The sequence below is a fragment of the Phaethon aethereus genome (genome assembly GCF_964289735.1).
Source record: "Phaethon aethereus genome assembly, chromosome: 4".
Lineage (NCBI taxonomy): Eukaryota > Metazoa > Chordata > Aves > Phaethontiformes > Phaethontidae > Phaethon > Phaethon aethereus.
Window position 1 is genome coordinate 76788424 of NC_138578.1, and position 72089 is coordinate 76860512.

Consider the following 72089-nt stretch of genomic DNA (forward strand, 5'->3'; position numbering starts at 1 on the left):
CCAAACAACAAGGCCAGCAGAAATGTCCAGGGAGAGGATGCAGTCGGCAACCGCTTGAGCTGAGCCAGTGCACAGCTTGGAGCGAAGGGAGGTTGGGAATCAGGACGGGGAGAGGAATGGGGAAATCGTCTATCACAGGGCAGCTCAGTGTGGTAGAAAAGAAAACAGTACTTAAATTCTGGATAACAGTGCAGGGGGAAAGAGGCTTACTTTCTGTGCCCAGCTAGTCCTTCCTTGCCAGAAGTCAGGCAAGAAAAAAGCAGTTTTGGTAATTGAGGCTTTGGGGCTCTCCAGCGTAACAGCAGGTGTCCCAGCAGGTCTCAAGGCTGGGTGGAATTAGATGGGATTAGAGGCTTTTTCTTCCAGTCCTCTCCCCTCCATGTAAAGATGTTTTTACTCCAGGACAAGAATAATTCAAGGGAGAGGCAATCCTGAGCTGTGGTCCCGAAGCTGTGCTGCCTCCTCCATGGGAGGTAGCAGAGCGGGACAGGCTGACCCTGGTGCCCTGATGTCCCCAGCATCCCTTGGTATCCTGGGCACTGAGTGAAGAGCCTGCACCCTAAAGAAAATGTGAATGTGAAGCATCTGAAGGCTATTCTGAACATATACTCAGAGGTAACTCACAAAGAGGTGTCACAGAGAGAGTCAGGAACCAGCAAAGAACGTCCTAAGCAAGAGAACAGCCCTAAACTACTGCAACAGTGCAGAGCAACCAAGGAGCAGAGTGGGGAAGAAGCATAAGGACAGCTCAGTGCGCAGCCAGCAGCCCCCAGGGCCTCAGGCAAGGATGGGAGACATCCCCATGAAGGGGTCCCACCCTTTGGCTTCATGAACGTGGACCCACGTTAACTCTCCACCATACCAAACATGAGACTTGAGTCTGGCTGACCCGACTAGACAAATGTCCCAGGCGCTGGTCCTCAGGTGCCCACAGATAACCACCTAAGGAGCTGGTGGTGGTTTCCATCGCTCAGCTGGCTCCTCCTTCCTTTCTCAGACGTGCCTGCTCCAGAAGACCTCCCAAACCCCCACCTTTCACAGCACGCAAGGCCAAAATAGCAGGTGCCAATTTCCCTAGCACCCCACACTAAATAGCACCACACCACAGAGGAGCAGTAGCATTACTGTGGTCACCCTAAAACAAGAGTACGACCGTGCCCTTCGTCCATTTGCTCTTCGTGGCACATCAGCTGCGGCACATCGGACCGAGGGCCACGTCCCCGGAGTCGCTCAGCTACTCGCTGGCAAACCCAGGACAGCCCCTTCGCTGGATGGCAGGGAGCATTTTAAAGCATATTCAGCTTTGTTATTTGACAGTGGCTTGCTACGCACATTATGGTACAAGGGTTTTTATTTGTTCCTGTTGTTGCAATGTTTATTCCCTAAACTCTTTTAATAGTGGGCTGGCTTTTGACAAAGTGTTTCCCCAGCAGTGGGAACTACATACACAGCACAAAGCAAACACTTGCAAGATAAACATCCTTCACATCCCATGCTGGTCCTAACCCCTCGGAGCTCGCCATTACCTCCCTTGGAGCAATTCAGCACAACTTAATCAAAGTTAAAAATGATACTGTGTGATTTTATTTTCTGTGCTTGCTCAGCGAGCTTTTATTGGCAGCTGCTGCCAGGATCTGGGAGTCCGCCAAATTCCCTGGTTATGTTGCTCTGGTGTGGACAAACAAAGAAAGCCTATTTAAAGTTTCTTGGATGCAAAGAAGGTAAAAGCATAACAAAATAAAAAACATAACAAAATAAAAAACATTATTTGTCTCCTTTATGAAAGGCCTCCTTTGGAGTCCTTTGAAACCAGTTCTGGTTTCCACCTACAAAAGTCACCCAAGTGTATTATTTAATATTAATAGACATTCCTGAACCGGAATGTTACAACCAGTAGCACAAAATCCAGAGGGAAAAGGCGACTTACCTTTGTCTTTCATATTACACTTCCTGAGCCAACATAACAACTTCAGTTCCTTGTCTTTCTGAGTAACATTTGTTGCTTCTAATCACAACTCAAAACAAATGTGTATTTAAATTATTTAAGCACAATTATATTAAGGATATTATATTAATTAAACATTTTACATTAATTAAAAAAATATTAATTAATGATTAAGGCTTCCATCAACAATGCCTGTCTTCAGGTGCATGCACTGATCTCCTGACCCTTGGTGTTTCTGCATCAGGGCTGCCGCCTTCCCACGGCATTTTGCCGGCAATCGTTGCTCATGCGTGACAGCGAGGACGTTGTCACCTTGTCAAGGTCACAGCCATTGCGCTGGGCCCTTCAACGGCTGGGGGGGTCAGAAACGCAAACAGCACTGCTGAAATTCATCCCTCTGCACGGAGCAGCCTCTCACCCCATACCCCGTATCAGAGGGAGAGAGGGGCAGAGAGGGCAGGAGAGAGGGGAGAGAGGGAGAAGGGGGGAGAGGGACAGAGAGAGGAGAGGAGGAGAAGGGAAAGGGAGAGGAAAATCTCTCTCGGACAAGGCTATTTGGCAGCATTTTGGAGCCAAAGTGCCTCCCGTCAACAGCACAAACAATGTGCTTTTGAAAAAGCAGAAGCGTACATGCAGTTCCTTGGCAATCGGAAATAGCCATCAACATACAGACAAACAGGTTTTGGAGCATATGTTTTTTGAACTCCCAAGAAACCACAGCTTATCCTTTTTTTTTCGGGTCGCCTCCCATTTATTATGCAGAGTCCGTCACTTGCTGGTGTGCACAGTCCCCCGCCACAGTAAGCGTAAGAAAAAACCCGCCCTCTCTCCCCCAGAAAAGTCTGACAGCAAAAAAGGGCTAAAAAAAAAAAGCTTCCTGTTTCCTCACCAGTGGCTGCAAAAAGGAGATTAGGGAGGAAACAAAATCCCTGTTTTGCTTCTCCCTCTCGCTCAGCAAGTTTTGGTCTGAGAGCGCCTCTTAAAACCCGTTTAAGAAGCTTGAAAATTCCAAATCTAGCTAAAATTCAGCTCACATGCAGGAATTTCTTGGGCTCGGGAAATGCCTGAACTCCCACTTGTAACAGAAAGTGGGAGCTGAGGTGTCTGCTTCCTTGCTGGCCACCTTCCCCGCCTCTACCCCACGCTGGCTCGGCACATCCAGCTGCAGCAGGACCTGTGGCTGTTGCCTGTGGAGAGCAGACGTGGCCAGCCTGCCCGGGCTGGGAGCCACCCGCCCCAAACTGCCTTTGCCCGTGGACACACCGTGCGCTTTGGGCAGCCACAGGGTCCTGGGGACACGGGCTGGAGACCACAGCGCCTTGGGCCCTTACTGCTGCGATTCGGCTTCCTCCGCTCTTGGAGACAAAACAGCCCAGCACCTGCGGTGTCTTCTGCAAGGGACATGCCCCAGGACACACATGGCTCTATGGAGCCGTCCTGTGGCTCACGAAGATGCTGTTAGCTTATTCTAGCAAGGCAGGATTCTTAACTGTTTATTTCTGTGCAAGGAGGTCTTGGCTCTTAGTTGCTTTTGTCAGGATGGATGTGACTCGGGATGGGATGGAGGGAAAGAATTGAGACTTCACCCCATGGAGCTCATGGTTGACACGTCAGACCCTCAGTCAGGTAAGACCATTTGGAGTGAAATGTCCAGGGTGGGTTCTGCAGACCTTTAACGTGGCCCCAACCTGCCGGTCTTTAAAATTCACAGTCCTTAAAACCCACCTGGTTTCTGTTGGTGCTAACTCAGTCCTGTAAGTTTTGCAGTGGGAATAAAGCAAGTTGAGAGCATGTAGTTTTACAGTCAAGGCAAAAACCCAATTCCTTCCCACACCTTGCTGCAGACGGTGTGGATACGCTGCCTTGCAGTTTGGTCTGGCTCGTTCCAAGGGAGAAGGATGATGGTTTCACCTTTTCTTACTTGCAGACCTCTACCAGCAGTCCTCACACCAAAGAAGGCGTGAACTAGTACCTGGAGAATACAAACCCACTTGCAGCAGGTACTTACCTCTCATGGAGCCCCAATCTTTTGCAAACCATGCTGAAAGCCATGCTGGCTCATTCTGCCCAGTGTCCAACAGACAGCATGCTGTCAGTGGCCCTCCCTGTGCTCTGGGGTCTATCATCATCGTCTACCATGAATTCACGGCTCAGATACCTCTCGACATGCTTGTATGGACCTGGAGACAGGCTCACTGCTGGCACAGGGACCCACAACCCTGCCTGAGCCATACCATGACCTGGAATTCGAATTGGACAATCCAGTTAATTTCCCCTGCAATCTCTGGGTTACAGCCCTTTCCTTTATATTTTATTCATTGTTAATCTAACTAAAACCCAAGCTGCAGTTTGTTTTACTTGCAAGAATGTAAATGTAAATCCCTTATATCCATTTCTTTAATATTCTCTGGATTTCACAGCCACAAATCACAGCAAAATCCAACTGAAAGATGGAGTCTGAAGTAATTACTTTGCTGGTTATCAGGAGGATAAAGTTCCCGTGAATAATATTCCTTGCAATGCTGAGAAAGTGAATATCACTGTGAGCAAAGCAAGTAATTAAGTGCACAGCATCTTCACACCTGGACAGACAGTACAGGTATCTTAATTTCTTGTCTACAGCAATCAAGCTGCTTTGCTCCCTGTCCAGCCACACAAATCAGCTGAAAAACACCTGGCAGCCACGCAAAGGGCTTTCCTTTCGGTGGATCTGGACTCTTGTTTAGCTATGGCAGGACTTCTCCCAGCTGGTAAGCCCCAGGAGGGCTGCGAGGGGCTCGCCCCATCGCTGGCAGTGGAGGACATTGGTAGCTGAAACCAGGCTGCGTGAAGCCTGGTGTAAAGAGACCTCCGAGATAAACTTACCATCGCCTGCCTGTGAACTACTCTCCTCTTCTCCACAGTATGCAGCTCAAGGCTGGTGGCTTTCAGCACACAAAGATTTTGGGATATCACCTGTAGGGTGAAGAAGGTTGGCCACCTGTACTCAGAAGATGGTTGGACCCTGACTCTAATTGAAAATTTTGAGTGACTTAAGCTTCTTGTGTGAGGGGGAATAGTCAATTCTCTGCAGCCAGCCTCATCCTCATAAATCCCCCAACAAAGATACCAGGAACCACCAGCTCCAGCTCTGCCTAACACTTGCCACAAGAAGTGGCAGCTTGTCCAGCTAGTGCTAGGATAAAAATGAATAGATGGATATTAAAAACAACCCTTAGCTGTGCATCCCAACAGACATATGCACACACCATCTGCTGCTGATGTCCTAGGTAGCTTTGATCAGAAAGCAAGGAGTGAAACTTATAAAGATGTGCATATACATACGAACACAGGTATACCTATATATATACATATGTGAGAAGAAAAAGACAAATATGCTGCCAACATTTCCAACTGCAGTTCTTTTCCTGCTTAGGTGAGCATGGATGCTCAGATTAGACCTAATCCTGGAAATTAAGATTAGGTCCCCCTAACTCCAAAGGACCCTGGGAGACTCATTTCCTTCCAGATGGGACTCTGTCCTCCCAAGTATACAGAGATACCTCCTAACTTTCTTTTGTGCAGTCCGAATGGACATAATATTCTCAGTCCATACCAAGGACACTTCATGGTACATTCACACCTGGTCCAGTTATTGATCACACACACATTTCTCAGTCGCCTTGTTCCACATCACCTGCTGCTGTCACCACCAGCGTCCTCCTTCGGCCTCTGTGCTCTGTTGTTATCTAAGCCAGAAGCGCAAGTGCTTTCCCAGGGCTGCTCAGACGGGAGCAGCGCTCGGGAGGAAGGAATCACAGATTCCCCAACAGACAAACTGACTCCAGGCTCCACCTTGCGTAATTGTCACTGGAAGGACCTTGGGCACCAGAAGGGGGTTAATAACACTCAGTGCGTGTGTTGTGTCACTCCACACATTGAAATGTCACGACTTTGAGCAACGGTGTCGGTGCCAGGTAAATGAACGGTGTGCGGTAACGCTCGGGACCCTGGCAGCGGCCACCACTTCCAGACTCCTTAGAAGCCCTTGTTTCACAGAAAATGTGGGGCTGTTGCCATTTTTACTTAGAAGCAGCACATTTTTCTCATTATAAACGGGTGACGCTTACTGCGCTGTCTGGTCTGGAGGTACCATTGCGCTATGAGCGGAGGCGGCTCCTACATCGCTCGCCACGGGCAATGCAAAAAGCACCAGATCAGTTTAAACCGGGTTTCTGTTTGGAAGGAGGAGTTCTTGTACATCACCTACACTAAAGAGTTAAATCCACAGTAAATCCTCCAGCCCTGATATCCTAGGTTCCAGTGGGGCTAGATCTCAGCTGCAGACTTCAGATTTGGGATCCAGATATAAGTTCCATTGTTTGGAAACAACTGCTGATCGAAACACTGTTTTGGAAAGGATTTTATTTATTTACAGAAATCTCCATAGAAACTACACCAGACATTTTTCGGCCAGATGTGATGCTTCATTGTTAATTAGTTCATCTATCGGAACAACAGCTTTCCTATCACGAGATGGGGGCAGCTAAAATTTGAAGTGCTAGCTCCAGGCCGCCCATCAGATGGAAAATATTAGTAACACACTCAGCTTTTGGAACTGAAAACCTCCAAGCACATTGTGTAAAAGCAGCAGACATTGTTAATCTCTAGCCACCACTGTGGAAACAGAGGCGCAGAGCACCAAAGTGGTTTCTCCAAGAACACGCTACTACTCTGCACTCAGATCCCAGCACTCAAATTCAGCTCCTGTCACCTAGACCATTATACCCTGCAATGGACTAAGCCCCATCTTTACTGCAAGATCCAATAAACAATATTATTGATTGATATTATGGATTATATCCAATGACTTTCTGCATCTAGGCTCTGGGGGCCACGGTGAATAGCAGCAATAAAATCAGGGTATCAGCAGATGATACTCTGATTGGGAAAAGCAAAGCAGCCATCGCATCCCTGTCTCCTCAGCTTTGTTGAGCACAGTTTAGGAGCTAGGCTGAAGATTTATTTTTAGACCAGCATTTACCTCTCTTCCAACTCAAACATAGTTCTCCTTTGTAATACCGATGATGCTTTCAAATGGAACAGTGACTAGTGGCGCCACGATTATAAATAAAATTATCAGCTGTTGGACACAGGCTCCCACAGAGCTCCTCAGTGCAAGCCGGGGTAACACTTGTCACTTGCCTCCCAAATACAGACCAGTTGGCTTCGCTAATGGAAAGAAAGACAGGGGATGTTGTTTTAAATGCCAAAAGACAGGCAAGCGGTGGAACCTTCCACATGATGAACCAGTGCATAACTTACATTCGTGAAAAAAGTTCAGTTCCTGGGTCTACCATCCATTGCTGGTTTTTTTCCTTACTGGTACCAGTTCACTTAAACTGGGGACAAATTCCAGTCAAGAAATTAATGGAAAACATTTGGATTCCCTCATCACCTGCGTTTGACTGGCACGCTCCTACACTCCAGGATGCACAGCCCATTCACACTGATTAATACATGCTGCTTGCTCCCCAAAGCCAGCATCACCTTTCTGTTAGCTTTGTCCTCTTTTTGGCTGGTGCATTCCTCAGAGGAAATAATGGAGAACTGGCTTGAAGAACTTTTACAGAAGGAAATTGATTGATTGACTTTGACAAAGCACATTTACTTGTATCAGGAGTGAGGGATACAGGCTCTTGATTTGGAAAAAAAAAAAATTAAAACAAAAATTACATGGCACTGCAGTGAAACTATTTCTTTGAAGATCAAGTTAAATCACGGAATCATTAAGGTTGGAAAAGACCTTTAAGATCATCAAGTCCAACTGTCAACCCAACACCACCATGCCCACTAAACCATGTCCCGGTTTCAAATCAGACAATATAAAGCAATCTTATTTTTAAGACATTAAAAGAAATAAAGAAGCAAAATGTAAAGTTGTTAACTGGGCTCCAGAATGCAATATAGCTCAGTAAGCTTGGAAAACAGAAAGAAAAGAAGTTGTTTAAATGATTCATTAGATAGTTCCATGCCACCCTGCAGAAGAATCTGAAGTCAACACTGACTTTGTACAAAAGGGTTAGACACCAGGTTTGGGACTGAGGCGATATAGAAGTGAGTACTGGAAGGGTTTGAAGATCCCCCCCAAGTCTTGGGCTGCAAGTCTAAGTGGATTTAAAGAGATGCAGGGAGGAAGATTCACTACATGTTTGTGTCCCCAGTGGCTCTTTACTTAAGCCTAACAAGCCGTACGACACATATGAGCACACTTGGTGCTCCGCTGCACCCACAACATGTGTTAGCCCCGTTAAACGGGCACAGCTGCTTCTGGACCACTGAGGTCTATCATACAAACATATTCAGACAAGCTGGTCCCCAGCTCCATCAACTCCTGTAGTGCTCTGAGAGGTGACACTAGCCCAGGGACTGTCCTCTTGCACACCAATGGCCAGGAGAGACTCCATGAAGATGGATAAAGTTACACCATAACCCGCTGATGAATATGTACATCATATATACATATGAATGATGAATACATTATGAATGTTGTTACAGTATATTATGTATGATGATACATATGAATGATGAATAAGATGAATAAGTATAGCAGAACTTCACCGATGGGAAACTCTCTCCTAACAGAGAGAAAAATCAGGGTCTGACACAGGTTCCGAGTCTCCAAACTACTAGAGAAACTTTCAAACAGCAAGACATCATTGGCAGCAAGTGCCAGAAAGCACGTATCTGATGTAAACTGCAGTTAATTTTACTGGCATTATCATCAAAAATAGGACAAAACTCACAACAAGCTTCCTTCCCCTTCACTCCTGCAGAGTTTAGTTTACCTGCATTAGGTGTACTGGAAAGAAATCTGTAAGAAAGTAGATGCTGTGTCTCACCCTTTTGACAAAGTCAAACCCACAAAGGTCTTTCAAAAATCATAAAAAGATTAGTCATGTCATGGTCTAATGACTTCTGAAAAGACTGAGAGCTCCTCATACAGCCAAAGAGAGCATGCTGAAGTTAAATGCCTTACAAGTTTGTTTTCTAATGGAAAAAAATGCAGTTTTAATTTCCCTTTTCTGTTTTAAAATGCTCTGTTGTTTTCTGGTTCACATATAAATCCAAGGAAAAATAGGAGATGGTCCATTGTTTCTCTGGTTTTCTTCTGTGCAATTTAAATTTTTGTAACAGGGAGGAGAAAACAGATGAGTTATACCTGCTTTGGAGGTATAAACTGCAACCTCAGAAGTGAAGCTCTATGTTTAAATGTCCAGCTGAAGTCACAGAGTTTGATTCAGCCCTTGCCTGGTTCCAGTTTCACACTGAGGTAACTGTTGAAATTCCCTTATGTCAAACTATGGCATTTCTTTAATTATTCTGTGCGGTCAGAGCAGTGCAAAAGGACTAGAAGGTTGGTCAAAATCCAACCCACCGACTCTAGAATCAACCTGGAGACATTCCCTGAGACCTGCAGGGTTTAAGCCATGACTTCTGAACCAAAGTCTTTAACTATGTAAGAAGCTGTGCTCAGATCATGACAAGTGTTCTGCTGAAAATTGGTTTTGGTGGAACAGGAGCAAAATGGCTGGAAAGAAGGCAACTTTGGACCATATATGCAAGGCTACACAGTTATGTTTACTTTGGAAGCCTAAGAGAAGAAAAAGTCCCATTACAAGAGAGATTGACCAACATCAGTATAAGGCAGGTGTATGGCAGGAATTGCCTGCATGGTAGTATAGTCAAGAAGAGTCCAAGCGCAGATGTGTATCCTCAAAACTGCCTGGAGAACCCAAGAAATTCTGTGAAAAGGTGCTAAAAGTACAGACATGTGGAAGCCTGCGATATAAACACACTGTTGTTGTCAGATCACACAAGCAAGTTCAGTATCTTTGATCCACCCCGACCAGCTCTGAAATAAAATACATCCTCACGCATACTTGAACCGGGAACAGGCTGTCTGAAGCAAGAACTGTCATCCTCTGTTTGTACAGCACCTAGCAATTGTTCATATAAATAATAAATAAAACCAGGAGAGCAGAGGCATCAAGCAGTATCAGTTTTTCCTCCTATTACTTGCTTGCAGAGAGGCCAATTCACTTCAGATGAGGCTCAGTAAGTAAACGGTAACAAACCAGCCAGTTTCTTATCTCAGCATACACTAACTAATCCCACTGAAACACACATGGGTTTTGCATACAACAGCTCAAACAAGTTCGTTAATGTGCATCTGGCCACCTATATTGTATGCTCTAAAAATGAATTCTTCTGAAGGGGACTGTCCAACATAGTAACAAGAATGATTCTTTAAAATAAGGAAGGTAACATTTAAACATTAAACAATACTTTTCAGCTAGGAATTTCAGCTACTATACAGTGGAGGTATATATTGCACCTGCAGAAAAAAATAAGCCATGCCTCCCGAGCAGTTTAAAAATGCAGAGGACCCCCCAGCCCCCCAACCTTTGGCAAATGAAATATAGTTATCCAAGCTGAAAGCTAGGCGATGCCTTGAAGTTAAGCCTTGGGGGGCTCACACATTCAAAAACTGCTCACTCATCCTCTTCAGTACCCTGGCATTTATAGCAATCTCCATTCAAGCATTGGTTTTCACATACCATCAGTTTTCTTTTAAGTACCGACATAATCAGGAGAGCCCCGGGCAGATTTCACAGGCGGTGGTCACAGATGACAGCAGGAGTGTGGTGTGCTGTCTCTCCACATTACGCTGAAGTGCGATTTCCATTACCTACTACCAACAGGCAGTAAGTGGCCACACAAGGTGTGATTCTTGATAACATGGGTGATAATAGAGGAAATAAGAATTGTCAGGCACTGACACTACCGCAGCACCTATGGCTGGTATGGTGGTCTCTGTTGCACTTCCTCTGTATCCACCTCCATCAGCGGACTGGGGACAGCGATGTCTGTTCAAGCAACAGAACAATCATCACAGAATCATTAAGGTTGGAAAAGACCTTTACGATCAAGTCCAACCATCAACCCAACACCGCCATGCCCACTAAACCATGTCCTGAAGTGCCACATCTACACATTGAAAGTCTCCCTTCTCTCCAACACCTCTCCTCCCTTCATCCAGCAAGCTACCAGGCCATAGATATTCCGAGTACATAGGAGAAAGCCAGAGGGAATAGCAGAAAGCCATTTTGCCCTGAAGGAATGAAGGAAGGTAAGGAAGACCCCAGCGCTCCCTTATGCTGCAGTTGCCCAGAGGCACACACAGTGGGACAACGTTACTTTAGTAGTTACAACACAAAAACTGGAGATGCATCATTACTATTTCCATGCAGTCCGTTGGCATACAGTCACTTCGCAGCTCGTTATCCTTTCCGCCAGGAATTTAACAGAACTGTCTTATTAGCATTAAGTGCAACTAGAGAAGAGAGGGACAATCTCCACCTCTGCCATGTGCTGAAGCACAGCCCAGCCTGGTACAGCCAATATTTCAAAAAGCAGCAGCTACATCTTGTGGAAAGATTCAGTGTTGCAGGCTTATTCCTAATGTGAGTTTATAAAGTTAAGAACGCAAGTTCAGCTTTATATTAATCTAGCCAGGGATTCTGCCGAAATGCTCTGCCCTTTTCTACCCCTCTTTTTGCACAGGGTGTACAAAGTGAACCCGCACAGCATGCCAACCCACTTGCAAAGCAGCAGTTCCGACTGGTTGACACCTCTGCCCCAGCATGAGACCAGTTTAGCTCCTCACACGACTGAGATGATCCAACACTGGTGGCAGAAGCCTAGGCCTACCCTTGGTGGCTGCATGCATAACCTTATCTAACTGTAGGCTATGCCAGCCTACAACCTCAATATTCTCTGAGGACTTTAATAGAAAGCAGTTTCTGTAATTAAATGCACATGGGCAAGAGAGTTCACAAATTAGATCAAGTACCAGATTTCTCATCTGTATGGTTAAGTCTGTTACAAAGGAACATTCCAAGACACAGCCTTGAATAATCACTGCTATCTGAAGTTGACACAGAGAGTAAACTTTGGTTTTATACACTGTTTTGACTATTTTTTTCTGTGCTACCACCTGTCACTTTCCTAAGCAATAAGTTCAGGAAAACATACAGCCAGGCAACTTCTGCAGGAGCTAGGCATTCGATACCATTGCTGCTGACTTCATACCGACACTCTCAGGATAGTGCAGAAATCACAAAGAAACACCACATACCACAAACAACTTGAAGTGTGTTAATTAACTGTAGACTTGCTCTGCAGGGTCTTCCTGCTACATAAAGTTGACAATAAACATAACAATACTAATCAGTTAAAGCCCACATCTCCCAAGTGCTGCTACTCATTTTGCTATCTGCCCCAACAGACTATCCTTACATATTAAGGGAAGGGCTCCAAGTACAGCCATGAGCACATCCAGCAGCAACAGCCCCCCTGAGAGGAAGATGCAGGTCCTGGCATCAGGCAAGTAAGGGAATGACCACCCAGCAATATTAGAAATAAAAAGCTGTAGCTTGTAAGGAGACAACCCTGGTAATGTTAATAACAGCTTATCTGAGATGTCTACTACTGCCCTAATTAAAGCTGACTTCATCATAACCTGTGACCTGCAGCCTCCATCTCTCAAGGCTTTCCATTACAGGCAAGTGGCAGGGCGCTCTCAACTGGTAACTGGAAAGTCAATAGCATCAGACAAATGACATTAAAAAAAAAAATCAGAGATAAGAGTAGCAAGCAACCTGTCCTGCTATTGAGTATGCTGCTTAGCTTGTCTGCAAGAACAGAATCACTCCAGCTCCTTTAAAAAGCCAAACCTGAATTTCCTTTTTTTTGTATAACTAAATTAAAAATTCATCATCAGATTGTTCCATTTGCAAATAAAGTACAAAACAACCATAAAAACTGGCTCATTATTCACTGTCAAGATTAGTAATTGGCTTGGTTTACTGCCAACATTTAGGAAGTCCTCTAAAAGTTCACACCAAAAAGCAAATGTCTCCTACAAGGAGGGCCTATAGGTGGCTGTTGACAGGATATGACATCTAGTCTGCTTAAACTTTTAGTTTTTACTTTATAGCATTTGTGACAGGTCAAGTTTTATTACAATCTTGTGTCTCTGGAATGTTTCAAGTGAGACAGCAGGGACTGCAAAACAGAGACATGGGCCATGCTGACCCCCACCAGCAAAGCCAGATGATGGTTTTCTTAGACAAGAAAAAGGTGGTTTGTTGGTTTTTTTTTTCCTTTGAGTGACACATGAAAGTGTTACACAAGACACTGTTCCCTACCAGAAGCAGCAACTGACCTTAAGTATTCATGAACTTGTCAGTTTATTGACATTTTCTACAAAAGATACAGCAAATAATATGCAAGACAAGTGCAAATCAAAGTTTTATTTTTTCCCCACATACATAATTAAAAGAGTGAACACAACAAGACAGGAAGTCAGAGACTAGACATATTTACAAGACAAACAAGGTATCAAATTTTTTCCATCTTCAGGATCAAGTCATCACAGATTTTTGTTAGTTCATCATTTTCTTTAGTCTATTGAAGACAAAAAAAAAAGTAGTGAGTTTCAGGTATGCCTAAGCTATGCTATATGCATGCAGTGAGCTGAGTTGCAACAAGTCACATTTGCCAACACATGGAATAGGAAGTCCATTTACATGGTAGTGACTCATGCCAGTTTACTTTAAAGGACAAGCTACTTTGTAGAAGGTCACATGGCAACCATGAGAGCCTCAGGAAGTGAGCCAGAATCCACTACACTGTCTGTACTACTTCCACACATTTTCCCATAATATTTCTCTAGATGAATTGGTCTCCACATAACTTTCAGACTCAAAGTCTTTGTGTTATATACACACTGAAATTTGAGATAGTGACAGTTTAGATTAACTTTCACAAGACAGACAACTCTGTAAGATGCTTTGATACTTTTACTGACATGTGGCAATAATGTCTAGTTTGTATAATTCCTTACATGGTCAAACCATTTTAATAAGAGCTCTTAACATAAATGTTACTGTATTTATAACAGGAACAAAACTAGTTCTGTGTTAAATGGCTTGTCTCATCTCTCGAGTTACAGGCCTACTGTTTCCCCAGCTATGCAAACCTTAGCCATAAGCCTGAAGACTACCACAAACATGTGACTTTTCCCTAACAAAAATGTGTCAGAATTATCTATTTTTGAGTCTTCAATGCTGGCAGAGATACAACCATGATGCAGTAAAACTAATAGCATGCATTTCCAGCAATATGACTTTTAAACCTCAAAAAGCTTTTTCCTTTGAAAGGTTCTAACAAAAGGAACTGATGTGCCTTTACAGAACATTTTAAGACCTTATCTATGCAATAAGAAATGCTGCAATCAAATACAAGGATTAATGGGCTGAACAATATTGAAAAAGTTCAATCAGTACAAAAAAGAGTCTGTATTAGTGATAATAGCTTACAAGTCACATGGTTATGAACAAGCTGAACCAGACAGTTATTCAAGATTCATTCTCAGATTCTGTTCTGGGACATAAATTTAAGCTTTAGACCACCATCTCCTTCAGTAGTTCAGATAACCTTACACAGTAGCCTGGATTGATCAGCGCTATAACCCATTTAATGGGAACAAACCTTTAACTCTAAAAAAAAAATCTAAACACACAGAAGAGTCTTGACATAATAGGGTTGTGCTATAAGTTTCAATGCATATTTCCCAAAGCCTCCCAGGACAGGAGCCATTAAAACCAGCACAGTTAGCATGGCTACTTCTAGCACTGGTACAAGGCAGTTCTTGACCTAGTCAAAGGCAATAGCTTGAAGAGACTTACTCATGGCATTTTGACTAACCTTTTGTTCAAGGCTCCTCTCTAAAGACTGGATCCTCATTTGTTCTTTGCGGAGACTGGCTTGTAGTGCTGCAGTCTCTGATTTAGCTTTGCTTCGTACCTGCGCAATTTCCTCATTTGCTCTGAAATGGAAGCAAGATGGTGTTTACATCTCCCTTCAGGCAGCACAGCAAAACTGTTTATAGAGTCACACTAGATTCTTGTACTTTGGATTAATCCCCAAACTAAAAATCTTTTAAGCCAAGTTTTGGCACTAGTGAACTACATTTTAGAGCAACTGTGAAAACAATGTATTTCACTCCCAGTACTTGGCTTCTTGACATGGTACTTACTGATGCAGCTTTTCTTCAGCATGTGCCTTCAGTGCCTGGTATCTCTGCTCCTCTTTTTTAATTCTGGCCAGGTATTCTTCAGCACATTTTTTCAGAGCTTCTTCATTCTGTCACAAGAACAAGAAGCTTAGTTACCTTTTTATGGCCTAGTAGATGGAAGAGTCTTTCCACTTCACAAAGGAGATATTTGACTACACCGATGTGGCAGTATTTGCTCATCAGAACAACAGGAACAACTGTGAAGTCCCACAGACCTACACAGGAACTAAAGTTCCTCCTTTCAACTCTCTTAACTTTACAAACATTTATTCACCTCATTATCCCTCCCAATATACTCTATTTAGTAGCAAACTTTGCTAAAGGGGAAAGGTCACTGAAACTAAGGTCATTAATCAGCTTTGTCTTAGCTTGCAATTGTCCTAAGCATAGCTAGAAATCCATCCACATCAGAGAATCTAAGGAGAGATTCGGGCTTTGGACCCTAACATAAATGAATCCAACATTAACCATGAGAAAGTTACCTTGGTAGGCGCAGACACTATGACACCTTATTTTATTAGCTATTATAGCAAGTTGGAACTGTTTGAAACAAGTACTAAGATTCCCTACTAACTCCAGCTCTTGAATTTAGCAACTCTGTCTCCAAGTGATGCTTTAACTCTATGCTAAGGAAAGGGCTTCTTAATTTAGGGTGGAGAGATAGAAGGGACACAAGATGAACAAAGTCTGACACGTTAGTAAAACAGAAGCTTAAGTCCCAAGACAGACATTATACCTGTTTCTCAAACCTAGGCTACCATGAAACTTGTAACAAGCTAGTTATAAGCTTGAGTAAATAGGGAACATTAAAGGATAATCTGAAGAAAGAATATCTGAAGGCAATCTTTTTAAGCACCAATTGAATGAATTTTTATGCATTTCATGCAATAAGAAACCATAGCTCATGCTCATTAGCTTCATTCCTCCAGTCCCTGAAGATGCTGCAAAATGGAGGCCTGACTTTACCAAGGTGGGGTTTTTTTAAGCTAAAAAACACCCAATTATCATTTTGACTTGTAATAGTCAAATCCTCTTCAGCATAAATTCAACATGATGTAGGGCACAAGCTGCCCTTACTCAGCAGTTGCTACCTGAGCGTCTCCATTATCAACAGAAAAATTATATGTGTGCAGCAAGAAACAGCACATTCTTCTGTTTGAAGAAACTTTGGCTTTTAACAGAGACATCATTATCATACTTCAAGCCAGCCACTAAATACAACAAACCAGTAATTCTTTAAATATTTAAATAAACAACAACTTAGCACCTGGTTTTACAGGTACTGCCTATACTAGCTAATTAATGGTTGCTCTAGAAATTCATCATTTCCTCTCCACTAAGTCTCATTTATCTTGGAATATTATTTGCATTATAGCATCTTACTTTGCGGTAACCCTCTAGCACTTCTTTCTGCTTTTCAAATCGTTTGAAGAGTTCAGAGAAAGATTTCTCCATAGAATTCAGATCTGAAATAACTTGTTGCTTCTCATCCACCATCCTCTGCATTTCTTTCTTTGAAAATTCCTTCTGCTTCTGAGCATCCTCTAAAGAAAGTGGAGTTAACAGGGTTACAGTCATGATAGTTATTGCATTAGCATAGAACTAGTTCCACAGTATGGACAGATAACCCACACACCTTCAATTCTTCCTCTTAAGCAAGAAAGGATTCCATAGTGTAGCCTCTCCTCCGCAAGGACACTGTATCTTTGCTTTTACGGAAACAGTCATAGTCTCTTTTTTTTGCCACATACTACCTCACACCAACCCTAAGGCCATTAAAGACCAATTATAAGGTGCTTGTCCAAAGCACTGTTTCTCCTGCAATGTAGTCAAAATACAACACCTAAGTCTACCATAACAGGAGCCTCATTGTGATAGAAGCAAGGAATCAAGAAAATATTTGTTTCCATTAAATACACAGAATAGCTGGAAGATCTGGAGGAGTCTGGGATAACAAGCCAAACTAGCATAGCAAACTCTTTCAGGACAAATTTTTGTTAGCACACCCAAGCTATGTTTCCCATAGGTTTAAAGAAGCACAAAAAAGCTGACATAGATTTAGTTCTTTTAAGGAGACTAAGCAATGCACAGATTTGGCTATTCAGCTTTGAACTAGGAGAATGTACCTATACAAGAATTTCATTCAATGTCTTCCTATCTTTGAAGCCACAAACTTGACTGATGCAAAGGCCAGATGTGTCCAGCAAGAACTGCTATTGACATCACTTGAATGAGGTCAGATAATAAACAGTTAAACACAAGGTGCAGATAACTGAATCTGCCAGTTTTAGTAAACCCACAGCTCACACTCCACTGGAGAATAAGAAAGTTAGATGTATTCACACCTGATTCAGGAAGTCATCATTACCTACAAAGTGATAACATGTCTGTATGAATACACATAAGCGTTACTCTACCTCGTCTGAAACCTTACACTCACCCTGGAAGCTCTTGAAATACTAATGCCATCAGAAGTGAGAGAGTACTAACTTCAATTAGTAACCTTAGGTTAAGCATGCCCCATGCCCTCCAAGCCATTCAACAGTGTAAATATGGAACTTACCCATCATTTGTGTTATTGTACCTTCAAACTCAGCAACTATTTTTCTAAAAAAACATGAAAAACAACGTTGAACATAAGTTAGAAAAAGCAGCTGGAGTAAGTAGATATAAAAAAAAATCAAGACAGATTCATACCCCATTTCCTTATATTCCATATGAAGCTTATCATACTTCTTTTTCCATTCCTGTGTCTCCAACTGTTTCTCTTGAACCTTTGAGGGAAAAAGTAAGCCTTTATTTCTTGCATAGGAAGAGATACAAGATTTGATGCTCAGTCTAAAGGGCAGCTTAGGTATACTTATAAGTTGATATGAAGAACAATAATTTTGAATCTGTTAAGCAGTTAGAATTTAAACACAATTTGAGTCAAAAATGATGTAGATTGATAATTAGATTTTGCATACATGATTCAGTGTTACCAGTCTCAAATGGGAAGTCAGAGATAACTCGGTCCATCTCTTGGCTACTCTTATTCATCATCAATATGTAGGTCATTGTTCCTTGGCCAGTAATGTTCTCTCAAGAAGTAATATTCTCTCAAGTGACACATATTTCCTTTTTATTTACAAGGCAGACAAAATAAGCCACACAAATCTGCTAATCTTAACACAGGAAAGAGCAAATACAGCAAATACCAGAAGGCTATTCTAGTCAAGATCAAATTGCTGTTTGAAGTAATTTTTATTCAACACTCCATCCTTCTCCTGCCATGTTTCCAAATTTGAAGAATTCTCAGTTCATTTAAAAATATTTCACATCAGTCAAATTAAAGCAGAGGTCACAGTAACAGTATTAAGCAGTATAAGCACTCTTTGCTAAATGCTTTGTGCAAACCCCACGGACTTAATTTTGTCCTGAGGTTTCTATTAAGAAGTGTAATAGTGATAGTTGACTGCAGTGTGAGAGGCCTTCAATGACTACAGAGACCCAAAATACACAAAACCACCTGGAATTTTAAACAAGAGAAGATGAGAGCAGATGATTACTGCTGATTTCCCCTCAAAGTTGCATGGTATACTGTAGTAAACTGATTTTCAGTATTCAGAGTAAACACATTTTAGGTGTATTGTAATATTTCAGATGACAGGAGGTGGGGCACAAGTAAAAAAGAATGTGCCAAAAGATAAAGAATTAGAAATAGTTAGACTAGAAATAAATGTTACAAAAGCAGAAGTGTTTGAAGATGGAAACCAGCTAGAAGCTTTCATTTGCAAACTAAGAAAGTGTTCAGTAGACCCAAAAAAGCATAGTTTCATGAAGTGTTGTATTTGCCCAGAAGGAAAACAGTTGGGTTTTTTCCTCTCCTCCTACTCTTGAGTAGTTTCACCAAAAAAAGTCATCCTCAAGTTTAGTCTATCTTCCTTTGAGGTTAATACAGTAACACCAAGGATTTTTATTTGTTTATTTTTGTTTAACTAACACACAGCTGGAGTCACCCAGTCACACCTGTCCTGCTACAACTATGCTTGCATGTTTAAAACAGTTGTTTGAAACAAGAGGTTACAGCACCTATTTGAAGGTATTACAAGCTTTACCCCCTGTTATTACATAAATTCTTCATTTTAGATCAATGCACTAACAGTTGTCCCCTGTCAAAGCTGCACTTGTTTTCCTGTACTATACAATATGCTGGGTAAAAGTGTCCTCCTAGATGACAGAAAGCAAGAGTTACTCCTAGAAAGGCTAGTATTTTTTTAGTCTAAAGGGAAAGAATAACTTAAGCAGCAAATAATCACAGGTCATCTTCATTGTGTCCTTAGTGTTGCTGCCTCCAGTATAGCTAGTCAGGAATTTTCAATGCTCCATTTACTTCTGAAGTTAATTTTGAAGTGACACAATTAGCTTCAAGGACATTTATGTTTAAGTACTCCTCTTACATTATTTAGTATTTGTAAGGTTACATAACCCAGAAGCCATAATTAACCAAGTACTCAGATTTTTTTAAGTGAGTGGATACATTACTCCCCTTTGCATCAGTAAGATGGGGGTTCAAAAGCAATTTCTGTAGTGATTTGGCTACCAAACATGCTTGAAATCCCACTGACTACTTTGCTCTTCCACTAATGTTGTTTTCCTCCAGCATGAGCTCCAGATCTCACTTTTATTTTATTAGCTGGACATACTGTTGTGCCACCCCAGCTTACAAGAAAAATTGATCACTGTACTGAACTGACATTACAATTATTTCCTTAAAACAAGATGAAGCTGTATCAGAAGTTGCTCCCTCACATTGGCAAGAACAGGCATTTCCTGTCTAGTTTAACAAAGATTATTCAGATCACTGATATTAAGCCTAACAACTGCATCTGATAATGGATGCTTTTTAATACTGACCAGTTCTAAGGCAGAACCTGACTAATAGTGCTTTACTATATTTCCTTGGATAGTAGCTCTGAAGAGTTCTACACCTTCTGCTCCTATCAAGTACAGACCAACCTTTACAGAATGAGATGCTTACATCAAGTACGGTGGAAAGAATTATCAAGTATAGAGATTTATACTAGATAATCTAAACACAAGGGTCTTTCAAGGCTATGCAAAGTTCTTCTTTGGAAGGGTCACCATACCTCTCTCTTAACCAGTTCAACAGCTGCATCCATGTCTTTTTGGCTATATTTTAGCACATCTATAATAGCATCCACTGCAGTGTTTGTGGAAGCAGCAAAAGGGTGTGGAGGAACATCACTAGTCAGGGAGTCTGGAATTAGGGAACCTGTGTCCTGTGAGGAGAAGTAGAGTTTCAGATTCCTATTTTCATGCCATTGATTAGCTTTATGCAGATTATTCAATGCTAAATCAACATATTTTACTTAAACACCCAAGATACCTCCATAACTTTGTAACCATAACTTACTTTCTTTGTAGATATTTAAGAACTATGTATCTTTAAGGTGTAACAGAAACTGCTATCCACCTATTACAGCTATCAGAAACAAAGCAGATGACACCATGCTGTTCCCCAACAGTAAAAAAAACCCCACCACCATTTCAGGATGAACTATCATGTGCAGACTTGTTCATAAAGGCTGTTCAGACTATAAGTTTTCAACTGTATAGCATCAAGTTTAATCAAAGAAGTGCTTTTCATCCCAGAATTGCAATTAAAAAACAAGCTTGTCTTATTCTTATGGCTGCATGAAAAAGATTGCTTGATTAAATAATTCTTAAAAACATCTCAAATTCCCCTAGACCACATGCAATGCCCCCAGTTTCCACAAAAAGAGAAAATGAAATCCATCAAAACGTTCAACTTTAATATAAGTGAGTATCCAACCTGTTTTTTAAAATAACAGTTTAAATAGGCATTAAGTATTCTGCAATCCTTAGAATATTTGCATAAGTCTTAAGTCCAGAACCTAGACGATCCCTTTCCCAAAATATGTACATGAAACCTGATACCATTCCAGACACCCTTACAGAAGTTGTAAATGTTCCCAGAAGATCTAGTCCTTTTGGTTTTTCTTCACTTTGCAGACACACTGCAGGTTTTTCAGCTTCCTCAAGCAATTTACTTAAATCAGCAACAGGACTAAAAATGAACAAACATACACCATTATATTCAAGCGCTGCCTTTGTTTGTAAAGCTATGTACTACAGTATAGAATAAGTCAATACCTACCCACACTGAAGTGGAGCTGTCATGATATTCATATTTGCTTCAATAGTACCAGAAATGGGTTTTCTTGGACTATCTCTCAACAGAGGGTCAAACTTCAAATACAGCGACTGTTTCCTCAAGGCAGACTCTTTGAACTGAAAGAGTTCATAAGTGTCATAAACGGGCAGGTCTGCTGCTTCATACCATAACACACACATAAATAATCCTCTGGAGAGAGGGTGAGCCTATTCTTCAGTGGCCAGAGCATTGTTCTCAGGAGAAAAAATTATGTAAGGGAACTCAGTGCCCACACACTTAAGTCCTTATGTAATGTCAAGTGAAATCAATCTGCACGCAGACAGAACCAAAAGGGCAAACATTTATGAACTATTCAAAACCAGAAGACAACACCAAAAGGGGAGGACAGTACTGTAAGCTGAATGAGCAGTGTATGTCATTCTCTGTCTTTGCTTATACAAGGACAAACACATTGTGATCAAAAACAGTTTCAATTCAGTGTATTCACTGTATATTCAGAGCCACTCCTACTCCAGACCAAAGCAGGAGAAAGAATAACCTACCTGAACCAATTAAAACATGACATGCCCAATATAGAGACAGAATTCCTGAAACTGCCCATAAAACAAGAGCAGCTTAGAAAAAAAAATAATTTTTCAAAACAATGATCCTGCACTTTCAAACCATTGTGTTCTTACAGCTTTGGTAACCAGACAGGTGAAACATAACCCACCTTAGTTTCACCACTATTAAAGAAAAATAGCACCTTTGTAAACTGAAAGCATAAGACCTCCAAACCTTAGCAGAATTAACACTACATTTCCTTCCATCACCACCCCCTGCCCAGCCTTGTAGACACATTCCTTTGGAATAGAACCTGTATTTCTGTGGACAAGTTCAAAGCTAAGTTAATTCATGAATACTTTTAAGGTCTGACAGTTTCATTTTCCTTTCCTCTCCCTTCTGCCAGGGAGGCAAAAAACACATTTCAGTCACACTTACTGATGAAGTCCCAAACTGTTCCAGATAGTCTATTTCTATGCCCATTCCTAGAACTGGAAAAGAAGGAAATGGTACAGTGAAGATGCAAGTACTGTCACATTGTCTTACAGTGAAGCATCCATAGACAGAAACAGATAGGTATGTGTATAAAGCAAATAAATCCCTGCTCCCATGTCATGAGCTCAAGTTTTTCATTTGCTAACAATATTGTATTTCTAACTTGAGCTGAAAAAAATAACATAAATCAAGCAAAGATTTCTAAACTAAGCAATCTTACAGCTTCCATTTGTCCTCAAATACCTGTAAAAACATGTAGAATTGAACACACAGTTGAAGAACTTTGGCTCTACGGTTAAACTGGCAAGCCCACTCAGATATTCTACTCTTTTATACAACACCCAAAAGAGTAAGATAGGCAATCTCACCATTAAAATTAGCACACAGTTCATGTTTGAACAATGAAGTTATGACCATTTCTTAATATATTGATTTCACTCAGGTATTAAGGTAAGTGACAGACTGGATTGCAGTCAAATAATTTGCTCATATTTCCACTCAATGCTCCTACAAAGGAATAACCCTTCCAAGTTAAGTCACAGCTATGCAGTAAGCTTTCAAGGCAAGTATGCAAGTGCAGAAAGACCATCCACACTGCAGTATGAAATCAGTATTCAAGTAGTGCTAAGGCCTGCAGTAATCTAGAAGACTGAAATACAAACAGTTGCATAGCTCTAGTGCTCTGAGTTTATAAAGTCCTTAATACCAGAAGTGATTTTAAGGAAGCATTTTTGAGCACAGAAAACCACCACTGAAACTCTAAGAAGGTTTGTACCAGCCTAAATTTCATCCTTCCAGGCAGCTAAATGCTAACAGCCAGCTTTTTGAGTTTAGCTTTATCCAGAGAAAGTCACAAATAAGCTTAGGTACATCTCCCACCTCTGCTAGTCATTGTAGGTTTTACAGTGCTTTCAGAAGAGCAAAATGAGACACAAAAACTAGAATCAATGCAAAAACTGATGTAAAGAAGTATTTACACAGAGGGTATTGTAACGATGTATTTTCAGTCTATTTTAAAGAAATGTCCTTACCTTCTGATGATGGTCTGAAGAGCTCTTCAGGTTCAGTGCTACCTGTCTGCTCATCCGCTGGTATTTCAGGTCTGTGGGAACTAGGTTTAATTTCATCTACAGACATTGACTTTTTACCACTGTCAGCAGAAACCAAATTATCTTGAGAAGGGACATTAGCTGGAGACATTTTAGATGGGCTCATTTGCTTCTCCTGAAGAGAAAAACACAATCCTTTTTACTGTTCAAATGATGATTTAAATGTAATGAAAGTCACAATAATGATCAAATTGGTTTGTCATAAACTAGCTGGGCAACCAGCATAATAAACCAAGAGTTCACAAGCATAGAAACTAAACTACCAACACTGAGTACTGCTCATATTATACAGGAGTCACTTTTTTTAGAGTCCACACCCTTATGTTTGTCCTTTATATGTGACTGCTGATCAAAAAAGATACTAAATACCAAGGTACCAATTTGGCTGTCTCTGATGTTACCTTCAAAAGACAAGTCTGCACAGTTGATATTCTTTCTAGAGCTGTTAAAGATGCATGAAACACTAATACTTAGACAAAATATCAAACATGGGTTTGACAAGTTAAATAAAAAAACTGTTTCATGGAACAACTTGGTAAGAACCGGCTATGTTTCCGATACCTTACCATAGCTATCTCTCCTGGAAGTTCAGCTTCTGCTTGAACTCCTAGCTTGTCTTCTACCACAGTTAGTTTGCTGATTTCCCTAAAGAAAAAAAAAAAAATCAAAATTCAAGTCACACAGACAGTTCTGAATTCTGTTTACGAGATATACTGAAGCACTGAACAAAGTAAGCTTATTTGAAAGTTTCTACTGCCACAGTACAGGAAGCTTTAAGGAGGGTAGGGGTATCAATTCATTGTCTTGCCTGGTGACAACTTAGGTGACAAAGCTGTCCCCTCCATCAGAAGGAGTGCTGTGACTTTGTTTCCAGATAGCAGCATCACTTATTCCTATTCACTTAACACTGTTCTCTTATTTCCATTTGTTAAGCCTTTTTTTTTTTCCCCCAAGACAGGCTTTTCATTTAATTAAGAACAGAATTACAAGCAGCCTGCTACTCTTTCCAAAGTAATGCAGTGATTATTGGTGTAAAGCACAGAACCTCATTAGAGAATTCCAATACTTTAGTTACTGCTGACAGCACAAACTTAACTTTTCATCTTGTTAAATAATAGCTGATCACATTACACAGGGAGCCAGAGAGCAAACATTTCTGTCAAACGAACATCTTGTGCCAGTTCTAGTAAGCACCTGTCTACAGTAATGCTGACATTTTAATAGTTAGACTTACTAGGAAAGGCAACACAACATCTCCCATTCTCAAACAAGTTTTATGGGGTGCCAAAAAAAATCATAACTTTAGTGACAGGTCTTTTTATTGGAGATAGCATTCAGATACTAAGATGATGCAAGGAAGAAACAGCACCTCAGAGTTGAGCCAGGACACTAAGCAATCAGAACTCTTTAATCCCTTCACATGCTGCATGATGTGAAATGATGCTGATGCCTACTTAGGTGTTTCTCAAGACAGCAGCAGTCCCCTGATTCGCCATGTTTTACTCTAATCTTGGAGGAGTGGGGAAAGAGCCACTTGACCAAGATACTAATGCTCTTCCTCTATAAGTCTGTTACCTGCCATTCCTCCAGATTTAAAAACACCTTTTGCCCATAGCTAGCCATCTCAGCATGGTTTCCCCAATGAGATCTTTGCTGTTGCAACATATTGTGTTAAAGGTTACAATGTGCAACAGACTCAGCCAGCCTCAGTAGTCCTCCAGGAGGTAGGAATCAACTACTTAAAGATACCACCTAACTGTTTTCCTCACATTAGTTCAAGGTGCTTCTGCATTCAGCTAGAGATTTACTTACAGACTTCTGGGTTCTCTTTTTTCAACAGTTTCACAGGTACTTGTTCTGTTATCCTGTTGCACTGGAAGAGGCTTCCTTCTTGCTGATGTAGTATCTTGTTCCTCTTCCAGGTGAACTTTCTGAGGGCTAGGTTTAGAACGCTTGGGTGAGGTGGAAATTTTCGAGCCTCCTCCAAATGGATTAAAGTTTGGATCATCAAGTTTGTCCCAGTCAAACTTATAAGATGCTTTGGGAACAGGGATTTCATCTTCCACGTTACTTTTATTTTGCACTTCAGTATTCTCTGGTTTTGTTTTGGTAATAGGAGTTTTTTTGGAAGGTGGCTTAATTCCAGGTCTTTTACCTAGTTTCTTAGGAGGTGGCTTTCTAGCAGTGGTATTATCAAAGTCAAATTCCAGTTTTACTGGTCCAGCCTTGGTGACACCAGGCTTTTCTGCAGGTTCCCCTTTGGAGATGGCCAGCTCTTCTGCAGGCTTTGACTCTTCTGCAGAGGCTTTCTCTGCTACTGAAACATTCTGAAGCTTTGATTCCCCAGTTTTAGAAAAATTAGTTACATCAGAACTACTGGGACCTAAGTTGCCAGCTAACTGTACAGGAGGTGTAGGTGCCTCTGCTAGTTCATCTAAATTATCTATTTGGTTCACATCTGTGGAAGCAGACTTCGCATCCTGCACAGAGTCACCGATCGCTTGCTTAGGGGACAGCTTGGATTTGTTAGATTCCAGCGCTCTCAGTACAGATTGTTTTCCAGAGAAGAGAGCCTTCTCTTCACTTGAGCACTCTGTACTTGCTGTGGTTGAAGCAAAAGAAGCTGTATCATCCAGAAGAGAATCATTACTTTTTTCAGGTTTTTTCTCAGGACTGCTAGATGCTCTTACAGGAGACTTTTGCAGATTTCCAGGAGAATGCTGCAACTGCACTGAACTTTGAAAGGGATTGATGTCATTTAAGTTATCAAAATCAAGATTGTAGGAACCTCGACTCTTCACTGGCATCTCATCATCTGGGTAAGGAGCCGCACTGACCTTCTCTGGCATTTGTGTATTTAACTCTGTATTATTAACTTCAGCCTTTCGTTGACATGTGCTGCATTTAAAAAACAAGTCAGATTACACATGCTATAGCTTTTTTTAGACATCATTTGAAATAGTCTTTAGCAAGATGTTTGCACAAACAGCTTTGTATGCTCATAGTAGTCTGATTTTCTGTCACAAGGCAGCTGACAGCAAAAGAATATCATAACAGCAAGAATTCAATTGTCACCTAAACAGTCAGAAGTTATGAGCTCTGGTACACATGAACTATAAGGAGATCAATCCTTGAAACTAGTCAGTATTCTTAAGCTATCTGTTCTACATAGTTATGCTACCTTATGCCAGTCATCACTAGAAACTGCTCTACGCAGCACAGCATATGGACTTCTCCATTTCACTAGACAGTGAGATATACATTGCTTAGGAGGAGATATTAACAGTAAGCAGCTCAGAGGCACAACCAGCAGTACATATTCATGTAGATTCATCTATGAGTCATGACAGACTCACAAGTCTAGGACCAAACCAAGTCATGATTCAGGTTCTCCCATTCTAGTCATTCCTTTGTCTGGTCATTCTGGTAGATATTTTTCCCCTGAAAGTATGCACCAGCATTTCATCTCTGACGGCCTACATACCAAAACAGAACCTGGTCTTCAGGCACTCTAAACTCTGTACAAAGCAGAGCTGAAGAGCAAAGCTGTATTCAGGAAAATACTTCTCCAGCAAGAGCAAGTTAAGATTCTCTAGAAATAGAAATAGGTTAAAGAAAGAGTATGTGTACTCACTACTGCTGGGTATTCTACAAGTTATTGCTCTCCACTTCATTTCCTCAAACTCTACTCTGCTTTTGAGGCTTAGCCTCAGAGTACAGAGAGTTAAGCCATTACTTCCTGAAACAGGATTTCCTCCCATTGTTTTGTCCCTTCGTAAAGTTATTATTTCTATTTGCCATCCATATCTGCTGCACAACAGAACATGATTAAAAGCCACTCACTAAAAACACCACTTCGGTAAACTCGAAAGCAAAGCCGGAGATAAGAGTTCAGGAAGTCCTTCTCACCCGGTTTGAGTGCCTCTTCCCTGCAAGAGTTCAGCCCCAGGCTTGTTCAACTACTCAGGCCCCTCCCATCCTCCTTCAGTGTTTAACCTAATAAATGCCAGCCAAGAGCAAGACACCTGCTTGAAACTTGAATTACTTAAGAGTAGTCAAAAGCAACACCCTTCAGCAACATCCAGTCCTCCAGCTTATTTGCTACAAAGAAATACTTACATTTTAAAAGCAGAAAGGACATGTATAGTAAAAGCAGTGTCTTGACACATAATTATGCCCTAGCTAATACCAATTCAGTGCTAGTCCTTTTAACTCACTTGAACCTTATATGTACTAAATCTTCATTTATTTGTGTGAGCAATAAGTTTGAGGCATATATGCAATTAAGTAATTTAATTGTGGTGGCTAGCTCAGAAGTACTTTTCTAAACTATAAATGCAAGTTAACAGTTGAAGCAAATCTATACATTTAAAGAACATTTAAGTGTTCCCATCTATTCTCCCCTTCCCAAAAACAAGAATAGGGGTCAAATGAAAGTATTGGGTAGTCAGAAAAAAGCAAAAGGATTATTTCCTTGCAGAAGGCAAAGCTAAGATTTGAGAGACTTCTTGCCACTGGGAATTATGTCAGGTGTTTATAGTGTAAAGTTTTAAAAAGGGCTAAAAAAAGTCAGTAACAAAAGTATGCATTGAGGCCTATTAAATAATATCATAACATTGTATTATTACCCCATTATAACAGTATTTCTAGTAAAGGAGAGTTGCAAAACCCCAAACTGGAACACTGTGGACTTTGTGCTCTTCTCTAGACAGCTACCATGAGACACTTTGAGACCCAGGCTGCTAGACTAAAGGCACACAAACTTGTTCTTACTTGGGATTGATGTTATATTTGCTTTGTGTTGCTAGATTTTCTTTAATCTTAATACTCATTGACCTAAGGTGTCAATTCAAGTTAATGCTTCAGAAGATGTTTCTTAAGGAGAATATCTAAAGAGATAAAACTGTACTTAACATACAAGAGGAGAAATGTTAAGGGTTAGCTTTAATGACTAGCTTCAGAATAGTTGTAGTCTCACATGAAAACCTCACTATAGGAAACAGTTTTGTATTCTCTGCCTTATGTGTCTCTTCTCTTAAACTACTTATTCAAATCATAAGTCATCTCTATGAAATCAGTTACTGAGGTGTTAGAAATAGAGTTTGGTATTCAATATTACAACCAGGATGACTGTCATAACTTTTAAGAAAATTTTATCTTTGAAAGAGAGTTAGTGCATCAAAGTCAGCATTAATTTTGGTCCTACTGTGCAGTTTACATCTTGTTATAAAATATAAAACTACATTTTAACTATACAGGTTTATAATGGGGAAAAATTAACTTGAGAATGTCCCACATTGCTGATACTACTAGCGGTGAATACATTACTTACTCAACATTGACGGGTGTAGATAAAAGATCATCCACCAAGGCTGCACTGCAATCATCAAGCGTGAAAGTAGTCTCCAAGGTTTCACTGCAATCATCAAGCGTGAAAGTAGTCTCGAGTTTGTCTGTCATAGTAGGACTTAAGATTTTTCGAGTCTGAGGATCTCTTAGAGGAGTTTGAAAGGTTACCTTTAAGAAAGGGGTGGAGGGGAAGAAAAAGGAAGAACATGAACACCACAATATTTTCAAGCTCCAAATATCATATGCATTCAGTAGCAGAGTTCATACATAGTGAAATAATATAATTAACACAAAAGCACAAGTTTACCTTCATAGCTTTTGCCACACTTTTTGGTGGCAAGTTTTCTTTCTGGGACAGGCGTAGAATGGACGGTCTCCCTGTAGGTTCCGGTGGTGCAAAGAAAAAGCCACAGTCTTCTGCTGTTAGATCATCATTGATGTTTCCTCCGTTTTCTCCATTTTCTGCATTTAAAATCTGCAGACTCATTCTAGAACATCAATACATACAACATCACAGCATGAATGAGAGGGTGTGGTCAGCCAGATGCACTTTCAGATAATCAAAGAAGTTGGAAGCCTGGCACTGGCTAGCAAAGATTAACAGCTTCAAAAGAAGTTTTAGAAGTATTGAAAAATCTTCATATGAAAAGTTTGATCTCAAAAGACTCTGAAAGCATTAAATGCAGCACTGCACAGCCCCTTTGCTTTTGTTAGGGGTCCTGGAAGTTAACTGTTGATATTACACTTTCTACAGTTAACATTATAACCTTACTAATTAAGCTGCCCATCCTTTAAAGGGAGCTCTGTCATTTGCAAGTTTCTTCATTCCAAACCCCTTAAAGCCAGTAGTGACATACAGTCATGTCTCTTGTAATAGGGCATCTAGCTAAGCAAAATTACAGCTTTTGCAAGGGGCTGATGACAATCATTTCTCTATTTGATTCACATGGTCTCATTACTACATCATACATCAGCAAACAACAAAAACAAATTTCATTAGTTAGGGTGTGTTTAGGATCAGTCTCCTGAAAAAATTATTTAGCTTTTTCCTGCACTGTCTGAGGACATGCTGCTTTTGTAAGACACTTAGGAATCCTTTGCATCATAGACATTAACGGTATGCAAATGTGAAAAAAATTGTAATTAAAATGGTATTTCTTAAATATCATTCTTACACTGGACATGCACAAGCTTTAGTGGACCATACTAGTAAGATTAGATCAGACTGTATTTCAAGTGTGAAGGAGTTGAAACTAAAGCTTGCAACACATCCAAGATTAAGGATGAAAATAATTTACAAAATACAGAAAAAACACATTTCAAGTATGCCAGGCAAGCCAGCACATTATAGGTACTTGAACTCTGTCTAACTTTTATTTCCATTGGAGCCTTTACTGTTCAAGATTTAACATCAATACTCATCCTACTGCTATTTCTTTACAACAGAAAGAAACAAAAGCACAAAAAAAGAACCAGAGCACATAAGGCATGTTAAGCAAGATCTAGGCATAACCACTGTCAATGAAGGATGACCCCTGAAAAGCACAGTTAGTTATCTGTCAAACCATTAACAAAGTGATGTGTTCTCTTGTACCACCTATGCAAAATAACCAGTATCAAGTGGAGGAGATGCTGGCTTTCTGCAATGGATAACCATTCCAAATGATCTCAAATGCTGGATTTGGCCAAAGAACTAACCCTTAGCTTGTTTTTCCATCCTCCATGATGCAGTCAAGATTAATCCAGAAAATCAGCTGATGAAGACTCCAAATGATTGTCTTCATTGCCATAAAGAGGTAACAAGAAGACTTACACTGAAAATTTTAAGTTGTGTTTTCAATCTCATGGCCTTTATGTACTCAAATTTCTGTTTTTAAGTCTCTGCACACATTTCTCTACTATTACATTAATCCTTATGGGAAAATTTGCTTCATACTCTCCACTGAACTCAGCTGCTTTGTCTGCAAGCCCAAAACCAGCACTTTTAATCAGCAATGGAATGCAAACAATGGCTACACAAGCAATGGCAAGCAAAGCATGCCAGTATGAGCCTTTTCTTCATTCCTTCTTTATTCTTCATCATATTTATATATAAAATACCTTGGGCTGAAGTACAAGTATTTTTACATTAAAAACTTGTAAAACTTGAAAGGAACTTCATTGCTTTCCTTCATTCCAAACTCAAATTGAGACAACAGATCAAGTGAATCTTTCCCAACTGTAGTTGTTTAATGCAATTACTTCAGAAACAAAGCCTAAGACATGAAAAAGTTGGCAACACCTTCTAAAACAAGCTCCATAAGCAGGGGAGGTTCATTTAGAGACTTTTTCAGGTTTGTCATTGAGCTACTGTGCACCATTGCTAAACCAGATACAGATCATTATGGACAGCATATACATACACCACATTCGCCCAGCATCTTAGATACTAAATTCAAAAAATCAAACTGCTTTCTAGGATTAAATCATTAAAAGTAATTCACCATTTATTTAAATTATTTGCAACCAAGATTCGATCTAGATTCTATTTCCCAAGTTCATTATCTAATAGCTGCGATAAGGTGAAAGGGGAAGGGAGCCTTTAATAAAGACATCTTTTTGTTTAAAGTGGTCAGTGTCCAATGCATGCAAGCAAGTATTGTGAAAGGCAGCAAGTTTTCCAACTATGGCCAAAGTTCACAAAAATAAAACTGCTTCTAGTTTTCGAAGAATATATCCAGGCACAAGGTGTCATTCTGTATTTGAGAATGAATATAAGTTCAATGACATCAGATAATTAAGCTTCAGGTACCTATCATTTGTAAATTGAGGGCTTCATGGCAACTACCTGTTGTTTAATGATCACTGGAGCACAATATCCAAAACACCAATGTCATCTCAAACGCCTGAAAAAAGCCACTAAACATGCAGGGCAAAGATGGAATTTTTCTGCTTAATTATCCTTCTGAACTCCTCCAGCAGCTAAGATGCAGAGCACTTGCTCACAAAGTAACTTAGTACGTGCTGTGAATATATCCGTAAAAACAGACATGGAACCAATTGCTTTTTTTTTTTTTGCGCCAACCTCTCAGTTGAGAGCTAATAAAGACTCTTCTGGTTAACCGACTCCATAATCACGACCTTCCCCTGACCACATAAGTCACCCGACTCTCAACAGACCACTTGAAGGAGGGGAATTCACAGCAGTTTTAGCCAAAACCAGGCTCGAGGGGACAGCAGACGCGGAGCCCCGGCCCAGCCGGCCTCCTTAACCCCCGGAGCCGGCACTCGGGGCTCGCAGCGCGTTGCGGGGGAACAAAAGCCGGCCTTGAGCGGCTCGCTCGGAGGCGGCTGCCGGCGACCTGGGGCCGGGCCGAGGAGGAGCAGCAAGGCCGGGGAAGCACTGTCCCTGCTCGTCATGCACCTAGCCACGCTTTAAATAAAAAAAGAAACCTACACACACACACAAAAAAAACCCCACAACCGACCTTTCCCTCCCTCGGCCCCCCAATTCACCGGGGTGCCCCTCAACACTCCCGAGCCACCCGAGGCCACAAGGGCCCACCATCATCCGCCTCGAAATGCAGCGGGCAGCCCTCAACACCCCCCGGCCACCCAGGCTGCCAGAGCCCCCCTCAGCGCCATAAAGCCCCCTCAAAACGCACAGCGATGCTCCCAAGATCCTCCTGAGCCCCACCTCATCCCCGAATTCATGGGGGAGCCCCTGAGCTCCATCCCCATCGCCCCCAAGCTGTTAGCTCTATTTCATCCCCGAACCCGCAGAACTTTTCCCCAGGTCTCTTAGTCCCAAGCTCACAAAAGTGCCCGTGAGACCCCTCGACAGGAGCTCCCCTACCCCCACACAATCCCCATGCTCACAGAGGGGATCCCCGAGCCTGTGCCCTACCTCCCACACCACCCCGGAGCTCACAGAGGGGGCCCCTGCGCCTGTGTATATGTCCGCCAGCCCCACAACACCACCGAGCTCACAGAGAGGGCCCCGAGCCTGTGCGTGTCCCGTCCCCGTGCCCACCCAGCCCTCCCACACCCAAACTCAAGCGGCGCAGCCCGCAGCTCCGTAGATGACGGGAGCTGCCCCCTCCCCAGCACCCCTCAACGGACCCCTACCTGGCGACGGGGCCCGGCTGCGAGCCCGCAAGGCGCTCGGCTGAGGCGATACTCGAGACCCGACAGACACAAACCCCTCCACCGCTGCAGCCACCACCAAACAACACGCCCTCCTCCACAGGATTTCAAATTTCAACGGCAGCTCCGGCCCACGAATGAGGGAGAGGCATTCAGAAGGCGTCCGCCAATCAGAAAAGCGTCCTGCAGGGGGCGGGGCGGGGACAGCCGCGAGCCTTGGCCGAGGAGTCCCGCGGGAGTGCCCCTCCGCGCGAGGCATGCTGGGAAGTGTAGTGCGGAGGGGTTCGTCATGGCGCCGCAGTGACGTGAACAACAGTTGAACGCCTCAGCTCGTGCACGGCCGTCAGCGAAGTCCCGCTTCAGACCCAGGCTCGGGAATGCGCATAGCGGCTCTGGGGGAAAAACTGCGTGTTCGGTGTGCTTCGGGAAGAGCCACGTGAAGTACCTGTGGTGTTACTGCTAGTCCAAGATCAGGCCCTGCAGGACTTAATTGTCGCTGGGGGCAGAGGCCTGTGTCAGCAAATCCTGAGGTAAAAAATTCCACCCTTTGGCATGAAATATTAGAAAAGCAAATTCTCAATACCTCAACCCTTTTGCAGTGGAAGGAATGAAGTAAGAGGGCTGGCACAAAGTGCTGAAGGCCCATATGGATTTTTACGGACCCCAGTGTATCTCCTGGGCATCCGTCGCCTTGCCTTGTGGCCAGGGGAAGGCCAGGCTGGCACTTGCCCATTCTCACTGCTCTGTGCTACACACACGCTGAATTCCATGCAAAGCAAAACTGGGCCAGAATTTGAGATGTAGGCTCTGATATTATTCTTGTAGTGCCTCCCGCGGAGGAATCGGGTCTGGGACCTACGCCCGGCCAGGCTTTGTAAAAGAGGTCAATGTAGGTAAATCTGGAGTGTCCCCTGAGTCTCAGTCCTGTGGTGAGTTCATGAAATCCTGTTGATACCATTAGGTCTCTTTAAAGGAAATAAAACTTGCTGATGTAGAAATTAATGCAGGATCAGCTCAGAAGCTGGAAAGCTTTTGGGAGAAGAAGGTCCACATTTAAATTTTGGTTCCATTCAGAGATCCATGTTGATAAATAAATCCATGTTAACTTTCATCATCTTCAGGACTTTTGCACAACCGTCCCATATAGCTGTAGAGCGTTTTGCTTTTCTTCCCCCTGACAACATAAACCCATCAGTCCCCTGTAGCCCCAAGTACATCTGCAACCTCTCAGTTACTCTGCTTCAACAACCTTTTGAATAAAAACACAGAAAGAAAACTTGCTGCTTCACAAGCTGATTTTTATTATTGAACTTCATAGTCCATTCCGCAAATTAAAGCAGTCCTTACAGCTGAGTCATTAGACAGCAACAACAGAATGATTGTTAACACAATAAACTTGCAAACAATGATGTCTTTTACAATGAAGTAAGATGCCCATAATCCAAGCATAATTTTTCTGACGCGACTGGCTTATTCAAGAGTCACTAAACCACCATGAATTCCCGATCTCCATCAACAACAGTAACAGTAACATCAGCCACCTGCCAGCGTCAGATTTCATATTCCACGGGCGGCTTTTCCTGTTGACCCAGTCCCCAACCAGCAGCAGCATGTAACGCTGCGTGCTGCTTTCTCTGCTGTGCTTCTCCAATTATGCCATTTCCCCTTTCTCTAAAAGGGACAAATATGGCAGTTTATGGTTATGACAGGGTGCAAGCAGGGGGGTTGTCGCATTCTAAGAAAAATGGCTGTTCTTGCGGCTGTTAGTTATTATTTGTACTTCAATAGTAAGTGGAGGTCCCAGTCAGGCCTCTCTCTTTACTCTGTTCGGGAGCGTACAAAGTGATCTTAAAATCCATCTCCCTTAGAAGGCCTTTTAAGACCTTACATCCGGGTCTTGATCCTTCCCTGAAGGAAATATTACATACCGTACACCAGGAAAAATAAAGGTTTTTTCAGACCCTGAAGTAAGCCAGGCCGTTTGCCTACTTCAGAAGGCTGCTGCCCCCATCCAGCAGAGCTCTTCTCGGCTTAGAACTGGAATGAGTTTCACTCGCCAGGCCCGCGAAGCATAACCTTAGCAGTTCACGAAGCCTGCGGCCACGGGGCGGGGGGGGGCCGGCTGCCGGCAGGTCTGAGTCCCGGCCTGCTCCGGGGGCGAGTGAGGCGGCCGGCACCCAGCTGGGCCGCGGCCTCAGGGGTCCCCGCCGGGGAGGCTGGGATGGCGGGGCCCCGGGCTCGGCGGCGGCGGGGACACGCCTCGGGCGGGCCGCGCCAGGGCCGCGCCTCCCCGCCCCGCGCACGGCAAGGCCGCCGCCAGCCCCGCCCCCGTAGAACGGCCAGCCCGGCAGTGGCGGGAACTACCGCTCCCAGGGAGCCGCGGGGCGGCGGCGGGCCGGGCCGCCGTGGGAGCGGGCCGGGCCCGACGGGGCGCAGCATGGAGAGCCCGGCGGTGACGTTCACGCTGGCCTACCTGGTGTTCGCCGTCTGCTTCGTCTTCCCGCCCGACGAGGTGCGCTCGGCGGGGCTGACGGTGCAGAGCCTGCTGGCCGCCTGGCTGGGCAGCGAGGACGCGGCCTTCGTGCAGTACCACCTGCGGCGCAGCACCGGCACGCTGCTGGCGCACTCCCTCCTGCCCCTGGGTGAGCCCCGGCCGGCGGCGGGCGGGAGGGCCCGGCGGGGGGGTGCGGGTCTCCCCCACGGGCGAGTCACCACCGCCCTCCGCCTCGCGGGTGATTTAGGTTACACTATACATCGTGGAAATACAGTATTTTGGCATCGCCCGAGCTTCTTTGTCATGTACGCCCTGAGCTTTGCAACTAGTTGGCTGCATCGGAGTACGTGCAGTTCCAAAGGAATAGCATTTTATTTAACCAGCGAGTTCGAGTCGGCTGTCTTTAGCCATGTAATTCTGCTAAAACTAAGTGGTGTCTTACAGGTAATTTTATTCAACCAGCAAATCCAAAACAGCTTCCTTTAGGTGTATAATTCTGGTAAAAGTGGTATCTTACGGGTCATTTTAGTCAACAAACAAATTCAAATCAGCTTCATTGAGCTGTGTAATTCTGGTAAGAATCAGTGACAGGTGAGAATTTACCTCAGATTGCTTAGGACAAGAGGCTTGAATTTGAGTTGTCATGCAGAAGTACAATAGCTTTCCTAGAGATGAGCTCGCTGGTTAGATATGATTCAGGAGTATGTGTTTATGCGTGTACTTAATTGCTTTCTGAAAATAAGCCTTTTTCCTTGCAGGTTATTACCTTGGTATGTGCTTTGCGGCACCTGAAAAACATCTTTGTTTTTTCTACCTGGCTTCAAAAGGGTGGAAAACTTTCTTCTTCTTCGCTGTGCTCTTTCCAGCAGTCACCAGTGCCCTAGCATATTACTGGTCACGGAAAGGTTGGAATAATCATCCGTTAGCCCGAACACTCGCTGTTCATGCTCTCCCGCATTCGGGATGGAGGGCAGTAGCTTCTTCCATCAATACAGAATTTAGGAGAATCGACAAATTTGCTACCGGAGCGCCAGGAGCAAGAGTGATTGTTACGGACACGTGGGTGATTAAAGTGACCACCTACTGTTTACACGTTGCCCAGCAGCAGGACATTCATTTGACGGTCACAGACTCCAGACAGCATGAACTCACCCCAGACTCAAATATGCCTGTGCAGTTCCTCACCATCCGTGTTGCCAGTATTAATCCCTACGTGAAGGCATTTGATATCCGGTAAAATAACTACCCTGTTGTGTTATATATATGCTATTTGATGGTGCTAATGGACCGCTTTTGTGGCAGATCTGAAGACTCCTTGGGTCTCATCTCTTTTTTGCTCCCTGCCTGGTGTTCAGAGATGTCACGCAGTGCAGTGAAGAAAGGTTGTTTAGAAAGATTCGTACACCTACAGTATTGAATGCACAGTGGTTAAACAGAGGGACTGCCCTGTTTGATCCATCCTTATGAAGAGGATTGTGCTGGATGCAGAAAGAAATAACTGGGAAAACTTAGGTGAAAGACAGAAAACAGGAATGAAAGGGAGAATCTTTGGTCTTCCAAATTTTGGAGAGGAAAAACAATTGTTTGTTTAAAACTAGCTGTTGTTCACCCATTACCTTTTTTCTCCTTCTGCTCAAGGTTCATAATTTTGTTGCTGCTCAGAAGAGTTCTCACTAAGCTACTGCAAGCCAACTGCCCTTAAAGCAAGGAAGTAATTTTGGTCCACTTCTGATTTATGTGTTCTCGTAGCAGTAAATCCTAGCAAATGTGCTGTGACCTGTTAGGGCTTTTTTCCCAAGGGCCCGTGCTATTTTTTTCAGCAGTCTCTCTGTGTAGCTAGGCAAAAGTGCAAGTTCTGCAGAAACCTGTAACACTGAGTAGAATGATGCTAAAGCCTTTGTTGTTGTGTCATTAAAAGGAGTACACAAAGCCATGCTAATGCTCCTAAAACTATATATTTGAAAAGGCATTTGGGTGTCTGTTTGCTGTAAATTTGTATGTCAGCAGCATTTATTTGCTAGGTAATTAAAAGTAGGCAGATCACCAGACTTGTAGGTGAGCAGAGGGGTCCTGGCAAGCATGAGGAAAGCACAGAGGTGATTGTGTTAGATAGCCAGGTGAACAGAGCTGAGAATGAGAGGTTAGTTAAGGTAAGCGTGACAATCCTAAGAAGAGAGGAGACTTTTATAGACCTGTGAGTATGGTGACCAAATAAGTATTAAACAACTAATGATTTTCTTCTGTAAGCATTTCAGTGCCAGAGTGATAAAACTACATCCCCAGCTGAGAAAATCATGACTTCTTTGGCAATTCCTTTTAGGGGAAAAAAATCCAACCCCCAAAATTTTATTTGTGGCTAAACAGAACAGCACCGAGAAGAGTGTTTAGAAGTTCTTGTAGTAAGATGTGTCAGAAATAGCAAATCTCTGCTAGAATGCAGTCATACAGGATGTAAGAAAAGTGCTATAGGACAGAATTCCCCTATTGAGGATATAGGATCATTGTATACATCCAGAATCAGATACAGTGGGATGTTTCTGGAAGAAAAACACTTTTGTGCAAGCAGGCCACATTTCCCTGCATGTTCAATGTGAATTTTTCCTCTGGATAGAAAGGTCTCTGTTATTGGCACAGATAGCATCTGTTAGCAAGCAACATTATCTTATAGTAGTTAAAACAATGGAGACCACCATTGCTCGCCACGCTAAGCGAGTGTTTCATTGTACTGGGCTCTGGGAACACAGCGAGTGGTAGGAAGAATGAGGAATTTCAGGGCGATGTTCCCAGGGCTTTTCCATAAAAGCTGTTTAATGACTGGAAACATTGAGCTGGGGAGTTCTGAATCTGCAGTTCAGAACTGTTATGTTAAAAAGGGGTAACAACAGTAGTGTGTCACTGCACGATCTGCACGAGGTCTTATGTGCCACTTGAGGTCTGTGGGCCTCACTTAGAGGGACTTACTTTAGCAGAAGCAAGCTAGTGTGAAACACAGCTTGTTACAGCCTTAAATCAAAGTGTAAGTCACATTCAGCAGCTGTTTGTAACCTTTGTGCTATTTCAGGTTTTATGTAAAATTGTATCATAAAATCACAGAAGCTGATATTGATTGACATTCTTCTGATACTTATATGTACTATATCACCATGTGATATATGCCACGTGATATAACTGTAATTTCTGTCCTCAGGAGTTTTATCAACTAAATTTAGATATGGCCTAAGTAAATAGGCATTAAAAAGGTGGACAGAAATCGTGTATGCAGTACTTTACAGTTAATGCATGATTTATGTACCTGTATTGCTTTTGTTCACACTGGTTACTTCAAAAGCCTTCCTTTATTTTTGTATAATGTTTTAGCTAATCTCTGGTATATCCTGTCGGCGATCTGACACAGATACGGAGGACAGCGTGCTCTGTTGTCTAAGTTGTGTCAAAAACAATAACAACTAAACAGAAAAAGAAAACAAAATACTCACCATGTATTTATTTTGTCTAGTATGTACCAGCCTAAATAGCTTTTCTGTGGATTCACATCTCCGATGTTAACCTTTGCAATGTACTGTCAAGATTTTTGAATGGGTAATCACGGTAACGTTTTGTTCCATCTTTTCTTCTTCAGGTTGAACTCCACAGAGTATGGGGAGCTCCGAGAAAAGCTCCGTGCTCCCATCAGCAATGCAGCTAATGTTGTGATCCATCAAAGCCTTAGTGATTTATTTCTAGAAACCTTTACATCTCTGGTGGAAATTAACCAGTCATATTCTGTTCCAAGCACTCAGGTGAGACATTCTATTCATGTGAGACTGTAATAATTATACTTTTCAATATAGGTGATCCTGTCATTACTGTGTAATTGATAACTGTTTACTTAGGGCTGTCACAGGTGACTTATTAAGAGAAGTCACCATTGTGAGGTTAAACAAAAGGTTTTATTAAACACTGATTAAATGATGATTATTAAACAATAATCAAACAGTAATTAAATGGTAATTAAATGACAGTCAAACACACTACTACTTAGCTGCAGTTCTAATAATTAAGCTAGTTTGTATACAATATGCTTTAGATCTAATATAAAATGTCCCTTACCTCGCTGTAAATAACAGATGCTGGGTAAGGGATGTCTCAACCTCGAGAGGCATCCTACCCAAGGGGAGATCACAGCTGTGCAGCCTGCTGCCATGCAGGAGAGCTCAATGGGTCAGGGGGCTGCAGATATTTATAGCGAAAAGTGATTGACTCGGAGTCAGACTCCCTTTCAGTGAGGGTGTGCAGCTGTAGCAGCTTTAGTTTTGTCTAGTTCCAGTTCAGGCTGGCACCATTAGCTCCTGATAAGACATGCCCTGGATTCCTTAGTTCTTGAGAAGATGTGGCCTTGCACAATTTCTCAAGGTCTGCACAGCAGGGCTGACTCCTGTCAGGCCTCCTTGTCGGTGATGCCTGAACCAAAGTGCTGTTCGCTCAGTCAGGGTGGGTGCATCCATCACACTCCACCCCATGACTACAGTCAATTCACTTTACTTCACAGGGTGGTGGCACGGTCATTTCTTGCCTCTGTGCTATAAATATGAGGCGGTAATAGCATCATGTTGTCTACTAGAGGATTAAGCCATAAATACAAAGTTAATTAAGGTTAATTGTAAGATAGTTCCACACAATCAATAGCAAGATATTCTGTAGGTTTTACAATGAGTTACACTGATTGGGCCAAAAACCAGACTCGAATATATGAAAAGACAATAATAGCAATACAAACTTCTAGAAGGGCAAACATTATAACTACAGGGTGTAACATGGCGTTCAATACACCCGTTGGCATTGGAGACCATCCTAATCGGGTTTCCCACCAGTGGTGTTCCCCATCCTTCTTCACTCTTGCAAGTATAGGTGTGTTTATTCTCCATCGTGATGTACAATTATTAATGTGTTTTTGATCTGTTGTTGTACTGCTTGTAATAAGGCCTGTAAGTCTTTATGTTTCAGCAGCTTGTGAAACAGCATCAAGTTCATTCTGAAGGTGAAAGGTCTTGATACAGCGTGATGTTTTCCTTTAACAGTGAATATGAGGTCACTGGGGCTCTGTAATTAAAGTCACATTCAGTAACATTTACAAAGTTACAAACAAATACATTTGATTGATTGGACACATTATGGGTAAAATTTCTATCAGCAATTAAGTCTTCGCAAAGTGTTCTTACACAGAGTAGTACACATGGACAGTTCTAGCCTTTTCAGGGACTGGTGACAGGTTAAATACAACATGTTGCTGTCCTGTACATTTAGTAGCATAGGGTTCAGTTGCAGAAATTTGTGGATACATAGCTTGGTCAGTTGTGAGAGTAATAGAATAAGGAGTAGGCTGATAGGTAGTAGGGATAGTTGTTGGTATAGCGTAGATGTTAGCATAACCTTTAAGGATAGTCCATTTTTGCTGTCTCCCCTTTTATCTGTCCACAAAGCACACTACTTGTATAGTTGTATCACTAAAGAGGAAACTAATTATGCAATTGGGGCATGAGGGACAGCCTACTCTGCTTTTTAGTTGGGTTTAGTTTATCTTCCTGACAATTGTGTAGGTGTTTGCCTTTGAACAATTTGTCACGTTACACTCAATAGAGATTCTGTCACCTGGTGTAACAGAAATAAAGTCACTCTTATTTGCTTTTACAATTCTGTGATTACCAGTGATTGTCATGGTTAGGTTTGTAGTTGGTTCTTCCAATATTCCTGTACTTCTTCATTTCAAGCATGTATGATGCAGAATATACTGCAGTTACTGTATTGATTAGCACAAATAAAAGAAGTGAGGGCCTCCACCCTGTGTGCTGGGCTTGTCGAGGTGTAAACCGGATCTGGTCCATGTTGGCGATGATTGCTCCTGTGGGAAGGATGAATATTCCTCTGATGATCAATCCAGTCTCCAAGGGAAGCATTCCAGTATCATTGCACATATTTTTCCTGGAAAGAGAAAATAGCACAAGTCTCAGCAGGGTCACCCTGGACTGGTTACCCCTTTTAGTTAGTAGCCAGGATATATACACCTGCCTGCCTTTGCAGACAACTTGGTCCTATTAATTGAATCCTGGGATGGAATGCAGAAAAATATTGAAATTTTAGAGGTCTTTTGTGATCCAACAGGCCTCAAAACACAAGGGGAGAAGTTCCATGGCTTTTGCAGCCAGCCTACAAAGGACTCTAACATGATCAATGGCTGTCCAGCATGGATGATAAATGGCACATCCCTCAATATGATTGATCCAGGTAGTTCGGAAGAATACCTGGGACTACGTATAGACGCATGGATTGGAATATCTAAGTTGGAACTACTAGGAAAACTGAACAAATGGTTACAGGAGATTGAGCAGGCTCCGTTGAAGCCGTTTCAGAAAATAGATATCTTGAAGGGATATACTATCCCACGATTGGTTTACTTAGCAGACCAAGCCAATGTGAAAGCCACGTACCTACAGACCCTTGATTTGGCAATTGGAGCAGCCATCAAGTATTGGTTACATCTACCTGCATGTACCTGTGATGCCATCCTGTATTCCAGCACGCGAGATGGAGGGCTGGGTATTGCCAGACTTTCTGGACTGATTCCTAGTGTGCAGGCCTGTAGGCTGCACTAAATCGCTCAGTCATCGGACAACACTGTAAGATCTGTACCAAGAAGGTACACAGAAAAAGTTTGAAAAACTATGGATTGCAGCAGGTGGGCATGAAGAGAAAATTCCATCTATTTTCGACCCCAGAGCAGTAATGGTGATCTCAGAAGTTGTGAGTGGTGAGGAACCAGTCTTGGAATGGCAGGTGTCCATGGTCATCTTTCCAAGATCCTGTGACTGGCAAAAGCAGGAATTTTTGAAATGGACCAAGTTGCTGTCCCAGGGCCATGGGATTGCCAACTTTGAAAAGGATAATATCAGTAATAACTGGATTGAATATTACAGGGGAATTCCTCACAGAAAGCTCATCACTGCCTTTCAACTGAGAGCTAAGACCTGCCCCACAAGAGAGTATCTGGCAAGGGGTAGGCAGGACACTTAAATTAAGAACTGTCGGCATTGTCAAGCAAAGAGTCAGTCTTGCTCACATAATATTGGATATTGCCCTGCGGTTCAAGATGCTAGAATAAAGAAACAACCAACTATGTTAACTGTTGGCAGAGGAAGCTAAAAAGAAAGAATAGGTAATATTGCAGGAGCCACTTTTAAAAGATCATCAAAATGAATTCTATAAACCTGACCTGATATTTATCAAGGGAGGTCAGGCTTTTGTGGTGGACTTAATTGTTAGATATGGGAGTAAACCGTCATCACTTACTGGTGCAGTGGCTGAGAAAGTTAGAAAATGCCAACACCTTAAGGAGCAAGTCCAGGAAGTGACAAATGCCAGTAATACAAAATTCATTGGATTTCCTGGAGTACAAGAGTAGTCGTCAGTGGCCCAGTGTCTGGATGGATATCAGTGACGAGTGTGTCCCTCAGGGGTCTGTACTGGGACCAGTACTCTCTTTAATACCTTCATCAATGATGTAGACAGTGGGATCGAGTGCACCCTCAGCAAATTTGCAGGAGACACCAAGCTGAGTGGTGTGGTTGACACGCCTGAGGGACGGGATGCCATCCAGAGGGACCTGGACAAGCTCGAGGAATGGGCCCGTGTGAACCTCATGAGGTTCAACAAGGCCAAGTGCAGGGTCCTGCACCTGAGTCAGGGCAACCCCTGGTATCAGCACAGGCTGAGGGATGAAGGGATTGAGAGCAGCCCTGCCGAGAAGGACGTAGCAGGACTGGTGGATGGAAAGCTGGACATGAGCCGGCAATATGCACTCGCAGCCCAGAAGGCCAACTGTATCCTGGGCTGCATCCAAAGCAGCGAGGCCAGCAGGGCGAGGGAGGGGATTCTGTCCCTCTGCTCCACTCTGGTGAGACCCCACCTGCAGTGCTGTGTCCAGCTCTGGGGCCCTCAGCACAGGAGAGACATGGACCTGTTGGAGCGCGTCCAGAGGAGGCCACAACAATGATCAGAAGGATGGAACACCTCTGTTGTGAGGACAGGCTGGGAGAGTTGGGGTTGTTCAGCCTGGAGAAGAGAAGGCTCTGGGGAGACCCTATTGCAGCCTTCCAGTACTTTAAGGGGGATTAGAAGAAAGATGGGGACAGACTTTTTAACAGGGCCTGTTGCAACAAAACAAGGGGTAATGGTTTTAAGCTAAAAGAGGGTAGAGTTAGACTAGACGTAAGGAAGAAATTTTTCACAATGGGTGTGGTGAAACACTAGAAGAGGTTGCCCAGAGAGGTGGTAGATGCCCCATCCCTGGAAACATTCCAGGTCCGGTTGGACAGGGCGCTGAGCAACCTGATCTAGTTGAAGATGTCCCTGCTCACTGCAGGGGGGTTGGACTAGACCTTTGAAGGTCCCTTCCAACCCAGACTATTCTATGATTCCTATAGGCGCACAAGGGAAGTACTATCAGGGAAGTATGAAGCACTAGCAGAATTAGGACTCGCAAGTTTCTGTCAAGAGAAGGTTGCCCATTGTCTTTTTAATCAGTCTTTATTTACATCTGTGGACATTATACATACATTCGTGAACCAAGCAAGAGCTATTGTAAAATCTTAATTGACTGTAAAGAAACTGATTCTTTTTTTCTTTTTTATATTGGTGTCCTGTTCCTGCCTTAGAAGTGAAGAAGAGAGGTGGGAGAGACCTGATAGTATGTAGGGATGAAAAGAGACTCAGTATCATGGTTCATCATCTTTCCCACAGGCACCAATTACCAGCCTTACCTAGGTGAACAGACCACCTTTACTTAACCTGGAAAAGTAACATGTATAAATTATATATGTTTCATAAATAGCTAGGATATATCCACCTAGTGCTAATATGATGTTTAGCTCCACCAAGCTATAGTGGGTGAATGCTTACAGCCCTGAGGAAGTACAAGTAAATTCTCTCCTATGCTAGGTAAAAGCAAATTTTCTTTTATCCTCCTCCTGCAACGGCACCACAAAAAACATATCTTTTACATCTAGTACCACCATCCAGGGGTGAGCAGCAGCCTGGAGGGTGGCAGGTAATGTAGCAATGTTCAGGATGGTGGCCCTGAGAAGGGCAGTGTTTGCATTTAAGTTTCTATAGTCTGGGCATTAGGCGCCACCTCCCGTCTGTTTTTTTAACTGGCCACACTGGGAATTACATGGGGAGTGCGTTCGGGAGATAAAGTGTCTATTTTTCCAGGTCACCTACGACCTCCACAATACCCATCCGGGCAGCGGCAGAGCTGGGATACTGAGGGAAGTTAGGTATTCTTGAGTCAGGCAGCGTGACTGCAGCTTACAGTAAGTGAACTACGCCAGTTCACTGATGCCCACTGGTAGCCGCTAATTTTCGCTCAAGCTAACCAAGGATGCTCCGGGCAGCCAAAAGACCAAACGTTACTGTCCGCCAAACTCATCCTAGTAATACATCAAAGCCTAACACATTTTCTTTCCCTGAAACTACTGCTAATTGGTGCCTTGATATCCTTTTGTGCCCTCACAATAAGAAATTTTCTTTAGCTATGGGGTATGTTTTACTTTTGTTTGTAAATCCTGTTATTTTAACCCACTGTTGACCAGGCTTGACATAAGTTCTTTGGGCATCCAAACTTGAGATTATTGACATTTGAGCTCCTGTGTCAATTAAAAAATGTACTAGCTGTCTTTGGGGGCTGATTGGGACATAGGTGTGAGGGCTGTCTGTGTTACCCCATTGATGAGTTTCAGTCTTCCAGACAGGCAGCCCAAGTTGCCATCTGGGACTTACTCTTTTTTGGGCTTCAAGGTTTGCAGTTCTTCCCAAAGAGGTCTAAAAGGGTTATTTTCAGGGTCGTTGGGGGCAGATGGCTGTTTGGTTTGTTCAGGATTTCCTGACAGCCCTTGTTTTTTGAAAGCCTTGATCAGACTAAGTCCTCTTTGGTTGTCCCTGTATGGCTACCGGAGGTATGCCTAGCGCTAGGTCTTTTCTCCATAGTTCATGATGCCTTTTTCAGGGGTCCAATATATCACCCCGGAGATTATGAGGTTGGGGAAGGTGTTGGGGGTTCAGGGGAGTCTGTTTTACTTGCCAGATCCATTTGCTGTCTGCTTCAGCTCGGGATTGCCCAGTTGGTGTCGGTTCATCCCACCTCGTCTCTTGACCATGACTGACAATGCCATGCAACAGTTCTGCCCAGGTCGGGATGGATCAGAGGAGCAGTTGGTCCTCCTGACCTCTCTGAGTGTTATGCTTTATGTTTTGTCTTATTTCATCCCTTTTTGCAATGAGGTATGGTTTTAAGGTAGCAGAGGCTCCTCTTATCAGTGGTTTCATAGCCTGAGGGTCTACAGGGGCAGCTATAAGGTACTTACCACTTGCACTCCTGTCGTTCGTAGCCCAAAAGCATGCTGCTTTTGTAACGGCAGTAGAAAGTTCACTTAATGATCTTACTGGTATAGCAGCAGGCTCCCCTCTATCCCAAGGGTCTATGCCCCCTGCCCAATACACCACTCGTCGCAAGATAATGTGGCTCAGTGTTAGGGTTTTGTCCCTTGTTCAGGAACACTCCAGGTCCCCAAAAGCCATCCACTTCGCCTTGATCTAACACGATACGGTCTCCTCCCATTAAGAAGACATGCCACAGATTCTCAGTCTCATTCTTGCTAGGCATCTGCCCGTATTTTTCTTGTAGATAGGCCAGCTGAAGGGGGTCCTATGAAATGGTCCTTGTGGTGTTTCGCTGATTGCCCCCTTGGGATCCAGCAGATACCTCAGTTTTAATATCAGGGTCTACCTTAAATTCTGACTTATCTAATTCACTCTCCTTGCTAAGTTCTTGATCGAGGTCCTCCCAAGTATCTCCATGCCAGTCTTCTGGGGATATGATTAGTTTACAGAGTTTTACAGGATCTGGGGAGCTGGGGGCCTGAGTAATCATGAGTTCTAGTTTATACTCTACCTTCCTTCGTTTGTCTTTTTCCTTCCCCAGTTTTTTCAGCAGTTGGTCTATTTGCAGAGATAACAGCATTTCTTGTCACTTCCTTTGTTCAACTGCATCTTGTAACATTTGCATTTCCCTTTCCTTGCATTCCTTATACTGACAGGCTGCTTCCAAACATGTTCCAAACATTTTGCATATTATTCCCTTTTCTTTACCGTCTTTCTTTTTCCCTCTTGTGAGGTTTAACTCTATCTTATTCCAATTATCCCAGTTTTCCCATGCCCAGCCTTCTGAAAATTTCAGTGAAAGGCTAACTCTGGGCCTCCATAAGCAGTCAGTGATTGAACCCGCCGTACTGCTGACTATGCCAATTTTTGTTGCAGGTGAATTATTAAAAGAAGTCATGGGGTTAACCAAACGGTTTTGCTAAACAATGATTAAACAATAATTAAATTATTAATAAACAATAATTAGTAAACAAATATTAAACAGTAATCAAACAGTAATTAAATGGCAATTAAACGGCGGTCAAACACACTACTACTTACTGCAGTTCTAATAATTAAGCTAGCTTTCATTCATATGAATAACATTTATATCATCACCATATATATATCTTCATATAATTGTATACAATATGCTTTAGATCTAATACAAAATGTCCCTTACCTCGCTGTAAATAACAGATGCTGGGTAAGGGATGTCTCAACCTCGAGAGGCATCCTACCCAAGGGGAGATCACAGCCGTGCAGCCTGCTGCCATGCAGGAGAGCTCAATGGGCTTGGGGAGCTGCAGATACTTATAGCGTAAAGTGATTGACTCGGAGTCAAACTCCCTTTCAGTGAGGGTGTGCAGCTGTAGCAGCTTTAGTTTTGTCTAGTTCCAGTTCAGGCTGGCACCATTAGCTCCTGATAAGACATGCCCTGAATTCCTTAGTTCCTGAGAAGATGTGGCCACGCACAATTTCTCAAGGTCTGCACAGCAGGGCTGACTCCTGTCAGGCCTCCTTGTCGGTGATGCCTGAACCAAAGTGCTGTTCGCTCAGTCAGGGTGGGTGCATCTGTCACAACGGCTCACCTTCCATTTCAGTAAACATGTAATAGAAGTAGTTCTGTCTGCTGCTTCTGTTCTTTCTATGAGGAGATGAACTGTATTGTTAACATTATATTTCTGAGACATGAGAAATAGCATAGTAGAAGAAAGTTCCTTATAATCCTTTCCATAAAAATTTTACTTGAAAACATTTGAAACAATGGGGTTACATTTCCAGAAAGTTTATGGAGAGCTAGAATCACAGCTGTTGTTACTGTTCTTCAGGCAGTTTGCTCTATTACAGCTTGCTTTTCTAGGCAGTCAGGTTTTGCTGGATCTTCTGATGAAGTAAATTAATGATTCTTAACTGGGGCTTGTACTAATTATAAATAACGCCACAGAGTCCTTCCTTCAGTAATATTTGTGGAGACCTGGTCATTGTTATACTTGTGCAGCAATTGAAAGTGTGGCTAAAGCACTGTTCAATGTACAGAGGTAACTAAGTTGAAAAAGTTAATTAACCTTTCTATGCTAGAGTTTTTCCTGCCTAAAAACTAAGATAAGCTCTAATTTCACAAGTTAAAGCTGATACAACTTCTGAAAGAAGGACTCCTGCTTCCTGCACTCTCCTTGTCCCCATGTTGGCACAAGATTTTGTCTGCGGTGAACCTGGTTGGGGTAAATCATCGAGGTGAAAAGCGGCAAAGAAAGATGACTAGTTTTCATCTGGATTTGCTCCACAGCCAAGCTGCCAGTGTGGTTGAACAGACACTTGAGCTGACAAGGGAAGAGACACTGGAGGTGGGAGCTAGAGACCACAAAGCAGAGCTGCTTTTTGTTACACCAATAGCAGTATGAACAGGTTTCCATGCCTGTTCAGTGTGTTGTCTTTTGAACTTGTCAAGTTCTTGGAGAGCTTTGGCTGGAACCTGTATGGGAAATGCTAATTTTTGATTATTAATTGTAAAACACTTCATAGCAAGATGGTATCCCTGTATGTAACTGCAAGTTCATGTAGCATAATTAACTGTGGGAAAATATCAATTATTCCAATATTATCCAAGAAAAATTAAGTACATTTCTGGTGCTTCAAAATGAGTGCCCACTGAGTTCAGTAGAGCCCCGATTTCCTCTGTTATTTATGTCTCTTCCTTATGAAGAGATGGAAGATAGAAACAGCCGTTTGCTGTAATAAGTGGCAAGAACTGTTTGCTTTGTTTATTTTCCTTACTTTATATTATTTTTTTGAAAACTAGTATGTCTGAATGAGAAAGATGGCTGCTTGCTTACCTTGCTGTGGGTGCTGTGCTCTGGAAACAGGTAGAGCTCTTAGAGAGAGGAAGAATGTTTCAGTCATTTTTTTTTAATCAGTCTCATCCAGCAGTTCTGGGCTTTCTGTTTAAAGACATACTTTGTTCATTAGAGGGTGTTCTAATAAAACACTGCTCTGGAGATTGAAACCATTTGGTATCTTCTGGTGGGGCAGTTGTTGCCTTGAGTCTTTGCCCAACACAGGTTCCTGCTATGCTTGTGCACAGATGATTTCCTAAAAGGCTTTGAAAAACAGTAACAGAAACCATTCTGTGCAGTTCATAATTTTGACGTTTTTCTCCTCCTTTAGGAGCTGGAGCCATGTATAGGGTGTATGCAGACTATCGCTAACATCAAGCTCATCAAGAACTGCCAGGAGCTAAATGAAGGGGAATGCCAGCAATGCTACTGTCGTCCCATGTGGTGCCTCACCTGCATGGGCAAATGGTTTGCCAGCCGACAGGATCAGCAGCACCCAGAGACCTGGCTGTCAAGCCAAGTGCCTTGTCCCACTTGCCGAGCCAAATTTTGCATTTTAGATGTTTGCATAATACGATGAATAATACTTGAGTATGTTTTAACTTTTAAAATTTGAATATATTTCATAGTGGGTTTGGTTAAAAGGCCTGTTAGATTTGTTTCTGAGACTTCATGTTCTACAGGGGTGCAAACTCCAAAGCTTTCTTTTATGGTGTTGAAAACAGATGTACATCTTTCCAGTTCCTCTCCACTTTTACCTGTATTGTTGGTTTTTATTCACCAGATGTCAGTTTCTGGAATTATTTTTTTTTAAACTCATATTTTGCTTTCCTATATCTTGGATGGAATAAGGGTATCCCTCTATATTTGCAGTACTATTCTCTTCAAGTTCTAACATAGCTTAAATCCTTGAAATTTTTTAATTTAACTGGGATTTGATTTTTTAGTAAAGGGTTAACTGAGAAAATTACTTTGGTTAGACTTCACTGATACTTTTGTTCTTCTTTAATCCATTTGTAAAGTTCTTATTAATCTTTGCAAGTGTTCACCGAACAAGTATACCAATTGTGTTCCTTCTGCTGGTCCCCTCCACTTATAAAGGGATTCAGTTTCTGTAGGCTAACGAATCTAATCCCTGAAGATGTACAACTCCCATAGGGACCTTTTATTCCATTAATCTGCCTCTATCTTATTTTTTGATGTATGTATTTATTTCAAACAACAGAAGGATTCATAAAATACCCCATTTACCCACACTGCTAATGCTATGCATCGTTAAATCTGTTGGTTTCCAGGAGCTACATTACACAGGGTTTTGATGCTCTTTAGGTGATGGACTTTATTTTATACATTTGAAAGGAGTGCCGCAAACATCTGAACTGTCTAAATACTCTGAAAGAATGCTCAGATATTTCAAAACCTGTAAGCTTTTTCTGAGGGGTAACCTTTCCCCTGAGGTAGGTGCCAGGATCACAAAGGTATAAGCTGCCATGCTAGATGCCCACGGAATGACCATCATTAATGAAAGTTTTTCAGGCTTGCAATTCAAAGACTGATCATAAGCAATAGTCACTGTTTTAATATTTATAGCGTACCGATGCACACTTCTTGATCTGATCTGCATCAGAATAATCTGTAAATTAAAAGTGAAGCATTTTCCATACATTTAAAAGAGCCCTAGTCCTAGGCCTAAATGAAGCGCTTATTTTTCTAGCTGTCCATCACACCCTTCAGTGAACTATTATTTGGCATACTGCTTGGTGGAAAGCCTCAAGCTGCTGGAAATTGTGTGAGTTCTTACGCTGACCTGTGCACTGCAGGGGCTAAGACATTGGTATTTGCTTGCTTGGGTTGTCCATCTTAGAGGGGTAGTAACCTCAGGCAGACAAGTGGGTCAGAGAGAGAAAGGCATATTTTAATGCTTTGGTCTAGGAGGATAATACCCTAATACCTCCCACCTGTATAATCAGAAGGATTTTATCAGTAAATCACTAGCGTAGATGACATGGCAGTGATTACATGAAAACATCATGATTACCATGACAGGCAACTGCTTTGTGCAGGAATAGGTGGCCCAATGTTAAAAACGGTGCAAGTACTTGGAAGCACAACCATGAAAGATTTCATTGGAGTCTCAGCCTAGCTACAGGTTGCATGGTGAATGCACAGAACTGCACTTAAAGCCAGACAGCCAGGATATGGTTATGAATGTGGCTCCAAGCCATGTTTTGGAGAGGGATAAGGAATTGAGAACAGATTAGGCAGCATCATTTGAGAACTAACATATATGTTGTATTCTTGGCGTTGCATTTTTGGGTTTGGGGTTTTTTTTAATAATATACACTTACAAAAGTCCAAACTGTTTGGGTTTAAGGACACGAATTGCTTGAGCATATCTCAGTTGTTACATATACAACATCTACTATGCAATTATCTATACTACATATTAGTAAGGGTGATTTTTCTGTTTTTCACTACTTCTTGTTTTGGATGGTATAGAGTGAAAATTTGACACTGAGACAGTATGGACTTGTCTCTCTTTCCCAAAGAGATCTTAAGTGGCATGTCCCTCTTCATCTGAATAGGATTAAATTGAGTTTCTGAGTTTCAGGCAGATTTGTTGACAAGTCTTAAAATTAATAAAAAATCAAGGACCTCATCAGTGACTGAATTTAAAATATTTTCCAGTACTCCTGTGGGAAAGTTATTTGGAGGTTTGAAACAGTCTCTGCAGGATCTTTTAACCTTTGGAAGATTCTTATAGGTTTGGGTGGTGTCATCTGACATGCACCTCCTCACTACACAGCAGCCTTTATGAATAAGCATTTTGTACCATTTACTTCTGGAAAGTTTACATAATGTGTCACAGATATAAAGGATGTGGTCCTTGAAGTAGTTGCAGAAGAGAGGGTAGGCTTTTGGAGTTGTGGTTTTGCCACTGACAGTCATTAAATTCCTACAGCTCTTTTCCTTTCGGGAATAAAAGTATTTATTGTAAAGACGTGTGAAGTTAAAGTCATAAAGGCCTTGAGAAACTTAGATAATAGATACATGTAGTTGCAGATGGTTTTATACCAGAAAAAAAAGGTCAGTTGCCAATAGTATCTCATGTAATAAGAGCTTGAGTCTCCTAATTGCTTGCACAGTAGAGTTTTCTTTACAGAAATCTACTTTGTATTGATGGGAAGTTTTCATTTCAGTGAACTTCGGTTTTACTCATCTTACTTCTTTTGTCAATATTAACAGTAATAAATGTGTAATACTCTTGCATCTTTTAATGGTAGTGTTCTATCCACAGAAGTGCCTCTTAGAAAACTTAGTAATAAATACCAAAATAAAATTACAAATTATGTTAATAGTAGTGCCTGGCGTAAATTCCTTAAAACAAGCATTTTTTTCCAAATTTAAATTCTCTAAGTAATCTGGCATGCCTCCAAAGTTTGTAAGCTTCTTAAAGGCTGTGTTAGAGAACCAACTTGTTAAAAGTCGGAGAGACACGTTCTTGTTAGACAGTAGAAGGAGAAACCGTGATCTCTCCCTGCACAGTCATGTGATACCTCATTTGTCTGGAATAAATCACTGAACCTGAAAATAACAGAGTATAAACTGTCTTCGTGATAGCTTCAGGTCATTTGTCTTCGTGATAGCTTCAGGTCATCATCCGAAGAGCCACATGCACATATAGGGCTATTTCTAGAAATCTTTCTCTGTTTGCAGTAAAAAGAAATACATTGCCTCCCACCCAGTCTTGATATGTTTTTTAAACTTAAAGGTTGGGTTTAGAATCAGTCTTTCTACAGCACTTTTCTAAGAAAAAAAGGAACCAAGTAATGTGATGGGCTAAAATATTTACTTACAGGATTTTCTTGAATTATTAGTGATTTAGTGTTGCTTTTATCAGCTGTGTGTATGCTTTTCCGCATCACTGACTTATGGGTAGGCAATGTTAATAAACTGAAGTATGTTATATAAATGTAATGTCATTACAATAAGACAATCTACATGTGGATGCACAGTGTCAGTATAAATAACCCGTATGTATGTATACATGTATAGCCCAAATTTCATATGTGCTGCAGCTGAACAGGTGTTTCTGAAAACATGGGCTGTGGCTGTATTACTTTGTTTCCACAGTTGTGTTATTTCTGTAAGTGTAGCATTCCAGAAAATATTGGCAAGATTATGTCATCTGTTGATTTTTTCAGGTTAGCATAGTTTGCTAACCCCAAAAAATGCATTTTGACCATACAGGATATATTTTGAATCCATGATACAAATGCAGTTGTTTACCAGGAGGCTTGCCATAACTTGGAACCAAAATACTGGGTTATTATGTGATCTCTTCAGTATCAGTATTTTTACTGTGTTGAACCTTGGTAGGCTGCAGCTAGGGACCATTCCACTCAGGCTAAATTTCAGTAAGACATAACTGACTAAAGTTCTGAGTGCCATTTCTTAAGAAATGTTAACTTCGAGCTGTTTAAGGAGTTGCGATACAAATATTCAAGCTCTTACATGCATTGCAAGACATTTTCTTCCAAAGATATGTCGCAGGGTTTGTTATTTGTGGTTATTTTTTACCTAGATAGCTTACCTATTTTAAAATGGACAGTAGTATTTGAATAGCCTTTAAGGAAAAGTCGTAACAAATACATGTAGCTCATCTTAAAACTCTTATTCTGAAGAGCTGAATAAAAATACAGTTGATTTTATGTAAGCCTTCTGGTTTTCATTTTAAAGTTAAGTTTACCAGTTAAAATTTTATATGGGTGGAAATCAGTCTGACTTACCTTTATACAATGTTTTTAGCTGAGAACGTGTGAATACAAAGAGGGTTTAAATTCTCCTGGAGGTGCACCTGGTAATTCCTTCTTTGATGAATTTTCCTACTATAACCTGAATGCAGAGGGCTGCATAAGTTAAAGAAGGTGTGTAAAGTCTATGCATGTATCTCTGGGAAAAAAACCAAACAACAAATACTTTCCGTAACTATCAGGGGGAAGGAGTGACACTAAATGCCATGAAACCAGCAGGGGTGATGACTAGAAATTTAGCTTTCCAGGGGAGCAGTGGCATATAGCAATGATGTGGCCTGTGTAGAACAATTTTTTTATTGTGGCATTGCTTAGATACGTTAGCAAGCACAGGCAACAGAAGAATGTAGGGTGTTCCATTAACGGTATGAAACGTGGAATGTGTTTCTCTAGAGAGTACCTTGGGGTGCCTACCAACACCCTTTGCTCAGCTCACCACATCCAGCAGAAGACAAACTTGGCCAAAACAGAGTCCTCGGCTACTGAGGCAACGCTCTGACGTCGGAGGGGGCCCGGGGGATCCCGTGCTGGGTGGGGACGACGGAGAAGCCGTGAGGGAAATGGCGCCCCTGGCGCGAGGGAGGTTGCACTCCGCTGCCTCTGCAGGGCACGACGCCCGCCCGCCCCGAGCGGCGTTTTAGCAGGAGCAACACGTCCGCCGTCCGGCCTTGTCCAGCACTCCGCCCGCGGCAGCACGACACCGGCCCAAAGGGCGCGTCTGCGCATGCGCAGCCCCCCCGCGCGGCCCCTCCCGCTTGTAAGGCATGCCGCGCATGCGTGCCGCCCATCGCTGCCTCCGCTCGGAAGGGCTACGCCTGCGCGCTGCCTCGCGCTGCGGGAGCAGCCATGTTCGGTGGTGGCGGCGGTGCCGCTCGACTCAGCCGTGTTTCGCGGGCGGCGAGGCCTGCCGCGCCGCGCCACGACGGCGGCGGGGAGCCGGGTGGGCTGCGCAGGTGGGAGCTACCGCGGAGGGCCTGTAGGTGGTTGGGGCGTGGTGAGGTATTGCTCCCTCAGGTCGTCTGTAGAGCTCCCGAGGCTGCGGTGTGGAGGCGAGGCGAGGCGGGGGTGTGGCACGGCCTGTTGTGGGGGTAGGCGGTGGGGAGGTCGCAGAGTGGGCTTTGTCCACCCTTCCCCGCCTGCAGCCTCGTCCTTCTCGGTATCCGCGAGGGCTGGTGGGGAGAGGCTGGCAGCCTGCCGCCCTCCACCACACGTCTCCTACCCCCGCGGGCGGGCGCCCTCGCTGAGGGAGTCTCCTTGCTGAGGCGCTTCGGTCCCTTCCGGCAGTGGGGAAAGAGTTGGGCTCGTCGTGAAAGATGCGCCGCAGCCCCGGCAGCAGTGTGTGGGCTCGGGTGAGATGCCGCGAGTCCGGCGGGGGGTCCCTGGGGCTTGCCTTAGGCTGATGCTGAAGTGGCGGGGAGTGCAGCGCAGGGGAGATCAAGAAACACGGGGATGTTTCTGAAAAGCAAATTTTCGGTTAGCATTTTCCCGTAGATTTTCAAGTAGTGCTGTACCTAAGGCATGCTAGATGTTCTGCTTTGCCCCGCCCCCCCTCCCCCGTTTCAAGTCTTTTAAGCTGAGTAATTGTTGTTGAGGATGGTTACAGAAAGGTTTTACCTGTTCTCTGTCTTTGCAGAAACCAAACCTGTTGAAAGTGCCCTTTTGTCTAGATCCGTGGTTAGGAGTAAGCGATTTGTGCTGTGTCTTTAACTAACTTTGAGCCCTCTGGGAGCAGGAAACTCCCAAAGCCCGTCAGGGTGGAGGAGGAGGGGGAAGAAAACAGGTTGTTAATCCAGGATTAAAATGACAAAAACCTTCCTTCCCTCTCACTTGTTGACTTAAAAAGTGCGGAGACCTCACACATACAGAACAGTATTTTTACTGTTTACTCACACATGCAGAAGAACAGTATGTGTACTGTGTGGAGCCTGCAGTGTAGGGTCATTCTCTCAGGCAGGTTGTGGCTGATCTGCAGGTGTGATGTCCTTAGCCCAGAAGCCAAGTGTGGTGTTAGTAGACGCTGTGATGATGTTTTATTTACTAAGCTATCATTTAAGATGTCAAAACCACCAGAACTGAGGAAGAAAATGTAGATAACTCTTAATCCTTAAGCAGCCTCTGGCTGTCCTTTCAGCATGTTACAAGCCCCCCACTCTAGCTCCTTGTCCCATGCTTACCCGCGAGGACTCTGGGTGCCTGGTAAAGGGTTTCCTGTGTAAAATTGTTTCCACATAAACGTTTGACCTACTTGTCCTTAGACGTGCTGTTTTCCTGTGTTGAAGTGATGTTTCTGTACTTGCCTCTTCCACGAGTTTAGTGCTGGATAGAATGGTATATAAATGTCAAATAAAGCATTGCTGACAGAGGATCTATGAATGTTGGCACGTTTCAGCGGTTCCGAAAAGACTGGTGACAGTCCTCAGTTGTGTTTTTTCCCCTTTTTGTTTGCAAATAGAGGAAGGGTATACTTTTTGTTATCTAAATATTAATGGTTTATTTTAAAATTCTGATGTCTTAATTGCATTAGTCAAAGACCTTTTCTCAGCAATTGCATTGCCTAACATCTTTGTTAAGTTAGTGTTGCCTGAATAAGTTGATGCAAATCACATATCAGTATGCTAGATCAGCATTTTTATCTACAAATGATGATACTTAGATTGTCCATATTTGTTTTGTATAGACAGTGTTCAGTGACTACCAGTGGCTTGATTTCTGATTAAAATTCTTGTTTTCTAGTTCTATGCAACATCCACATTGCTGGGATCAAGAACAGGAATGTAGAAGCTGGAATGATTCACATTCTTTGGTGTTTGATGAATATCAGTGTAGACATCTAGACCAATGGCTGGAGAGGTAAGGAATAAATGTGAGGTTTGTTTAGATCTTCACTGTGCTGCACTCTTTTCTTTAGGAATCCAGCAAAACCTCAGACATGATTAAATGTTTTCTACTAATACAGTAGCACAGAGTTAGCAAATTATATCTGCATTATGCAAGAGTAGACCATTCAGTTTAGCTAATTGAAATACATGCCATAATATTAGCACGTATGATCAGAGGGATGGAACACCTCTCCTGTGAGGAAACGCTGAGAGAGTTGGGGTTGTTCAGCCTGGAGAAGAGAAGGCTCTGGGGAGACCTTATTGCAGCCTGCCAGTACTTCAAGGGGGCTTAGAAGAAAAACGGGGACAGACTCCTTAGCAGGGCCTGTAGTGATAGCCCAAGGGGTAATGGTTTTAAACTAAGAGAGGTCAGATTTCAACTAGATAAGGAAGAAATTTTTCACAATGAGGGTGGTGAAACCCTGGCACAGGTTGCCCAGAGAGGTGGTAGATGCCCTATCCCTGGAAACATTCCAGGTCTGGTTGGACAGGGCGCTGAGCAACCTGATCTAGTTGAAGATGTCCCTGCTCACTGCAGGAGGGTTGGACTAGATGACCTTTGAAGGTCCCTTCCAACCCAAAGATTCTATGATTCCATATGAAAGAGAGAAATGGTACATACTGAGGCCGTAGTTTAAGCCCTTTATTGCTGAAGTTTTCAATACTACTATAAAATACCCATTGAAGCAATATGCAGTTACTTTTTATGCTTTGCTTATGCATCTTTATACGTAAGTGTGGGCAAACCATGATGTTTGTCTCTTCACTTGACAGTGCACTCAGTATATTCAGCTGTACTACAGTTTTTAGTAAATACCTTTTTCTTTTTTTTTTTTTTTTTTTTGGTAGTCCAGTACCAAGGACAATTTTTGAGATGAGATCAAATTTTATAGGCAGGTAGTTCTAGGATTATTTTGCTTTGCTTTTGGATATTCTAGACTAAAGACCTAAGGTGGAGGAAGTGGTTGAGATTAGTATCTCCATGTCTGACAGGAAGTATGAAAAGTGGCGAGTGCTTGGCTATGTGCAGAAAACTGAGTAGAATGTAAGTTAGAAGACATGAAATATTTTACTGAGGGCACATGAAAACCTTTTTTTAATACAATTGATAAATCTCGGAGTATCACATTGTATGAAGGCAATTGTAATTTCTGATGGCATGTTTAATATTGCTTCAGTTAATAAATTAATCTTTTGAACAGCTTAGAAAAGCCCTTGTATTCAGGAGTGTTTTCTACATCTTCGCTATCATAAGAATAGTAACAGTATGTTATGATTGTGAGTCAAACTGGATGAACTAGCAGCATTTTGTGCTTCTCTTTTGCTGAGTAGGTATGTTCCTTAGTGTGGAATCTTTGTCATGTGTTAAAATGACATTGGTATCACGGATGGTAATTTCATCTGTTAATGTGAAACTGTTTAGGGAAAGTAAGACTATAAGCTAAATCTACTTCTGTATTACATACGTTAAATGTTGAGGCATTGACATTGAAAGAATTGGACAGACTGAAAGAAGTTTTCAACACTTCAGAATGTTACGGCATTATACAGTTTTCATTTATTATATTTTTTAAGTTAATGAGGAACCTGGTGTGCGTTTCTCCACTCAGAACATCAGTGATCCAATTAATTATTTAAGTACGAGCTTCCTGACTCCCTTTTTGAATTTACATAGCAGAGTTTATATTCTTGAAATTATTATGTTGGAATATGATGGTGTCTGACAAAATGTTAGTTCTGCTCATGTGATGGGCATTTTTCTATTTCTTAAGCCTCTCCCTGGCCCTTTACAAAGTCCTTAGCTGATGACAGGGAGCAGTGACTAAACTGATTTTGATCTCAAGCAATGTAATGAGTTGGGCTCTTTGATGGAATTGCAATATTGAGAAGGTCCTCAAGTAGTAGAGAGAAGGGTTGGCATTGGCTGAGCTGGGAGTATTTTAAGATTCAAGTTTATATTCAAGTCTGTGTTCTGACATGAAATTCACTTTGTGACCATTTTCTTTTCCTGCAGAGTAAAACTGATAATCTTACATAGCTGCTGAAGGTGACTTGAGCTGAAATGTTTTGATTTGTTTGACTTTGAACTGAAACGGAGTAGGGGCATGCCCACGGTGTTACAGTTGTGGAGCTGTTTTTGTCTGCTGTTGAAGTTTGTGTTCATTAGATATGTTATGAGCAACAAATGTTCACACTGAGTTCTTATTATTTTCCAGCTCTACAACACCAGAACATTCTAGGCCTCTTTCTATGTGCCCCAGCTGGGAAGGTGGAATTGAACAAGGCAAAACAATGAGGACATCAAAGAAAAAAATGACAAGGTAGGTATTGAACAATTATTAACTATTGTTGCATTAGTTTTGGCAATAGCCATCTGATGATCTCTGACTACTTTACATGCATTAATGAAGATCTGTTTCATATCAAGCCTGAGGGAAGCATTAAGGACAGAGTAGCACTGAGAAGTCTTATCTCAAAAACTACTTGTATGATAATGTCAGATTGTCTTCTTTTTCAGCTTAAATTGCGTATTCCTTACCACTTTCCATAAGAGAAAATACTGGACTAGTGAAAGGAAAAATGAAAACCTGCCATCAAGGCTTGGAGAGAGAAGTGGCTATTAGATCATTCAAGCTAGCCTGCTTTATATTACCATCTTCATTTTATTGAGTTTAAGGTTTTTTATATTTATCTTGGGAGGTTGTTATACATCTGTGCAGTAGCTTGTTGTAGGACTAGCTATAAGCTTCTAGTAAGGCAGCTCTAGCACCAGTACCATCAGGTGTATGTTTACTTGTTACAAACCTGAGCAATTGCATGAACTTGCAAAACCTACTCTTGTAGTGATTCATTTGGTTAGCATAACTTTCGCTTCTGTCAGCTACTGAAGTAAGAGTTGTGCTTACTGTCTTATCAGAGTAAGAATACATGCAGTTCTAGAGTATGTGTTTATATAACAACTTGTAAAGCTATTAAGGTTCTTTTCAACTTAATTCTAATTTTTTTTTAAGTTCTGTTTCAAATGATTCTGCTAATCCAGCTGAAAGGGAAACAGATGAAGTGGTTCTAAGGAGAAGACAAAAACAGATCAATTTTGGAAAGAATACCCTTGCATATGACAGATATATTAAAGAAGTTCCAAAGTAAGTTGCACTATGTTGCACATTTCTAGATAAACCCTTATTTGTTCCTGACATGTGTGTAGCTCAGCACACAGCCTTAGTTGTCTTAAAATTATATGAACATTACATGAAGAAAACTTGAATCGATTGATTTTTATCAAAGAGAAGACAGGTATTTTCTGCATACGAGCAAATTTAGGTTGGGAAAATGTAAAGCTAAATTTTCCCTTTGTGTATTGCTATTGTTAGTAGCAAATATACTTTAAATAAATTCTATATTAATCAGCTCCCTGGGATGCTTCTGGTGACTGTGTTGCTAGGTCGATGTGAAATTAATTGATACCAGGAAATGACAGCTTTGCATGAGGACTGAGTAAATCCTTGCATTTAAGTATTGGTAAGGGAAACCAGTCTTCAGTGGTTCATCAGTAACTAACAAATCAAAACCTGAATTTCTTGCTTTCTCTGTCACTCCACTTTGGGCTTCACAGTCTGTGAATTGTGGCACTTAAATCAAGATTTCATAGCCAGCCTCCCCCCCGCCACCACTTACTGCAGAGCTGTCAAGAGTCAGAAGCTGGTCTGTACCAATGTGTGGATGTGCATTTGTGTTCTTGTTTTTTTTGTTTTGAGGATTATTTTTTAGAGATATTTTTCTAAATACAGCTTGCTACTTACAGTTGGCAGGTTTCTGTGGCTTCTACCTGTAAGAGTCTGTTGTGAAAATTGCCAGCCAAGTGCAGCGGACACTGCAAGCTTGTTGTTGAGCAAAACTTGAAAGATTAGGTGACTAAAAGTCAACAACAGATCACAGATATCATACAATATCATGGTCAAATCTTCAGTAACAATTGTCTCTTCAAAGAGTCTTGGATTGTTTTGTGAATTTCAGTTTTGCTTGTGACTTTGTCATCAGTGGTAGGACTGCAGCTAGTCTTATGGTGAGGCCTGGCACTTGCATAGCTGTGCTGTGATCAGTTAAATCATAGGTGGAGAATAGGAAAGGGTGAGAACAATGTTGAGAAAAAACGTGCAATAAACTTTTAAAAAAACTGTTCTCAGTGACATTTTAATGGGATATTTTATAATACTGTTCCTTAGCAGGGATTCGTTTATCTCACAAAAAGTGTCATGGCTAAGTACATTGAACTGTGAAGCTGGTAGGGGGAACCACTTCAGACCAAAGTACTTGGTATGATTTAAAACATTGTAATATGCGGGAGAAGGATGGACTTCACAACTCAGAGTTATATTCCAAAGCCATTTATTGTCTTGTCTGACTCCAATATATATCATAATTTTTGTTCAGCCACTGCACACACACACTCATGATTGGTTACAGGCTTGTTACACACATTATTGCAGTTGGCTATATACAAAATATCACGCGCTGTCCACGCGCCTCTCACACAGTCAAGATTCGCTGCCTGCAGGTGTTCCTGCATTCCTTTGCTGCTTCTTAGTTGTTTACCACAGCTCCTTCTCCTCAAGGCCGAGCCATGCAGATATCCAGCTGTTTACCAGATTCTCAATGCCACAGCTCCTTCTCCTTAAGGTTGAGCTGTGCAGATCAACACCACAGCTCCTTCTCCTTAAGGTCGAGCCATGCAGAGTGATCCCAACAGTAATATGCTTTCCCCCAGGCATAAAGCTGACTTCAGTATGGTATGATTATAAATAGGATTATTTTGTACTGACGATACAGTTTGAGTGAGCCCTCCAGTAATCTGTGGTGGGCAGGGTCTGGGTTTGGGATACTGTCTGCAAAATTGCACTTCCAGCCATGGGGTTATCCCAGAGAGCATTGTTACAGTGTCTGCCCAGTGTAGATTCAGTAGAAAGGTGTATCATTTCCATTTTACCCAGAGAGTGGGGATATTTTGTTTTCTATACTCCCAAAAGACAAATGCTGTTTAAAACTATAAAACTGTTTATAACTATACAAACTCCATTGTAATAATGCGTGAACATTGTGGAATAAAAGTTCACTGAAGATACTTGTGGGTTGACCCCTGCCAGGAGCCAAGTACCCACACAGCTACGTCCTCCCTCCTCAGTGGGATAGGGAAAGTATAAGAGCAAAATAGAGAAAATTGATGGTTTGAGATAAGGGCAGCTTAATAGGTGAAGGAAAGAAAGGGGTGGTGGGAGGGGGGAGCAAGTGATGCAAATACAATCAGTCACTGCCTCCCACAAGCAGACTGGTGCCCTGGCAGCCTCTGAGCAGTGGCCACTTTAGAAGACCCCTCCACTTCTTTCTCTGCCCCATTTTTTATTGCTGAGCATGACATTATATGGTGTGGAATATCTCTTTGGGTAATTCAAGTCAGCTGCCCCAGTGGTTTCCCCTCTCAACTTCTTGTTCACCCTCAATTTAGTGACTGTGGGAGGGCGTGGGGCAGTGGGGAAAAGAGAAGGCCTTGAAGCTGTGCAAGAACTGTTCAGCAGTAGCCAAAAATTGGTGTGTTATCAGCACTGTTTTAGCCATAAGTCCAAAATACAGCACTGCAGGGACTGCTATGAAGGAAGTTCACTCCATCCCAGCCAGATCTCAGGACAATACTAAATATAAAGAAACTGCACTTGACCCAGGAAAAATGAGATAGAAGTAGCTGGAGGCCAGGATGCTATTGAAAGGGGTATGAGTTACACTGCTTCTGTTTCATATTTGTCCATGGGCTGTAGGGATCTGCTTTTGGCAGCTCTTAGAGTGCTGGGTTAGATGAACCTTTGGTTAGCATGGTATTGTTAGTTTGTTGCTTGTGTGGTCTGTTTTTGACAATGTTTTAGAATATACACATTTCAGTTAAGTGCTTAAAAATACAAAAATTGTATTTATTATGCTACTGATGCCTGTGTGTTCTGATGGATGGAGGATTTTTTTAAGAGCGAAAATCATGTTCTGGAATAATAAATGTTACTGTGTATTTACAGGAATCAGCGCATACCAGGAGTTCATCCTAGAACTCCCAACAAATTTAAGAAGTACAGCCGTAGATCCTGGGACCAGCAAATCAGGCTGTGGAAGATAGCATTGCATGCCTGGGATCCTCCTACTGAAGAAACCTGGGACCTACAGCCAGTGTGTGTATGGGTGAATTAAGTCAGCACACGTCTCTTGCTTCACAGGGAAGACTCTATTTCCTTTAGAGCATTCCTACCTGTAAGCAAGAGAGGAGATCAGGCTCAGAAATGGGAGTCTCCTTGAATGCCTTGTTTTCCTTTTGAATTCTGTTAGTCTTCAAGATACTCCCATTATTTAGTCTAAATTCATCTCCAATAAGGCTCTCTGGGGAGGAAGGCATTTGGTCTGTCTACAGTAGTATACTGCCTTCCCCTGTGTGTTTACACTGGTGAGCACAAGGTAAAATTATTTTTCTAGAAAGGGATAGGCATCAGCAGAAGTTAGGTGACTACTGTTCCTTGACCTTGATAACCTGTCCATCTTTTCTTTTTCTGATGTCAGTGGAACGACCTTTCTCCTGCAGTAACAGTGTGTTAGAGGATTTGAGAAGTGTAAGAAGATCAGAGAGAGTTTTCTGTGCTCTCTGCAGGAGGGTGGCAACTGTGTTCAAGACAGAAATTTTTTTTGTCTTTTCAGAACTTTGAATTTCTGTAACAAGGCTAGCTCTGCTAATTGACACCACCTAATACTTTACAAGATTTGGACTAGTAATTGGGGAGGAAAAGAGTGAATGGAATTCTTAGCTCTGTAACTGCATTGTGCAGATAGTTTCAGCTGTTTTGGAATTAACCTACGGTGGAAGTTGCAGTTGTTTGCACCATTTGGACATCATAAGAGATGAACTGTTAATTATTACTGCAGCTTAACTGTTTTCTGCTTGGAGTGGTAAGCCAGATGGGTAGTATTTTAAATCCTTTTTTTTTCTCTTTTCCCTCGTTTTTAGTAGTACAGAACCCTCAGGCAGTTCCCAGGAACAGTTCTGCAAAGATCAGAATGTTTCTGGCTCCTTTGTATTTGATGAAAAGCAGAAGAGAAATGAGTGTGAAGATGAAGGCAGACAGACTGACTACACACCAGAGAGGTAAGGTATAAAACTTACTGAAAAAATTATTGAAAATTATTGAAATAATTCAATCATTATGAGGGCATTCATTAGTCAAATATTCAATATATATGAGGGCAGTTAATGCTCAGCTTTGGACTTGGCACTTTTGCTGTTGAATGTAATCCATCACTGGTACAGAGCACTGAACGTGGAAAGATTACCAGCATTACAGAATTGCATGATTAACAGCAGAAAAAGGCAGTGTTTTTTCAGCTTCTCTGTTTATACAGTGGAATACTGAGGTTTCTTTAACCACTTTAACCACTGGCAAGTGCTGAAAGTAGGATACCTTTGTCAGAAGCAAAAGTGACCACCCTTAATTAACAGTATTGTGGCTGTCTGCAGAACAGCAGGGAGACTAACAGTGAAGCACCTCACGTACTTCCCTGTTTACTGAAATACCTTGATCTGGGGGCATGTATGTGGAGCTGAAAACAGTTCTGCTTCTAAGTTTCTTCTGTGATTGTGACTGGGTTCACTTTCCAAAATACAATGGGGTGGTTACCAAAATTTGGGCCATTTTCTCTGTGTTCATCTGTTGTGCCTGATGAATCATACCTCAAAAAAGTCTTCCTCTGTAGGCTGTGCTATTATTTTGCAGAACTCTGATAAGCATTTAAACACAGATGAAAAATGTTGTGTGTGTAAAATCTATGTCTTATTTTTGTAGTCCCTGTTCTCCCGATTCTTCTCCAGTATGGAAACGCAGAAAAAGAAACAATTCTGACTCCTCTGTAGCTTCAAAGAGCAAAGACCATTATGTGCATATGTACCACACACTGGAAAGGTATGAAATGATTCTTCGTATGGAGATTCATTAATATTGTGAACTGACTTTTGGAATAAGGTTGGTAGTTATCCCTCCATTTGTTAATAGCTTTAATTTTATCTAAATGTGAGTGCAATTTAATGAGGAAGGGGAATCATGCCAGAATAATTGTGTTTTATGATAGCAGATATTTACAGACACAAATAAAGGTTATTTTAATAACACAACATAGGTTATTTTTTGTGTGTAGATTTAGGCAACGCTAATGTGGTATTCCTGATTTCTCGTGGAACCTGGTTTCTGCTTCAGAGCTTATAATTCTGAAATTATTAGGCATTAATTAGGCCGTAATTATTTCTCATACCTCTTACGTGCGATGCATTCTGCTTTTTGGCATACAGAGCATGTACAGATTGATGAATGGTATGGTAAGGGAATGGAGCCCGATGTGCACTCTTAAGTCTGTCAGCGAATACTGAAACTCGCTGCCTATTTAAGTATTACCATGTTACATTTCCTACAGGTATTACAGAGAATATGTATTCATGAAGGGATGTGAAAAAAGAATTGTGTATTTTGATTAAGCTTTTCCCTGCCTTACGAAAGATGGTGTGGAAGAAAATGCTTGTTGGAACAACAAGGCATTGGTCACCCAGCCTGGGACTGGGACAGAATGAGTTTGATGTTTAAGAATGGATAACAGAAGGGTAGAGTTTTTCGGGCCACCACCTTCTTTATTCTAAGTTGTTAAGGAATTAAACTACTCCTCTAGCAATTAGTCTTACTCACATTTCCTTTTTCCCCCCTTTCCTAGCTGCTGCATAAGAAGTCTTCCTATAAATGAGAAATGATAGGCTATGTAGAGGAGAGCACATACAAAGTTTTGTCAGAACCATAAGAAAACTGGAACAATGATTTAAGTTTTTGGGGGGTTAGTAGACTTTTCACATTAACCTTAGTAAAAATGTTTATACAAGTGTGGGTTTTTTTCTCTCTACTTAGCCCTCTACTTTAGAAGAATTAAGAAGAACTGGATTAGAAAGGCCCATGGTTTCAGACCTTTTCACTTTCTTTCTAGTCTTACTGAATCGGGACATCAGGAGGCTTTTTCGAAGTGCTCAGAGTGGGAAGTCTTTGGTGAAAATGATGAAGTAATGACAGTACAACATGGTGTAGAAATAACAAGGTAAATACCATAATGATTATGATGTTCTTTCTGTTCATTGCTTGTGCTGTGAAGGTGTCCTTTGTTTTTTTTTTAACTTTTTTTTCCTTCACTGCTTGATATTACTTCCCGCCCCCCCCCCCCACTTACATGTCCTCCAACGTATGGTATGTTTGGTTGTTATTTTTGTTCTTTGAGTTTACTTGGCTTTTTCCAGTATGACTCTCCATTTTTTGCTTTCTGCTACTTCTGCCATTAACTAATGCTGAAAGATGATGAGCCCCTTTCACTCTCTTTGTCTTACGGAGAGCAATGGCATTCTACAGAACTGGTCCCCATGGTTGTTACTAGCCTCTCACTACCTCAGCGTAGAGGCTGAAAGCTTCCTGTCTGTCTCCTTAGAGATTAAGTTGTTTCATAGCTGACAACAGTGATCGTTATTTGTTTTTATGCAGTGACCCATTTCCAGCCAGCTGTTCTTCAGGATGGAATAATCAGAAACAGAAAAAAACCAACTTCTTGCTGCCTGACAGGAAAACTTGCAGAGATACAGACTGCAGGCTGGAGAGGTATAAAATGCAGCTCATCAATCGGGGACTTTTTTTTTGCGTATTAAGTTAGAAGCATAGTTGCTTTATTGCTGTGTTTCAGTCCAAGCTTTTATTATAAACATAGATTTATTGGGCTTTTTACTGTTCTTCTTAAGGATGTGTTGGCCAATATTTACTTGTTGCGTGGTAAAACTCTGTCCTTATGTTCTCATGTTATAGTCTGTATTAGAGTAAATAGCAGGTTGTACCTGTGTTTAGTATAAAAAGGTTATGATAATAAAGCCACTTAGTCTTTGGGGGTTTTTATATTTGTAGGCTTAAACTTTGTAGCAGTTTATTGGAAGGACATCAGTCAGAATACCCTGAAAGGGGATGGGGAAGTGCAAGTGCTGAAGACAGAATAACGAGGAAAAATATTTAAATTCCAAGGTGAGTTCATGCTGACTACTACTTTCACCTGTTCTGTTTCAGTAGCCCATATGCAGTATCACGCTACAGAATCCAGCTCTTCAGTTCAAGCAGAATCACCTTCTCTTTTTCCTCCTTTATTATATTATTATTTTGTCCCATCCTCTTGTATTTAATGCAGCACTTTACTTAAAAGATCTAATACTTCAGACTTAGTAAGTTATTTACCTGTTCAGACAGAAAACATGTGTTTTATCCTGTCACTCAAATGAAAAGTCATAGACTTTTTAATTATTTCAGTAACAGCTTTTCTGCCTCTCAGTATTTTTCTGATGAAGCCACAACTTTGCATTTGCAGCAGTAGATTTCAATAAAAATTTTCTCTTGGACTATAGATTCCTGTGGTGCATTAATAGGATGGGTAGTAATCCTGATTCAAACAGCTTTTATTAGCAGATAGTCTTCTGTGTAATTTGGTTGTCTTTGATCTACATTTAATGCAGTCTCTGAAACATCATGGACTAGGATATAAATGTCTGTTTAACAGTGATCTTGAAATATTTTGCATAATGAAATGCATTAAGAATATGTCAACAAGAACGTGGCACAATTAGTTTTATTCTACTTAGGTTTTGAATTCTAGCAATATGAGGAAAAGGCAGGTAGAGCTTTTAAAAAAACTGTGCTAGTGGCATTTTTCTATTGATTTTTTTGATTTTTAATTTAAAATCTTTGAGCATGAATAATATTTAATAGGGATTCACTTTTCTAAAGTGCTAATTCAATATTTGAAAATATCTAGTCTCTCTTTGTATATAGAAGTATCGAAGAAGAAGGACTTTCTCCTCTGACAGAAAACGATTTGAAGAATAGGGATGTAGTCTGAGATCAGCAGATCAAGTCTTGAAAAACTGATGCAGTCGCATAAGATCTGCACTGAAAGAGGAAGAGATTTACAGTCAGCGTACGTGCAATCAACATAAGGTGAAATGTGCAGGTAAAAGCAGCAAGCCACTATACATCAGAGTTAAGAGAGCCTTTCTAATCTAGATAATTGATATTTAGCTGCGTTGCAGTTGTCTGTGTTGTAAATAAGGTTCTATTAAGGAGTGTATATATTCAGTGGGTTCATAATTACTCATTCTAATCGAAAAAATACCTTTGACATGTAAAATGTAGAAAATTAATTAAATAGCTTCTCTGTGGAGCAACACATTGGTTTCCTGGGATGCAAAGATCAATATTTAGAGGGACACTGCTTTTAACTGTGGTTTTTAGGTGTGATGAGCTTTAACTCTCACATGACAGAAACTTCATCTGTGGAGAGTGAATGTTGCTTGGAAACCAGGTAGTGGGTTACGTGGTAGAATTCCACACCACCTTCTTGCTAACAGAAAATTTCTGTCTTAAACAGGAAAAATAAATATGGCTGGTTTGGAGCCCAGTTAAATGTCCATAAGTTTGAATGCATCTTGTTGCTTTTTAAAGGAAAAACCCTTAGTCAGTAGGACACATAAGATATGGCTGGAATGTGTGAATTAGAATTAAGAAAAAAATTTATTTTATTAATAATGACATTTAGGTGAAAATTATGTGAGGGCTTGGGAAAGATAGGCACACCTGATTAATTTTCTCTTTGACAAATACTTTAGGAATATAGGATATGTAGTACTCTGTTTTTCCAATAACTTACGTTCTCAAAGTGTTCTTACTGTCTGTAATGCTTCTGCTTTAAGCTCATGGTATGCAGCGGTCTGTTCTGTTTACTGCTATTGTAACATTACAGCTTAAAAGAGTAAATGTTTTGCTGGTAATGACTAGATATATTGTATTTGTAAAACGTTATCTACCTTTTTTTTTTAGGTTTCTCCAGATCTTTAAGGATAAATTGTTTTCTGAAAGCTCTGCCTCAAGTGTAAAACTTCAGATTTCGTTAAGCCTGTACTACAATGATGATGGATGTTCCTTAAAGCTTTCTTGAGAATGGTTCTGCTTTACCTGCGTTGGCAGATGACATGTGCGTCATACTGTAAAGGCTACTTCAATCAATGGATCCTGCTGCTGCTGTTTGGAGATCATGCTACTTAGAGTGTGCTAATGTTGAGTCAAACCGAAGAATGCCACCCCTTAAACCAAGGAGTTAAACCTTGTTCCATCTACGGGACCAGAATTGTACAGTCAACCTGAAGAACTGCTTCAAATGAATGTAGACAATTTCAACCTTTCTCCACCTGTTAAAGAAAACTCTCTTAGCTTTTGGACTGGGTGATCATCCATTTGGCTTATTTACCATTCTCTGAGATAAGTTATATTAAGCTATCATTTGCCTAAGCCTAGTGAGAGAAGAGAAGGGAAAGGTAGATGGTTTATCAAAACCAGATTCCCCTCTTTAAGGGCATGAGTGACTGTTTGAACAGCAAGACAGCCTAAATGCTGGAGTTTGCTTTTGCATGTGTTGCAACCTGACCGGAAGAGCCAGTCTACTGCTAAGTGTGTAAGAGGATGAGTTCAGTGCCTGCTGTTCCTACAGGAATTGGAGGTGAGCAGCAGTATTTGCAGGTTTGGAGCTGCTTTTGGGCATGGGGTGTCTAGGCTAAGGGTTGTGACAGTGTTGAGATAGGCTTTCCTTTGTTTTACTCTTCTAGCACTGTGCTTAGAAGGGCAAAGTGAGGGCTGTGGCTACAGTGGAATTTAGACCAGTTACAAGAATTTTTTACAGTCCTTGTGGCATTTTATGTAGCATGACCTGGGATACAAATGTCTGTTTGGAGCTGGGAATTGTCTCTTTGCAGGAGTTGGGTTTGGCTTCTCGCAAGGCTGCTGCAGAGCTGCGGCAGTGCTAGAGATGACACACAGCATCCTTGCTGTGGGGCTGGCAGTGTACCCAAGGGCCAAAAGCCTGTTGTGCTGCTAATGTGGAAGCAAGCTGCTTCCCCAGAAACTGCTCCCAGTCCCGCCCAAAACGTTTTTCCAGGCATGCTCAGCCATGGAATTCAGTAGTGTCCCAGCACAAGGGTGGCTCAGTCACACACGACAGAGCACAGAGTGTGTGTATGCCAAGGAACACATCTGTACAGCACTTTTTAAAGAAGTAATATTTAGAACCTTCTTGTTCCAGTGTGTGTGCTTTCATTTGATTTATGATGATTGTAAATAAGGGAATGTGTTACACTTTTGGCATTTTGTCTTTATGCAGAAGAATTAAAGACTTTAACTTTAAAAATCCCTGTTAGTCTGCTTTTGCTGTTGTGTTGTTAGAGTTTCATTATAAAAGGGATATGTGGCTTCAGTAGTGCTGTTTGTTTGTTTGTTTTAGCCCTTGCTAAAAGGGGGAAGGAGGACTCTTCAGAGATTAAATCAAACTCTTGAAGGAAGTTTACAGCTTAGGTTGTGTCCAACCCCTCAGTTTGTATTTTGACATCTTGTTACGAACTTGTATTTAGTGCATTGTAACCTAGTGGAAGGGAGCAGCTGAAGCCCCACCACCCATTCTGCCATGAGAAGGGTGTCCTCCTGGAGAGGATGGAGCTGTTAGGTGAGAGTAATAGGCTGTCATTAAATACCTAAGCTGAGCTGTCAGAGCCCTTAAGCTTTTGCATATGATGGATGGGGCCTGCAGCGGATTTATGGACACAAATCCATGGGATTTGTAATTCAGCAGTCCTTAAAAGATCTTGTATTTCTCGGTTGAAGATGACTTCGACTAGAAATAGAATAACCAATCTGCCTGTGGCAGTTAAATTTTGGGCAGATTTATTCCCTAATCCAGGTTCTGTACGTGTGGACAAGCTGTGGTAGCGCAAGGAAAGGAATGAAACTGAGCAGATACAGTTTGAGGTTGGCTAAAGTCATTTCATGCAGTGCTGCCACTGGATGTTGAACCATTGTATTGTCTTCTAATTAGTAACCTAATGAGTTTATACAGAACAGTTAAAACTGGAATGCAGTCTGTCCATTCACTTGTTTATCTTTCCAAGACTATTTGACATAAGAGCTTACAACTGAGACAAGCAAAGCTGAAGTCTGGCACTCCACCCCCAGGTTGTACTTGGTAGCCTTCCATTAGTTTTACCTATTTTAATTAAATGCACTTTGCGTAAATCTGTGCTTAGTTCATGATTAAGACAAAATAAACTCTGAACTTCACCAGCTAGGTTTAAATTTCTTCCAAGAAGTGACATATATCTTCTGTAGGCATGCTTCCACCAGGAGAATCTCCTCACAGATGATATATTACCTGTGCTTGTAGAAACAGTCCTTACTAGCAGTTCTGAAATGCCATCGGTTATGTGTCCTTTGTTTTGTTTTTAAAACTCCTCCTTTGAGGTCACAGTGATAGGATGTCTCCTTCTGCTCTTAAAATGCCCACTGTGGTGTGAAAGTGCTTTTCTGAAGGATTTTTTTTGCTGATGAGGACAGAAAGATGCAAGGCAGCTGTAATCCCTAAGCTGTGTTACAGCAGATAATTCTGCTGGATAAACTGAATTCAACTTGTATGTAGCGTTATGCTAAAAGTACTGTGTGTCTTCCAGTCTGGAGCTGTCCTCTGGCTGGCTTGCTTGGATGTGTTCAGCTGAACACGCCATTCAAGTCCTTATCTCAGAGCAAGGCTGGAGGAAATGGACTTTGTTTGTACATGTTTTGAACCTATGCTGTACTTCAAGCATGTTCTTGGTTCAGGGACACAGTTCTGTTTTTCCACAGCAGTGTGTGGGCAAGGAGAGGTGTTAGCGTAGCAAACTGTCCTGCAGGAGTGTGGATGTTTATGCAGGTGCCATACAGAAGGTGTGTGAGTTTGTATAACTGCGGTAAGGCCAAGCAAAGGGAAAGGAACTTCCAAGATAAATCCCTTACACGGTACTATTTTCAGATCTTGGTGTTTCACTGAGCATAGAGCCAGCCCGACTATTACCACGCAAAGGCAGGCATTGTGGAGACATCCTACAACAGATCTGTGAGGAGAAATGTACAGGACCTGTCTACAACCTTTGAGGAAAAACCAATGAGCTGATGGAAGGTGAACACAGTTCTCCCTTGCCTCTTCTCAAAATACTACATATTTCAGCCAGGACAATTAGGTATATAGACATTCCACCCAAAAAGCATTATTAATGAGCTAAAACACCATTTCCAAATGCATATTTACAAGGAGTCCTGGAGATAAATACATATAATGACAATGCAGATGCAGTGTGTAGAAGTGAATTCAGTGCATTCACAAATGCGGGGAGGGAGGAAGTGTAAAACCATTGAAAAGTCAAGCAAAATAATGCAAAAAAAAAAGGTAAGCCAGCTGCTGAGATTTCAAACTGTTTAATTTCTAAAAGCTGTTTCAAATTATTGTCTGAAGACTGTTGGTCTGGCCTGGTGCAGTTCCCAAGGTAGGCTGGCAGGGAGCAGTTGTCTTTCCACTTCTGAAGCTGTTACTTTTGCTGGGAAGTTAGTGTGAGTGTCTGTGTGCATTCATCCATCCATTGTCTGGCAGAGCTTTGCCAAAAAATCATTCAAGTGCTTTTTTGGAAAAAAAAAAATCTGTGAATTCTCTCACTTTTAACAAGACAATGTGCAAAGAGCTTTGTCAAT

The 72089-nt window shown here is 41.9% G+C and overlaps 2 protein-coding genes across 2 annotated transcripts; one reads left to right on the forward strand and one right to left on the reverse strand.

The window, feature by feature from the left end:
* Positions 1–12955: 12955 nt before the first annotated feature.
* On the reverse strand, positions 12956–29310 carry TACC3 (transforming acidic coiled-coil containing protein 3; the record flags this gene model as incomplete). The annotated part of the gene is made up of 15 exons (XM_081998789.1): positions 12956–13456; positions 14759–14879; positions 15090–15196; positions 16512–16672; positions 17692–17735; positions 17826–17902; positions 20258–20410; positions 21108–21219; positions 21310–21443; positions 22309–22361; positions 23397–23589; positions 24041–24119; positions 25287–26372; positions 28807–28991; positions 29131–29310. 15 exons carry the CDS (start codon positions 29308–29310, stop codon positions 13391–13393), a joined length of 2751 nt encoding a protein of 916 aa, XP_081854915.1. The 3' UTR covers positions 12956–13390.
* A 6075-nt stretch (positions 29311–35385) lies between these two features.
* Positions 35386–49308, forward strand: TMEM129 (transmembrane protein 129, E3 ubiquitin ligase; the record flags this gene model as incomplete). Its single annotated transcript, XM_081999139.1, has 4 exons — positions 35386–35590; positions 36201–36675; positions 39062–39221; positions 49060–49308. 4 exons carry the CDS (start codon positions 35386–35388, stop codon positions 49306–49308), a joined length of 1089 nt encoding a protein of 362 aa, XP_081855265.1.
* Between the last annotated feature and the right edge of the window lie 22781 nt (positions 49309–72089).